The 72,089-nt window shown below is 36.2% G+C and overlaps 1 long non-coding RNA gene and 1 pseudogene across 1 annotated transcript; one reads left to right on the forward strand and one right to left on the reverse strand.

Annotated features, from left to right (window-relative positions):
- Window positions 1–12,813: 12,813 nt before the first annotated feature.
- LOC149226626 (uncharacterized) lies at window positions 12,814–28,375 on the reverse strand (annotated as a pseudogene).
- A 30,246-nt stretch (window positions 28,376–58,621) lies between these two features.
- Window positions 58,622–59,320, forward strand: LOC149226627 (uncharacterized). Its single transcript, XR_016247066.1, has 2 exons — window positions 58,622–58,871; window positions 58,962–59,320. It is a non-coding gene; the product is annotated as an uncharacterized LOC149226627 (long non-coding RNA).
- Window positions 59,321–72,089: the final 12,769 nt, after the last annotated feature.

Genomic DNA, 72,089 nt, shown 5'->3' on the forward strand with positions numbered 1-72,089 from the left:
TGGAATACATAAAAATGCATCTTTCTTCAATAATGTTGTTAGAGGTGCTATTATTGTCCCATAATTCTTAACAAACTTGCGGTAATACCCTATCAACCTGAGAAATCCTTGCAGATTCTTTATGGATGTGGTGATTTTCCATTCCTTAATGGCTTTAATTTTGCTAGGGTCTACCTTAACACCTTCATGAGATACAATATGACCCAGATATTCCACCTCTTGTACTCCAAAGAAACATTTGGAGCTTTTTGCATATAATTGTTTCTCCTCCAATAGTTTGAGCACCCTATCAACATGTTGAACATGATCCATCCAAGACTTGCTATAGATTAGTATATCATCAAAAAATACTAACACAAATTTTCTAAGAGTTTGAAAATGGAATTCATCAAACCTTGAAATGTAGAAGGTGCATTAGTAAGGCCAAAAGGCATGACCAAAAATTCATAATGACCCTCATGAGTTCTAAATGTTGTTTCATAATGTCTTCAGTCTTCATTCTAATTTGATGATATCCTAAACAAAGATCCAACTTGGTGAAGTAAATTAATCCATGCAATTCATCCAATAGTTCATTAATGACAAGAATGGGAACTTTATCTTTAATGGTGAGCTTGTTGAGCTCCCTATAATCCGGACAAATGCGCCATGATCCATCCTTCTTGTGCACCAATACTACTGGAGTAGAGAAAGAACTTTTGACTAGGTTTACTTATACCAACCTCCAACATTTCAGCAACCATACGCTCAATTTCACTCTTTTGGGCATAGGGATATGTGTAAGGTTTGATTTTTGGAGGAACACTTCTTGGAATCAAATGAATAGCATGATCATGATCACGAATAAGTGGGAGACCTCTGTGAGTCTCAAATACCTTGGAATGATTATCCAAGACTTTTTGGAGATCTGGATAAATAGATGATTTCGATATGGAAACCTCTAGCGAACATAATTTTTCAATTATGCCTCATTATTTCTTTAGAAGCTTTGTCATTCCATTAAATTTGATTATATTTCCTGGTTTCCCTACGATACCTCTCAATTAAACTTCCTTTCCTTCCAAAGAAAATTTCATGAAAATTTCTTGAAAATTAAAAGCTATTGTACCCAAGGATTGTAGCCATTGGACTCCTAGTACAACATCAGCACCAACCATTGTAATGGAAAGCATTGGGATATTAAATACATATTTTCCCATGGATAGCTTAATATTATGGCACTTCCCAGAGAAATTTATGGTTCCTCCAATTGCAACCATCACTTGACACTCTGGTGCTGGATATAGGATGCAATTCAATTCCTTGGCTATCTTACAATGAATAAAATTATGTGTATTGCCCGAATCAATCAACACTATGACCTTTTTCTTCTTGATATGTCCTTCTATCTTGAGAGTTTGAGAAGTGGTAATTCAAGCCAATGCATTAAAAGATATGATCAGATTCATTTCTTCTTTCTCTATGGTTTGTTCTTGGTGTATATCCTCTTCTTTTGCCGTTTCTTGTTCCTTTTCTTCCTCCTCTTCACAATCTATGTAAAATAATTTCTTCTCAGCACACTTATGACCTTTAGTGTATTTTCTATCACAACTGTAACAAATTCCTTTTTCTCTTTTTTCTTCCAATTGTTGGGGTGTCAACCTTGTAGGTTGTGGAAGGCTAGGGGAAACAACAATTCAATCCTTATAGTTGCGAGTGGTAGGCTTCCTTGTCGCCATAATGTTTCTTTCCATTTTTCTTGCCAACCTGAATGCCTTCTCTAATGAGTCAAGCTCCCAAAGACGAACCTCATGTTGGATGTTATCCTTTAAAGTCCCTATGAACACATCAATCCTATGCTACTCTAGAATATACTTTACCCTTATATTCAATTTTTGGAAGTCCTCGATGTGTTCCATCATTGAACCCTTTTGTTTTAGGTTTATCAATTAGCTAAAACAAGTGTTTCCTTTTGTATCATCATAATGTGCTATCATTTCTTCCATAAAAATTGCCTAAGTGACAATTTTTTTACGAGAGAAAAGTCATCGATACCATACAAACTGATTTGATTCCAAATATAAAGTTGCAATGCGTACCTTTTATGTTTTTTACACATTATGGATATCGAAATATTTCTCCATCTATAGTATCCATGTTACAAGATCCTTGCCATCAAACTTCCTCATATTGATATTTGGAACATGGTGGGTCTTAATTCCAATGTTAGAGTTTATGAAATCATGATTAACATTTATTTTTTCTCATCATGAGTTTCATTTACTACCTTTTCACCATTAGTAAGTATTTCTTTTAGCAACTTAGTCAAATATATCTTCAAATCTTCCATGTCACCTTTCATTTTTTCTTCTATACCATCCATCTTAGTGTCCATGCCATTCATCTTAGCGTCCATGCCATCCATCTTAGATTCCACGCCATCCATCTTAACTTGAACTCCATTCATATTAGCTTCCATACCTTTCTTTAAACCATCAATCTTAGCTTTTGTTACCTTTTGTGAGAGTGAGATTCGTTGCACTTGGTCTCGTAATTTTGATATATCATGTTGCATTTCTTCCTCTTATTCATGATTCATGTTAGAGCTTTTAGGTTGCTTACTAGGTGTTTCCATTTTTTTTTGGGGGGCATCAATTAATGATAATTATGATTCACTATGCCCTTTGAACTTCAAACTAATTTTTCCACCCAAACTTATGCAAAATTTTAAAAATACTACACATATTTTTTCACTTTGTAGAATCTTGATATTGAATCTGTTGTCTCTCTATAATTTCAGACCTCCAAGGTCAAAAATTTCTTCCTGTGGTAGCGCTCTGAGTCCTCTTTCCAATGCCACCCATCTGATCAAAATTGGATTCTCCAAGAAAGAGTTATACCCAATCTCCCAAGATGACCTGATTATATAATTTTTCAGTATAGCGAACTTGTACGACGTGCCACATGTCACTATTTCGACCTTCGGATCTGAAAAATATACATAGCAAACTATAGTCCATCCTCTTTCTTCAACTTCTTACGAAATTTCAATCTGATGCTCAGAGAGAAAGTTATGACGATTTTCCCAAGGTCACCTGTTTGGAATGTAATTCAGGGGTCTGCAAAAATCCTAACTTCCTCATATCATATCGCCGAAAATATAGTGAGACAAGATCTGAAATTCTGACCCGAGGTTCCAAATGATTTCGGGTCAAATGAGTTTTTTTTAGCTTTTGAAACAACACAGAAAAAAAGTTATAGCAAAAATTCCACGATGACTTGTTTGGAGCAGTGAAACCCTAGAATCCAAAGCTCTTATACCAAATGTTATGAAACCAGCTCGCAAAAAGATAGAAAAGAAACATCAACGCCTTAAAAATTAGCGTCTTCGAGGGGGCAACCTTCTTTACATTACACAAATGAACAATTCATGGATGATACAAATGACAAAACCTCATTTCTATATATAGGAGTCTAAGGGGTCACACTACAATCAAAGTCGACATAACAATAATAATATAAGGGCACAACAATAGCAATAGTGCTCTTCTATGGGACACAATAATAACAATATGGGGACAATAGAGGCACAAAAATAATAGTAAGGGCTACAATGACAATAGTAATGGGGGAATCACTAATATTATAGGGACCTAACACAATAAAAGTAAAGTAAAATATTACTTATTCACTCAAGGGTGTTACACTAAAAGAGGGATCAAATCTCTCAATATGCAAACCTCTTTCTGAATGCAAAGCTTGAGGAAATAATTTATCTAGAGTTAAGATGGATCTATGCTAGTTTTGATCTAACACACAAATAAAGTATTTTAACTATAAGGAATTTTTTATTTTCACTAGTTTTATATAATATATATACATCTTATTTTATTTATGATTCACATTCTCCATTAAAATGTGTGTTGTTAACATTTTTCTCTATATGCATATATTTAATTATTTGTATTATTAATATTTTTTAAAATTTCACATATAAAATCCATATTAAACATTAAAATAATTTCAAATATCCCTTAAAGCACCTATTTATGAAATAAGGATTCTCCCACTTCTCACTATATATGTTTGATATTAAAATCTTTTACTCAACATACATATTAAAATACTTTATTTATAATCCACATTAAATTTCTCTTTGTTATTAATATTTTCAAAATATTATATATAAAGCCCATTTTAAGAATGAAAAGTGAAAATATAAGAATTTTATTTTATTTAAATTACTTAATTTTTCTCTCTATAAAGTTGATTTAAAATTATATTATTTAATATGGACATTGAAATATGTTGGGTGTGGAGCCTGATTATCTTCTGTATTCAAAGGTTTTAGCTAGATGTATACCCCAGGAAGACTATACACCCCTCCACGTGGGGAGTAAATCCCCTCCGGTTGGGGGGTCCGAGGGCCAGCAGTCCTCTGGCGGGGGTTCGGGGGCAGCACCCCCGAAGCTAAAAACAAATGTAAAATTTCCTTGTAAAAGTCTAGTAGTTTCTAGTCAATCTGGACTGTTCATTAGGCGAATAATCTGACAGTAGAAGTTATGTTTAGTTTAGGGTTTTTTTGCCCTAGAAGGCAACCCCTCACTATATATGAGGGAATTGTATTGCGTCTATGTAGATCTGTATTCTAAGTGAGGAAGAGAGAGGAGACTGAGAGCGAAGAGGGTGTTACAGCGGATTTGCTATAGGTTGTATCTCTTCAGTTTGCTGGATGATATAATAAAATAAGGATTGGCTATTTCTCCATGGATGTATCCCAAACTGGGTGAACCACGTATATCTGTGTCTATCTTGTTTTATGTGTTTTCTGTGTTTATATTTCTAAAATATTTTATGTGTTCTGTTAGCACCTAAATATGCCTTAGGCTGAAGGAAGGCAAAATTCAGGGTAACCACAAACCACGCTCAATCTGGTAGCTAGCCGTACCAGAACAGGAGAGGGCGCTCTCCGAGTCACGCTCAGCGAATAAGTAAACGGAATGGTCTGAGATGACTAACAGTGAAATATTAATCTTAGGCTAGTAAGTAAATATGGATACAAGAAGCAATTTTTTATGAATGGCTGAGTTTCTGGGATGGTATGGGACCAACGGACAGCAATGAGCAGAGAATTTAATACAAAGGCACAGATTACTTCGTGAGGCAAGACAGGAGGAAAGTCTAGCAATTTAGTTTGAAATAACACGGAATGGAGGAATTTCTTAGGAGGGTGAAAAGGGCATAAGTACATGAATCCTTTTCAACAGAAGAAGAACACTGAACATGAAATTTTCCCACAGGCAGAGAAATAAAAATGAATTCTACCTTATCTAACTTAGAAAATTTCACTGGAAATGAATATGAAATGAACTGTGAAACATTACGAAATACATATGAAACATAAGAGACACATTTTCTACACTCACAACCACATGAATCTCATGAAACAAAGCCGCTGCCTTTCATTAATCCTCTGTCAAAATACAATGAAGAACTGAGTTTCTCTCCCACAGTCTCCCAGAAATTACAAGCCAACCAACCCTTTGCAAATAGTTTGCATACAATATATAAAATGTGCCATGAAGAGATAGAACGCCCAAGGGTTGGGGAGTTACTCGAATCATTACAAAATGGAGGTGGAAAGCCAACCATTAGCTACAGGTGCAACGTTACAAACATGACAAATGGCTTGGGTGACTGTTCGCCTTCCTTTGCCACTTGGATAGGAGCCAATCTGGAGTGAAAATACTTTAAATGTCACCTTAGGTGCCAAAAAAGTGAAATGTAGATGAGCGGGCCCACTTGGAGAAGTCGCGAATCGAAATTTCGTGAAACGGAGGCGAAATTGGCCTTTTTCCCTATATGCGCCGAGCCACTTTCTATATGCGCCGCGTCACCTTGGAGCCTGTTTTGAGGCACTTTCAGGAGTCTAAAATGTGCCCAAGTGTTCTTGTTGGAACTCCTGGCCTGTCTACTTTCCAACCCAAGTGGAATTTCTGAATTTGGTGCTCGTTTGCCCCTCCAATTCTTCATTCTCCCAAGACTGCTTCCTGTGTGTCAAAATAGGGGCAAAGAGGTCATTTTTTGAGTGTTTTTGACCTCTTGGAGACTCAAATCATGCCCAAATTTCTTGTCCAAGCACCAGTAGTCATGATTTTTCATGCTAAATCCAAAAATGCAAACCATTTGTGATTTGGAGCTCCCAATCCTAAGCGTCGCGCCAGTGGCGCGGCGCACAGGGAGAAAAAACCTGTGTTGTGACCAAAAATTTTCCATGTGACCAAAATTGCCCCAAATTTCTTGAAATTTGGGCTGGAGCTTCCTTATCAAGTGTTATGCTGGGCCAAAGAGGCTTTGGCCAATATCTAAAGTCGATCGAGCTCCCTTTGCCTCTTTTGCTTCTTGATTGCCTTCCTCAATTTCGCCTTCAAATTCCTGATTCGGGCCTTGCATACTTTGTTTCGCGCCATGTAGTGGAAAGCCATGTGTCTTAGTAGTGCATGGTCCTTGTTGGCCTTGTCCAGTAGCCTCTCCAAGTGCATGTTAACTCTCTCGAGGTTGGCTTCCCGATCCTCATTAATCTCTTGCTCCAATGACGTGATCTCAACTCTTCTCCTTTGTGCAGCTTGGCAATGCTCACGAATGTTTTGTAGCTCCATGATCGCTTGCTGATCCTCAAGCTGTTTGTTCCTATGCTCCAAATATTTCATGTTCCACTTAGCCCTCTCCAAGTCAAGGGATAAGGCTTCGATCTCTGATTGCTGCTCCTGGATGATCTCTTTGAGCTGTGCACTTGTTGGTTCTGTATCTGTATCATCATCATGAAGGAGAACGAATTCGGTCTCTCGTTCACCTGATGGCTCACCTGAAGGCCCCTCATCATGCATTGGCTCCTTACCTCTGTCCTGTACCTATAGTGCTGATGTCGGAAGCGAGGCCCCTTCCACCCCAGGTGGAGATAACACTCGCTTTGTTGCTGCAAACAAATGTCTAGCACCCCTCTGATATGTGATGAAAACCGGCACACTAGCAGTCTCATGGCGCTCATACCGACGAGAAGGTTCACCCTCATGCTTAACCTCTGATAATACCTGTGAAGTGCTGAAGAGGTCACGGGAGATGAAATCATCCCAAGTAATGCCCTGCAATCCCAGCTGATGAACCACCAAAATCTTAATAAGAGAAAAGTGATAAACACTGTTAAGTTGCTGCTGAGGGGTCTTGTGCTGCATGAAGGTGTTCATCCTCTCTATGTTCCTGCAAATGAAAAATGGGATGTTCATCATCTGTACCCTGGTAAAGTGCATGAGCAACCTGATGTGATAGGCATATAAACGAGAGAACCTCCCCTCACAGCTGAAGTACTTCATGATCAACTTCATGAGTGGAGCATATTCATCTTTCAAATATCTGAATGGAAAGACTCTCGTGAGCTGCCTCAAGCAATTGGCCTTAATGTAAGGCTCATAATGCTGCCGATAAACTTTCTGTTTCTTGTGCCATGGTTCTCCAACATTCGGTATACCGGTTGCTAATGAGACAGTTTCGGGAGTCAGTGTGAAGGTGAACCCGGCCAAGATAGAGTGATCTCCATGTAGGTGAAGCACAAAAATACGGGCCAACTCATGATGAACTCGAACGTTAGCCACTCTTTTACAAAATTCAAAACATGATAGATGCTAGAAACATGACATAGCAAGAGGGCATGCCTGCAATTCTGTGAGGGTGGTTGGCTCATCCCTAACATGTTTTCCACTCTTGTGATGTCTCCTGGGAGCCTATTCTTCCGAGGATGAATCACTTTGTGTCTCCATCTCATACTCTGGTGAATGCTCGGATGCCATGACTGCTGTGCGTACTGTACTTAGGCTGCTCTTTGATGATGGTGTGAAGCTAGGTGTTGTTTGTGATATCTGCCACCAAGGGGAACAATGAAACAAAAGGGAGTATTAGGAGGGGAGTAATGTGATGGGAATAGGGTTTTGGGGAGAAGTTTGTTTAGGGATATGTAGGGGGTTTGGGTATTTGATAGGGTAGGGTTTTGGGGTGTTATGTTGAAAAATAAGAGGAGGGGAAAGAGAAGAGGGTTTGGTAGTGTTTTAGGGTAAGGATAATAGGAAAAATGAGAAAGGGAGGGTAGGGAAAAATGGTAGGTGAGGGAAAAATGGTGGGTGAAGATGGAACCTTGACCTCAATACCGCAATTATGCAACCCTAGCAACAATGGCCTTTGGTGTTTTCTTGTGGTTGATTTTGTGGGTTTTGTTGCATTTCAAACATAGCCATAAACCACCATATCATTTATAAACTTTGATGAACAAGTCATGTCATAGAGCCTACCTATCAATTTTAGGGGCTTCACAAGAAATTTGAGGAAATTTGACACGGTTTTGGCCCTTTGTGGGTGTGCGCCGCGCGCAAAACCCAGTGCGCCGCGCCCTGGGTGTGCGCCGCACCCTGGGTGTGCGCCGCGCCCATTGAAAAAATACACTGAGGGATGGCTTTGTGTGCACCGCACCCTCTGTGTGCGCCGCACCCCTGTGTATATGCGCTGCGCTCCTGGAAACTTCCTCCAACGCTCTCCAACACACACTTTGCCTCTCAAACACTTTGCAATATCTCCCTATGCACTTGATTTGCACAATGGCTTTGAATTTGGTGGAAACTTGTATATAAAGACTTGGAAGTCATGGATTAAATTTTTGCTTCTTCAAAAACCCATTTTTCTAATGTTATGTTTTGACACTTTTTCATTGACTTAAAGCAACACTGATTTTCACTTTCCCTTTGAGATTTTAGCTCAAATGATTAAATTTTCGGCACTCTTTGCAAGGATTGCACGACAGGACATTTTGCCATGGAAACCATGCCTGCATCTGAAGAAATCAACTGACGACTTTTTTGAAAATTTTATCACCAATGACACTGTTTGACCTTTCTTCAAAACAGAGTTTTGAAGAAGAGTCGAAGTTTATCAATATGACGATGAAACTCTCTGAATCATTACTTTGTAAGGGCCTCACTCTGGCCTGCATGGCTTTACTGGACATATTTAAAGACCAAATTGATTAATCCCTAGATCTAATGATTGAAAATGACTTTTGTCCATTAAAGGACCAGACCTTGACTATCATGGACTTTGGTGATCATTGACAAAAGAGCTAAGCCAGCAGGAGCCAGACATGGGGGGAAATGACTAGCAATGACCTTTTCCGTCAGATTATGGCATGCCCCTAGCGGAATGCAGCTGAGTGAATAGAGCGGGACTCCTAGAAATGAAATGTATAAAAAGTTTTGATCTCTAACGGAGGACTGACCAGACCGACTCTAACATGTTCCATTGCGCTGTAATATATATAATTTTCTAACAAAATATTTTACTTACTGTAGTAAAATATTTTTTTGTGTTATTAATATATCTTCGTTTTAAATATTACAAGTAATTTTAAAATGAAATGAATTACACATCATCTAATATCAACAATACTTTTTTTCTCACAACTTCATATTAAATAGTGAAGAAATTACATATCTCTCCCATATTAAAAAATGAATAAATTATTTTTTTCTTTCAATGACTTCATCTTTGTATATAAAGTTGATATACAATTTTTGTGAAAATTGAAGTATTTTATTTATAGGATACATTAATTTTTTTGTTATTAGTATTTTTAATTTGTTAATTTTATTATATTTGTCTTTGATTACCCATTAGTTGAGCTTCGACCAATATATTCTCTAATGTTTAACTTTACAGTATATCTATCTATCTATCTATATATATATATATATATATATATATATATATATATATATATATATATATATATATATATATATATATATATATATATATATATATATATATATATATATATATATATATATATATATATATATATATATATATATATATATATATAGATATATATATATATAGATATATATATATATAATCAATTTGTAATCCTCCTATTGGTTCATATTTTGAAAGTCATACTTCCACGTTTATAACACTTGTTTTGGAGCATAACTCTCACTGGTTCTTTTCGCTCAATTTTATGCATCATCGTATCCATTGCACCCGGACTGCTCGCTAGCCTTAATCCCAACATCTGGTACGTTAACTACAATTGGTGTCGCACTACAACATAGAGGGAGGTTTTAAGACGCTATTTGAGACATTTTTTGGGTAAATTGTCTTAAATTGAGACCAAAAAAAAAAAAATTGTGTATCGTCTTTAAGTGGGTGTCTCAAATTTAATGTCTTAAATTGTCTTAAGTTGAGACAAAAAAAAAATTGTATTGTCTTAAATATTGTCTTTAAGCGGGTGTCTCAAATTAATGTCTTAAAAAATTGTCTCTATAAAGACAATATATAACACAAGTGTTATTGTCTCTTAGGAGACAATTTCATTTTTTTCTCTCGAGAGACAATAATTTGGATTAAAGACATATTGTCTTTATAGACACAATATGTCTTTTGTCTCTTTAAAGAGAATATAAAATAATGAATCCAGAAAAATATCTCACCATTGATATAAATCAATATAAAATGTATTTAATTAAAAATAAACAATGATATCATTGATTAATTCATATTAGGGCATAGTGGAATCGAACCACCAACCTCCTGGATGTAAAGAAGGTGCTCTTCCATTGATCTATCACCCTTTAAAAAATTATGTGATCAAATTGGGAAGTTAAAGGATGTGGTGAGATACAGGAGGTGTTGATGGAGCTTCAGGAGGGTTTCCAAGATGAAATGGATAGGACAAAGGTGGTTGAACTTTTACATAATTGGTCGTATTAACATGATCTTGTATAGGTACCTATAAGTGTAATAGAGTATCACATTGATTAAGGATCTACTTACCTTATATTGATCTCAATCTGGTAAAGGATAGTGTGACTAATGAACATAACGTTTCAGTCATACTAATTTGTACTAGTAATACAAATTGGTTTCTCTATACAATTGACGTGATTAGTGCTATTCGTTATGGATAAGTAAGAGCATAATCAATGTAAGTGATAGAGATAGTGATATCCTAATAACTGATACGATCAAGTAGTGTGAATAACGATATGTCAATAACTACAAGTAATAAGGGATACAATGCCAAGTAAGGTAATCATGTTTACATAAGCTTTATGCTAAGAGTTGACACATATGATATGGAAACACTAGTCACACTTATGAATCAGTGCACTTGTTCGAGCTTATTAGTATAGTGAATACTAGTAATATTCATCTACATGGGTTTAGTTCTAGTACAGTAACTATGACAAGATTCTTAGTACTAATACGATGATTAACATTATCAAACTCATATATAAGTGAAACAATACTACAAGCCTTACTTAGCTTGTTTCCATTAGATTGATTTCCATAGTAACTCAACTTCTTAAGCATATTATGATTATTATACTAGCTTAATCTGATGTTGATTCATTACTGGTTTCATGTTATCTATGGAGTTATAAGAGTGTAACTATTAATAATACTTACATAACCATTCTACTTAGTAAGCTACTAGCTCTCATCAATACCACATGTTCCATCATTGCAATACTATACCTATGCTTATGAATCATTATTTCTATTAGCTCATAGTAAGAGTGTAGTTATGGATAATACGTGATAGCTAAACTAGTATTATGTCCATTACTCTTAACAATTGTAATCACTAGTCTATAAGCATATATAAATGGGTGTACTATTATGATTGAATGTTATGGTTGCAATAAGTTGTAACACCAAGTTGTTTACTGCATAAAAGTAATGCTTGAACTATCACCTTTGGTTAAACTAACACTTAGATTGTATTCATACTAGTCCAATCAACAAAGTAAGTAGTTATATTGATACAACGAGATAAGGTGTGATTTATTACCATTATATAAGGAGATTAGTAGTTTCTATAATGATAAGTCATTACATGGTTTTATATACATTACACCTTAAAACAAAGTTACTAGAGTTATTGGAATTGAACCAAACTATCACTATAAGCTAAGTTGAACTAGTACATTGGAATACAGTAATCTATGAATACAAGTAAGCTTATAGATCTTTACATATTCAACAAGCTTAAGCACAGTTCTAATGAAGGAACATGAGTTGGGACCATTGTACTCATAAGTATTGTATAAGGATAACACATCATATCCACCAACTTTGTACATAACATGTTGTTCAGACTAGAGCTTGTACCTATTCATAACATATCAGTGTTTCCACAAGAGGTGATGATGGAGCTTCAGGAGGGTTTCCAAGATGAAATGGATAGGACAAAGGTGGTTGAAATTTCACATCAACTATCCCAAAAATAATTGAACATCTTAAACTCAGAAGAATTAGACAAGTATTGAGGCGTTTGTCCATGAAATTCATTTGCACAACGTCCAAAAGAAGAGTTAATTGAAATATGAATTGTAGCAATTTCTTAAACAGGAAAAAAATTAGTTATTCTATCATTATTGTTGAGTTGGAAGAATGTGCAAGATTCAAAACAATTAACTTTCTTGGGAATAAGCATCAGATCACTAAATATTTGATTTATTTGAAGTGTTAAATTTTTGTCCCCAAAAATTATAGGAACACATTTACAAGTCAATTGATATAGTAACAGAGGGTGGGAGTAAGGGAGGATTCCCCATACAGGAAGAAGAATAAATTGTTGCAAATGTAAAGGTCATATAGTTTTCTAGCAGCACCATAGATATATCTATGAAATAGAACTCGCCAGACTTCATCACTCTCCAACAAAATATGACATAAGCTCTCACAGATTAAGCCTCAAATAGAGATTTTTCTTTCGTTTTTTGAGTATCAACTACAGAGATGAACAATACAGGCCACAACTTGAGCCCAAAATTTCAATCGTTCCTTCACTTGTTGGGGATGGTCTCCTAGGCTAGATATTTTCCAATTGGAAATAGGAGATTGTGCATAGCCCTCATTGTTTGGAGAATCCCTGTTATCAAGAGTAGACACAAGACAAAATTTCTAATGGTGGTCATCTTGAAATTGTTGGTTGATTGCATAACATAACTCCAAGGCTAGCAAGGTATTGAGAGCTCATACATTTCTTCATAATTGAAACTAAATCCCAAATCTAGACACCCATTCAACTCATCTAAGTCCATCTTTGTAAGCTTCCTAACTCAGGGAGTACTAGAAGTATGTCTCAAAGTTGAATAAGGAGAATCAACTTTGGCCTCTTTGTTGGCTGAGTCAGAAGTTGTCTTAGAGGACTGGAAATCACTGAAATAATTATAATTGCAAGACAATTCTTGTGATAGAGCTTGATCTCTTTTCGTTTCCCATGCCTTCTCACTCCAGTATTCTCTACTAGACCTATATATGCTTATTTTTCTTCTACTTTTCTTAGATTGATTGAAATATCTACACTGATCTACATCTCCATAAACTATGTCGATTGGCTTGCTGAGAGGCTTACTTAAATCAGAGAGTGGGGACTTCTTGTTGTACCTTGAGATAACAGATGCCAAAATCCCTCATTCGATGAGTCTTTCTTTTTCCTTCACCTTATGAGACTACTACACAATATTGCGGTCCACTCACCTCAATCCATGAGTTCTATATGCAAAAATTCAACTCTCTATACACTACAAAACATTTAGTTTTGTAGTAATCTAAATTATCTCAAAGATCTATATATTACCCAGTCTTCTAGAACTTGTAGTACAAGGCCTTGAAACCTCAAACCCAAACCTTATACCTTTTTCTCACGCACCACAAACAACAAAAACACTCTGAACTACTAGTGTCAGTCCTAGAGAGAACCAGAATGACCACTAGAAAGGTATCTGAAAGCAATTAAAAGATAATTTGTCTGAGTCCTAGACCCCACTCATTCCATTCATCCATCATTAATTTACCTTTCAAACAAAAAATTCATAGACACGTTTGTTGAGAATGATATGTGATTGCTTTCATCCTGAGAGCAACCATAGAATATTATAATTGGATGAATTCAAATATCTAATAGAAAGTTCTCTATCTCATTCATGCCTATTAAATTTTGATGATTTTATATGGTCATTTTAAAATACCTAGTTTAAAGGATTTAGGAGTTAGTCCTTTTATGATCCATTGCTTATCCAAATCATTACACATTTTGGTGAACAAAATCTACTCTTTCAAATTGTGTTATTATTTTTGTGTGTAGTTCATCCAAACGATTCCAATGAGACAACCTATCAAGTCTCAACTCAAAGATTGATATAAGTGAAGTATGTTTAGGATATGCAAACTTTAATATCACCACCATCATCCTCCCTCTATTTCAATTTTTTTCAAAAATAGCAGGCTAATTTGTTTTGAAGCATTGCTATGGTCTATCATTGGCCCTTCCTCCTATGTTTTAGTGTTTTCAAGAGCTATGGGCCCATTCATTTTGATGAATTGTTCTAGCTACCAGTGAATGAAGGCTTTCAAAACACAAAGAATTTTTTTCTTCAATGAACATGAACAAGCTTCAAAAAACAACCAGTCAGCCATGAATTTCACAAATGGAAATGACAATGGAATTTATTATTTATAATCTAATGTTACAGATGAATTAAACAAGAAATGATCGAGTGGATGACAAACCTATTTGTTCTCTTATTGAGAGAGATCCTACAATCTAGTGGCACATTAATTACCATCTCAATGCACAGCAAAAGCATTAAATATTTTCCCCAACATAAGCAGGAACTCAATAATTACAATTGACCTAAAAATTAACATATGACAATACAATAATTTCAGATGGTAAGGATTGTAAACCTGATTTATTAAAAGCAAGCAATGCTTCCTAGTTAGAACCTTAACCTGGATGGCTTTGGGGTGCAAGTCCACAGATTGATGTGAAACCATATTATGTAACTCTCATTACCAGTACTAACATTAGTAATAGTTGTTCATATGCTAATGTGGCATATTTTGTAATGCCATATCAGTGCTTTGAAAACAGTTAATCTGCATTAAATATTAGAGAGTTGTGTTGAACACATTCACATGGTATTATAGTGGGTGTGACATGGAAATCCCCTTAATAATATTTGCAGGTATCATTAATAAATTCCCATGTGACAGCCCTAATAACACTCTATCGCACAAATACTTGCAACTTTCCAAAATTTGGCTTGATCAGTCTAATCATCTATCAGTGCAGTTCGAGCCCTTGTGCATGAGTGATCCCACTAAGGGTGAAATGGACATAGCTATTTCTTCTCTATTGAATAATAAGTAGGTTCTTGTGTCTTCTTTGGTTTTTGAGAGTCTGGACATGTTTTGTTTGTTTGTTTTTTTTTTTTTTTTTTTTTTTTTTTTTTTATATCTATTTCTTGTGGGAAACAATTCAGCTTCAAGAAAAGAAAAAAAAAAACTCATGGTCCATTGCTTGTTCAGGTTTGGCTTTGAGGAAGGTTACAGATATAATGTTAACAGACCAAAATGCTACCGTCTCAAGTTTATGTGGGGTAGGTGTGTTACATTTGTAATGTGGCATATGTTGACTAAAACCTTTGCACTACTCTGCTAGGAGTGAAAAAGAGTATATATCAGGATTGTTGCATACAAAACAACTAGTACCAAAAGGTTTATGTTGATGTCACTAATTTCCAAACATGTTATAGACATTTTTGGGCCCTACAACCCCAAGCATGAAATGTCCATAAACCAAGGGCTCCTAAGTCCCTAAAAGTGTTGTTCTAACCCCTAAAGGAACAAGGTCAACAGATTACAGCTTCTCCCAGAAGTTCTCCACCAAAAAATACTCAGAATTGGTCAAAACAGGATCATTGCAGCTGCTCCACTGGCTAAGTGCGTTGCATCTCACCTAGATACACTGTGAGGGTGTGTTGCATTTCAAAAGTCCCTTCTGTGGGGTGCGATGGGTGAGAAATGACAAATGGCAGTGTCATTCCGCGAGCTGGAGAGGCAATGGAAGCTTCCAGAATCTTCTCCTGTGACACTTGCCTCACTGAATTCGACCAAGGATGAGTAAGAGGCCATCAGTCTCCAAGTGGAAGCAAGAACTACCAGAGAGAAGACACTAATCAAATCACAAGCTGACTCATCCTCCTTACAGATATCTATATATGGATCCCTCATCCCAGAGATCCGGAGGCTGGAATTTTGCATATTGTAAGGAATCGCTGTTGGTTTCTAGAGACAAACATAAGATTGTTGGGTGATTTAAGCTTTGTTTGAGGTGAAGAGGGGCTTCTTTGCTGGGAGGTTGATGCTGGGTCGGAACAACTGGTTGTAACTCCTCCTGGATCTTTTCTTGTTTATCAATAAAAGCTATTTGAGTTTTCCTCCATATTTTTGTATCATTGATGCTTGTTACATTTGTATGGTCAATTTACATCTGATCCTAGATTGTTTATGATTATAGATCCATGTCTTTGTATAGTGTTGTGCTTCTCTGATCTTACAGGTACTTTGTGAAGCTGGGCGTGCAAGGGAGCAGGTAGCTAAGGACTATCAAAGAAGAGAGGGATCGAATCGAAGGATTAGCGCAAGACAGAGGTTGGTCTTTCTGTTCCTCTCTATCTATAATTCATAAAGGAAAAACAAAAGTAGCTTTTCTCTGTTTGTTTCTAAGGCAGCTGTCACACCTTAGTGGGATAGAGTAGTTCTATATAGACACTTTTCCCTGTAACAAAACATGCCTAGTATATACGCTGATAAGAAAAGCAACTACCTCAATCAATATTTCCAAATTTTATTGAAATATATGTCCCCCAAATATATACCAGAAGACCTAAATTCACTACCCATTGATAGATAGAGAAATAATTACTTTGAGGCCATATGTTTCAAGAAAAGACCAGATGATAACATGTAGTAAAAGTATGGAGAAGACTGTGAACCCAAAATGCTAACAAAATGAAATATGGAAACCTGCAGTAGAATTAGTGTTGGTGATCTTCCAATATGAATGTCACCAAAAATTTTAGCTCTGAGTGTACTAATTTTTTTTTATAAATTTCCTCCTTAATATTCCCAATAATTTAATGAAAATTTGTCAGATCAAATCTAGTTTTAGAAATCAATTTCAACTTTCAAGAGATAGAATCCAATAGTCCTAAGAATAAAAAAAGTAGTCTAGTTCCTTCCTTGTCTCTGAGCATTAAAATTATTTTCACGTTGAAAGAATTTTAAATTTTTCCAATTCCCAAGGTCAATCTCAGATCCATGTTAGAAAATCTGTAAACTCATATACATGGAATCAGTATGATATTTTCACTAAGAGAACCGAGGATTTTTGGAATTAGTATTAAGAGAAAATGGGTACTTGAGACTGTTAATTTGTGATATGTGTGTTCTTAACTTACATGATCTCTTGGACATACTTGTGGATTCATTGATGGAAAAAACTAGGGCTTGACACTACCATGTATACAGTGTCCCACCTCTTAGTCCAGCTCCACAACCTTAAAAAGAGAAAATGGTTATTTTATGCAATGTATAGACTATCACACCTCTTAATCCATCTTCACAACCTTTAAAAAAATGGTTATTTTATACAATATATAGGGTCCCACCTCTTAGTCTAGTGCCAAATCCTTAAAAAGGGGAAAATGGTTGCTTAAATGTGTGGATGCACCAAAAAGAAGGATAATAGCACATGATATCATGCTGAGAAAATATGAACCAGCTTCATAGTCCTAAAGGAAATGATTGCTTAAATGTGTGGATGGACCTAAATATAAAAATAATAACAAAAATATCATGCTGAGTTCAAAAATCAATAAAATTAATCGTTCCTACTATTTCCATTCAATGCTAAACATGTTTATTACCCTGCACGTCGTTGAAATGCAACATATCACTAACTGATGCATACTTGGCCTCAATGAATTTGTAGATTTCAATTTTTAAAACATTGGTTATAAATTATGCATTGTTTCATTGTAATAAAGAAAACCATTTATATGTCTGAAAGTTTTTTTTTTTTTTTTTTCCGAAGGTGGTAAAACCTATCAACTCAGGTGTCAAACCAACAGTGAGGACAGCCATCTCTGGCTGCTATCCGCGAATGCTGGGTTTGACTCATCACTGTTAAATAGGAAAACCACGCCACCTGGCATAACCCTACTGGTGGTCCATAATCGGGAGCAGGCTCTCACTCCTGCCAGATGCCTCTGGGTCTTGGGCCGTTAACCTGTTTCCTTACGTCCGAGGAAGACGAGCTCTTAGCCAAGCAGAAGCAGTTTTACGGCATACTCCAGGCCGATATATGTCTGAAAGTATTAAAACCCTCGAAGTGCACAATTATGAAGCTACTCGGAATATATTAGGCACCTAGAAAGGGTAACAATTTTCTTCTATGATGAACTGAAATAATCATTTAGTTCTTTTTTAATTTTATCACTTAGGGAATTTTCTTGTGATTCCTAACATATTTGAATTAACTTAAACTATTTAAGTATGTTTATGGACAATTTTTCATGGCATGTTTCCAGCTACATTCACTTCCTTTTATGTCCTTGAAATACTTAAGTTTCACTTTTAGCAATGCTACATGAATACAACATGATGAGATAGGAGGGAGAAGAGCCAAAACTGAGGCTGAAGATAGGAAGTTAGACTTTGTTAAGTGTTTTGATATACTTCACCTTTATGTTGATGTTTCAGAATGTTAATAACTCCTTGTTGAATAAAAAAAAAAAAAAAAATTGCTTGAAGCCAACTCCCTACAAAGTCTAAACAATTTTCAACAAAGAGAAGTACAAAGTTGCATAAAAATGGAAATTTTGTGCATGGGGTTAATTTTGCTGAGAAAGGTTTCTTTGACTATAGAGATGGAAAAAGGAAGCATAATGGATCAATGATCCCTCAAAATTATTTTTCTCTTTCTAAGGAAGATTCAACTTCACAAACTTCTGCAATGGCTCAACAATGTCCTTTAGATAGGGGAAGAATTGTATTTACTATTTAGTGCAATTTGAATAAGGCATAGGCTATCTATTCTCCTAATCTAGTGTCTCATTAAAATGAATATTTCAGTCCACTGAATGGGTTTTTCCTTTGAATCAGGGTTGGGCTTGAACCGTGGATGATTCTATCCATATTATCTAGAATCTATACTTTTGCAGGCAAATAAAAAGGAATCAAATATGGATAAAGATTCAATAAACATGTACATTGTTTTGGTGAGATTAGGTTTCTTTGAGGTAGACGAGCATTATGCCAATCTGGGGCCAAATGATGTCTACAGTGCTCAAAATCAAGAGATGGTTGTTGAAGCAACCAAGGAAGCTATTGTTCTTCTACAAACTAAGGGATTATTTTACCTACCAACAAATTAGATTAAAATTTTGGTTGTGATTTGACCTCATGCCAATGCCACAAAACCTATGATAGGAAACTATGTAGGTACATTTTTAGTTCTTCTTCATTTGAATTATAGTTGATAACTCTAGATTTATGAAGTTCTGAAAGTTAAACTATTAAGGGTATGGTGTGGTATCCCTATGTGGGATGTGAAGTTTCTCACAAGTTACCAACCCAATTGGTTTGATCACTACATAGGAATGTTGTTTTCAATTTGGCACAAGCAACATCAATTGGGAAAACTACCATTTCGTAGCAAGAACGGAAAATATCTAATCAATTGGGTCAAGAAGGTCATAAAAAGGAGAAATGAGAGGCCTATACAACATTATTAAAGGTCAAATGTGTTCATATCAAAGAGACCAAGGATAAGCTAATATGGTGAAAAAAATCTTGGTTTGGAGTTTTACACTCTGAATCTAGGATACAAGGCCATGTTTGTTCCAAACAGATTTTTGGATATGCAATGGCAGTGGAAACCACTAGGGAAGATCAAATATCCTCTAAAGTCTTGGAGATTTATGTGGTTGACTATCAGAGACAAAGAACTCACTTGGGGTATCCTTCAAAGAAGGAACAAACATTGTTTGGGTAGACTTCCCTTGTGCAAAGAATCTCTTGAAACTATTTCTCACCTTCCAATTACTTTCTCTTATGCAAGGTCTATGTGCACTGAAATGGGCCTTCTCCCTGGAAAAAAGGATAACTAGAAAGGGGTTTTGTAGAGGATTGTTTCACAAAATGGCAAAAAAAATATGCTCTAAAGGAATTTAAGCCCTTGCCAATAACAGTAGCCTTAAGTCATATGGCTAAACATGAATGCTTCAATTTTTTAAGAGACTCATGTCTCCTTTTCAACGTGCAGTTCAAGCCAAATCTCTTTTCTATTGCCTCAAAACTATATCCAATATCTCTTCACAAAGGATTTTATCATACAATTCCATTTCCAAAATTGATATTTGGGGTTTCTTTGATGGAGCCAGCCAAGGCACCCTGCCTTGATGTGGGGCAGGTGGCCTTCTATTTTTCAATGCTTCCATTATATCAATTTCAAAGCAAGTTTGAGAGGGGGTTCAAATAACTTCACTGAACTATTAGCTATGAAAATTTCTCTAAAAATTGTTGCAAGCAAGGAGTTTCAAACTTTCAGGTGTATGGGGATAATCTAGTGGTCATCAATTGGATAAAATGAATCTATAAAATGGAGAAATCAGTAGTTAGTCCTATATATGATGAGGTAAAAAACTATTTTTTTGTGTTTAATCAAATTTCCTTATCCATGTCTACAAAGAACATAACTGTGAAGTAGAATCTTTATCAAAGGAAGGACTCTAGTTGGTAGTTGGTTCATGCATATGAAAGGAATCAAAGGATGGGACAGTGGTATCCAAATCCATCCTTCCTTTTCTTTGATTAGGGGGTAGTTCTCAAGTGCAGGTTTTCAGCTTCTTATCAAATCTATTAAGATTTATCTTGTTTTTGTTGCAGGGTTCCATGCCTACAAAGGCCCTGTTTGACCCTTTTTTAGTTATATTGAGAGAAGAACTTTGCATTTGCAGAATTATGATGTAATTTTGGTTTGAATTAAATTTTTTATCTCAAAGAGTTGTTATGTTTGGATTATGTGTGAGGGAAAAAAACCCTTATTTTTGAGATCCAATCAATGGGAACTAAGGGATTAGTATTTTTTTTTCTCTTTTTCAGATGCATCTTGCAAATATATCATGCAATGTCAATGGCATCTCCAGAATGCATCTCTTCATATTGAATAGAATATACAACTATTTTCCAATGTGATTAGAAGAAAATTTAAAAAATAAAATGACAATACCCATAGAGAAGGTTTGAATTGTCCCACAGGAAATGTGAAGTGTTACTTCTGTACATGAAAAAAAAAAAATTGTGCTAGAGGCCATCTAGAGCTTCTTTGTTGATGTATTTTTTGGTTCAGAGGCATATTGATGATGAGGATCCCAATATAAGAAATGATTTTGATGACATGTAGGTATGTGTTGTGGCATGATTGTTTTGATACTAGAGGCCATCTAGAGCCTCTTTGTTGATGTATTTTTGGTTCAAAGATATATTTCTTGGCCACCATTTTTTTTCCAGTTCTTTTTTAGTTCTGGATATATTCCTAGTTTGGTAGGTTCACTGGTTCGGTTCTAATAACATTGTCCAAAATATGTTCAAATGATCCTCTTTGGAACCAACAAAATACAAGTCTAAACAAGAATATGCATGAACAATCAAAGGGGAGCTAATTCCCACAATGTTGTCAAAGAATAATCTTTAATATATGACAAAGACAACATCAAATCATGTTGAAGATAAAAGTGAATTGATGCAGATGTTATTAGAGCAAGAGTGCTAAGGACGATCAAGAATGATTCAAGAAAGCAACTAAAGAGAGTTAACCATGTGCTAATAGCTTGAAAATGAGTGTTCCAGATACCATAGTTAACAAGATGGTTCTGAGAGTGTTGAGGATGAACAAGAATGCTTCAAGAAAGAAACTAAAGAGAGTTAATTGTGCGCTAATGGGTTGAAAATCTCAACAAGTGTTCCAAATCCCACATTCAACAAGATGGTTTTCCCATCAAAAAAGTGTTTTCTACAATGCATATGTGCAAAACAAACCATCAAAGAAAAGTTGTCATTAAAAAAATGTTAAGAAGATATTGCTAACACTGCCAATCAATTATAAGAAAGAGTGATGAGCATTGTATGGTTATACAATGAAGAAAACTAGTCAATAAGATATCCTCAAGAAAAAGGTCATCTCCATCATGATAGGTGAGGCCTACCCGAGAAAGTGAAGTCAAGATGATACACTAACATCTAAATTCCTAATAGGGAAAACTTCCAAAAAATGATTCCATAAAATGTGATTAAAAGAGGTCCATATATGATCCGAGCAGGATCTAGCACACTCGCCATTCCAAAAATGTTTCTAGATTGTCTCAGTCACCCCACAATGCATGCAGAGAGCATCTGTAACCCTAGACTTGGAAACTGTCACTGTCAAAGAAAGTCTTTGATAAATTAAAAATTAAAAAAAGACCTTGAGATAGTCAGAGACATTGTGATCTCAAAATAAGTTCAACCCATGAATCCCCTTCTTATCCTTGTCCTCAATATGCCATTTTTTGTTGAGGATCTCCTTAAATGGATGCCTCACATAAATCCTTTGATAGAACTATTGGGTATTGTAAGTCCAAATTGGTTTAATATAATACTAAAGCTAGCCCCCTAAGATCAATACTGGTTTATTTTTATTCAAGGTTGTCAAATTGTGGATAACAGTGATTAGGCTTGTGATATTTTGTTTAGTGAATAGACAGAGATCAAAAGCTATTATGTACAAGAAAAAATGATTCAAGGTGAGAAAAAGACTTGTTATAAGGTAAGGTGAAGGTAAACATAAATAAAACATTTTCCAAGAATTAGATGTAACATACCACTACCCCTTTAGAAATATATATACATGTATATATTTAGTACCAGTAATATTTTCATTGACCCAGTAATTTAAAGTATAATTACCAAATCAGGTTCTGCAAAAGGCTAACCTTTCCAGCATACTACAAGTGCAACATGGAGTATTTAGTTTAGATTTGAGGTTATTTTGAGACTCATGTCATGCCATTCTCAGGACATATCCTCTGTAGAAAAGAACTCTAAGGTTTTATTTGAATAAAGCCTCAAGTATAAGAAGAGGAACAAGCAAAGTGATTCTTCATCACTTATTCCCGCAACCTTCTCAATTTCTCATCATCAAAAGTTTTGGACACTTCAGTTAAATGTACCACCTCGTAAAGTCCAAGAGGTGGGTTGTCTCACTAGTATAAGAGTATCTCAATCTCACAGGATTTTGCTAAGATCGAGTGCAACATGTTACAAACAACAGAAATTACTCTCTAAAGACCATTACTTCTGCAAGTCAGGCATTTGAAAGGTTGGTTCTGGAATACACCGCTCTATAGTAGTTTCTTTGTCCAAATGAGGCATACTTTGGATACAGTTTTGAATCCATACCTTAAGTAGTTCCATATATTTGACTACTTACAAAATCCTTTCAGATATGACAACCAAGAGCGCACATCTACTCTTTTCTCATAAGGAAATCCATAAGGACGAATTGTACCAGAGTCACCTTTTCTTTTCTAATAGCATATAGGATGCTAGCTCAACCTTATACCATCTAGAAGCCCAACCTGAGACCAAATTCAAGGGTAGGATTTGACATGCATGATCCCAAATGCATATTGTTGCAACACAGGAGGCTTGTATACTATCTAGCCATAGTATGTATGGTTTACTCATTGGTGAGAGCATATTGTCCTTTGAAATGGCAGGTTGTATTTAAAAATGCATGGTGCTATTAATCCATATCAACCTACCATGCATACTCAACTAGAAAATAATTCAAACATATATGATTATCATAGTCAATGCGTTAATTAGTATTGTGGAATTTAGTATGGGCATCGGGACATAGTCGACAATTCTCCTCCCAAACATTGACAGATTTCTATTGCACTTGTCACCCACTATCTCATGAAGACTGTCCCAATGATCAACATCTAGGGATTCTAGAGATCTAGTCCAACCTCCACCCTTCTGGCATTGTCATGTTCAGCTATAGGGAATCCAGAGATCCAACCCAATCTCCACCCTTCTGGTATAACGGTGTTCAGGTAGGACTCCATAGCTCTAACTCGGTCTCCACCATTCTTACATAATAGTGTTCAGGTACAAGGATTTCATAGATCTATCCCAATCTCCACCCTGCAGGTATAACAATATTCAAGTATATGGAGTCCAAATATCTAACTCGATCTCCACCCTGTTGACATAACAATATTCAGGTATAGGAGTCTAACCCGATCTCCACCCTACTGGCATAATAGTATTCAAGTATAGGGAGTCCATATATCTAACATGATTTCCACCCTTCTTACATAACAATTTTCATGTATTGGGATTCCACAGATCTAACCTGATCTCCACCCTTCTAGCATAACAATATTCAAGTATAGGGAGTATAGAGATCTAACCCAATCTCCACCCTACTGGCATAACAGGTATTGCGTACAGGGAGTCCAGAGATCTAAAATAATCTCCTCCCTGGTAGCATAACAATGTTCAGGCACAGGGAGTTAAAAGATCTAACCCAGTCTCCACCCTTCATACATAATAGAGTTCAAGTTTAGGGAGTCTAGAGATCCAACCTGATCTCCACCCTACTGGCATAACAATGTTCAGGTACAGGGAGTCCAGAGATCTAACCCGATCTCCACCCTTCTGGCATAACAATATTCAGGTACATTTGTAAAAATATTTAAGCTAAAGACTAGTTCAAACCCATATGAAATAAACAATGATCAAATTGATTCCTCAACCATACAAGATTGTTTCCAAGGGATGATCATAATTTCTTATCATGCAACAGAAAATGTACCTACTAAAAAGTAGACAGAGGATTTACTGAAATCACCCAATAAATATAACTACTTCATATAACCATTATTATTAACCTATAGACCTGTGAGGAATGAAAACTCAGGCCTATACTATCCCAAGATATGAAATTGATATCCATAAATGAAAGAGACAAAATATTTCATATCTAATCCACACTATTAAGTGTGTCAAGCAGTTTTAAAACTTCTTGTCAGTTAACTTGGGAAGTCACTTTTCTTGCAATCATGAAATTTCCACTCTGTAGACACTTTCTTTCTTATGAATTTTAAACACAACTTTTAGTCTTTGCAAGTAATCCAAAGTCATAGTTTGATTAAAAATAAATAAATTGTATTAAGGTTTATACCTACATATTAGGTATCCACACATAAATGACGTGATCAGATTTGGCAATAAATATTCATATCATGCAACCTCATTCTCTATAAATTCTAGAGTAATTCCAAATGACTCTTGAGACAAATTCTGCTCTATAGAGACTCCATCAAATTAAATTTACAGTTAACAAATCTATTAAGGTATAAATAACATCCTTGAGCCACAATTGACAAATTCACCAATTATAGCACATGAAGGGAGCGGAAATATAATTAAGCTCTATGGAACCAATGAGAAAAGAAACATTTGGAAATAACATTGTCTTCCATCTTACCCCTGATTAGATTAGTTAAGTAGTTGTGTGATTTTTTTAGAACCTCCATTGGATACCCTAGAAAGTAAACTCCACCATATGCAACCCGGAATGCCCAAACTTCCAAATATAATATGAAATGCACCAAAACATAACCTCCTACCAACAGTTCTTACAGAAACAACACAGGCAATACTGCAAGCATTTGAGCTTTTATCTAAAGTGTTGGTAAGGTAGTTGTTAGGCTATTTAGGACTTCAGGCCATGATCAAATCATACTCATATAGGAAAAGGAGTTGTAACATGGAAGGCTACGGACCTTACTGTAGCAAATTATTATTGTGTTAAACCACTAAATAAAATATTTCCTCACCAGAAGAGGCTGGAAACTAACGTGATACCCTTCAGAAATGGTTTTAGGAAGCAAGGTCACCTATCCGGGATAGGTAAAGAGTCATTACCATGAAAAAAAATCCACGCTAAGGTGGATAAAATACACACCAATTGGTATTGGGGAAACAATTAAGAATCTCATTAGGCACTTGTTACGAACTCAAAGGACCTGCTAAAACTCCTGAGAGACCAATGATGTGTATAATTAATAGCCATAAAATCTGTGGAACTCAAGTACAAAGAAGAACAACATGGATTGCATCCATCGGGGTTTGTATTTACTTCACTTGGCATCCATTCATAAGAAGTTAGGAATAATTAATAGAATGACTGCATGTGTAAAGTTGCACTTCCACATATATACATATATGACTAAGCATCATGTCTCTATGAATTTTATGCATCTTATTTGTGATCGTGGCATACCACGGTGTCTTTGGTCATAAAATAGTTTAACAGATGGACAATAAGTCAACTATTGTACAACATTATTTATTATTCATGGTTACAGTTGAGGGTAGTGGCTACACACATAGAATTTGTCATGACATTCTTCCATTTTGGACCCTAAGTCTTTCACATCACGATTATTAAAAAATATTAATATGGGCACAGGGATAGGTTTCATAATCACCTCCCAACCATTGAAAATTGCTTGTTCTGCAGGTGTCATCCAATATTTAGGGAAAAGATTCCAAAAGTGATCCCAACTCCACCCTGTTGAAAATACAAAGTTTCCATATGTAAGTTCGTGTTATCCTTTCTCCATCCTCCAGTCTATATGGGACTCCAAATATATGTATCCCCAACCACAGCTAGTAAGGGATTTCATGGATGTATATCTCCACCCAATGATCAACAAGGGACTCCAGAGATTAATGTCTCCACCCTTTTATCAGAAAGGGACTCTACATATCAATGTCTCCACCCTTTAGACATCAAGGATTCCAGGGATATAGTTCTCCACCCTAACTTTGCTTAACGATTCCAGAGACCTGTCCCCACCTTGAACTTGCCTATGTTGGTTCAAAGAACACTCTATTGATGAGTTTTGAACCCCACGATATTAAGACAATCTATGATTAAGAAATATTTTAAGGACCTATTTTCTCAAAGCTAGTTACTATATGCGATTTCCAACATAGAAACCCTAAAGGACTATTAAGGAGGGTTTCCAGAGATGGATGTTCTCCACCCTAAAGCTTGGTCACAACCCATAGAATCGTTAGTTCATCTCTTCGTAGTTTTTCCCTGTGTTCTGGGTGGTTGTGAGCAGAAATGCAGATCCACTTGTCCTTTGTAATGAGATTAGCCATAAAATTAGTCAGTCGAGTGTAGACTAAGGCTTAAACTAGTTGTATTTTAAATTGTCTTCTATCTTAAAACTACTGGTATGAATCTAGCCCTTAACATGAGATTATTTACTCCCCACATTAATAGAAATGTAAACAATAGGGGACTTTAAGGACATAGTCATTGGTGAAAACGATTGTAGGCACATAAAAATTCTCACATCAAAAAAATTTTAAATGCAAAATCCTCACAATTGGTATTTAGCAAGGAAGATGAAGACTGTGAAGGTTTACTAACAAAAAATAGTCCATAAGTTCTAGCACTACCCTGTGATACTACGGGCTTGGTTTTATCCTTTCTAATGTCTTTTCTTTTTTGCTGAAGCAAGAGTCAGTCCTTCTATTCAATTAAATCTCTAAATAGGTTACATGAAATACAACAGAGTCAGAGGAAAGAAAAGCCATAGAGCAACTTTTCGCCCTGAGCTTTGGGAGTTGAGCCCATCCAACACACCACACCTTCTAAACCTTTCAAACCGAAATCTGATCTCAAAAGGAAAAGGAAAAAAGAAGGAAAGGAAACAAGTGACCTCGAAAGGTCAAAAAGTGGACTCGACAAGGAAATAAAGCCCGAAGTAACAAAAAATCAAGTCCGCCAGGGGATAACCCTCGAGCAAGTAGTCCGCATAAGCTTCTCTGCACCTATCCTTGAGGAGAAACTAGCAAGGAAGATAACCTTGATCTGCCAACTTGCACAAAGAACCATAGCCGTTGATCTGCTTCTGTTGTATCCGACGACTCTAAGGAATATCGGGCGGAAAAGAAGACTAAGGCTTACCCGCCCGATAGAGGCGGTATTCTCTCTCCTTCGTGAGCCACGTGTTGATCGTTTAGTGGCATCAGGTGCAATTCGATAAAACTGCTTTGGGTTTTGAGGGCTTCCGAAAACCACTTTAACTGTAGCCACCCTCTTTTTACCACGGTTGGCTTTACCCCCTGCCATCCAACTAGCTGCACGACCCACTTGAGTAAATTTCCACTCATCTTTAATAAGACTTCTGCTTTTAGTCCTAACTGCTCGCTCTTTTCCCAAGCTTCCTGCAATCCCATTGCAATTAGTCCCCACTCGTCCGAGAGTTCTGGGTTTATGGCAGTCTGGGTCGCCATTCTGTTCAAAGGAATGCACATTCTTTTCATTTGAATCATTGTTCTGTTTCATCATGTAGATTGACATCCACGCTTTTCCCGAATTTGCAATCTGTCAGGATCCCCTGCTCAGATGGAGCTCACAGTCCTCTTTTGCCTGTCTGAGACATGCATCCTTCAATCTGCTCTGGGGGACCTCTATCCAATTATATTTATTGTTATTTTTGGTGTAGAGTGCTCCTTCATTGGATAAAATGTCCGCTAATTTATTGGTTGTTCAGCGCACATGTGTGAATCGTAGGGTTCTCATGTTCTTCAGATGGGATTGGATCCTGTGATAAACTTTGGGAAGCCTCCAATGACTCGAAACCTTTTCCGGAGCAGAGCCATAGCTGATTTTCTTGACCGGTTTGATAACCAACTCAGAGTCTGCCTCTATTATAATGTTATGAAGATCTGAGTCTCGTAGGATTTCTAAACATTGCTCCAAGGCTATAAGCTCTGCCATGTTGTTAGTGGCTTTCCCCAAATTACTATGAAAGATGATTTCTATACATCCCTTCTCCTCCCTTATCACTCCACCATAACCAGCCATGCCCAGGTTTCCTTTTGAGACCCCATCAACGTTGCATTTCCTAAAACCTTGAGGGGGAGGATACCAAAAATATTTTTCAGGAGAGATTTGATGTGACTTTTTGATGTTTCCCTGAGGAATGAGCCGCTGCAGACCTAGTTTTAGTAATATCTGAACATCAATATCTAAAGGGTTATTCTCAGGGGGTTTTTTAATGAGGGTTCCTATCGTCTCCTTGATTTGTTTTAAAATAATATCCATGATGCTCTGGGAAGAACCTTTCCTGTTATTGAAAATTCTATTATTGCATTCTTTCCAAACATCCCAAATAAGGAAGCCTGGAGCTAAATCCAATGCTTTGTTGATTGTATCATAATCAGAGAAACTTTTCCTCCAATTCTTTAAGGTGCTGGTTATGCTACCCATGTCCCTGTCTGTTTGTCTGAATATTGAAGCAATCCCATTCCACAATGTGGAAGTAAAAGGACAAATGTTAAGGAGATGCTCAATCGTTTCTTCTTGTGATTCACATAGCTAGCACTAAGAAGGACCAAAAACCCCTCTTTTCTGAAGGTTGTTCCAGGTGAGAATTTTCTTATGCTGCACTAGCCACATAAACAGTTTGATCTTCATCCAATCTTGGTTTTACTATAGGTCCTTCCAAACCCGATAAGGGTTTGTGAAGTCTAGTCCAAGGGCCATCCATTTAGCCTCTTTAAGGTTAAAGGTGCCTTCATTGTTATTACCCCATCTCAGCTGGTCAGAATCTACTGAAACCAGGATCTTCCTTTGTTCCAGGATGGCTGTTAGAGCTTCTGCCTGTGCCTTCAGGGAGGAGGTATCCCTATAAACCAGTTTCTTCCATATCCTCCATTTTCCTCCGCTGTTTGCCTATTCCTAAAAATCATTTACTTTGAGTAACCCTTTGTTGTCCATATCGTTCTTGAGACAGGCAAATTCTTCTTTTAACAGCTTAGGTTCCTGTTGCCACTTATCTTCCCAAAACTAGGCAATGTTTCCATTTCTAATTTCCCAAAAACTATGTTTCTGAACAATGGTTCTATTCTCCTGAGCTTTGTTCTAGATGTGGGAGCCTTTGATAATCCCATACATTCTAATGTGATCCCTATCTTGCCAATTATTTGCGTATTTCTGCTTCCAAATTAGTGCCCAAGGGGATGCTGAGTCTTTTAGCCATCTCCACCATAATTTTTCCCCTAAAACTTTGTTTAGAACCTTAGGATCATCCAATCCCAAACCTCCATGTGTCTTAGGTTTGCATATCTTTTCCCAGGCTACCAAGGCCCATTTTTTCTTCTTTTCACCTTTACCCCAAAGAAAATCACTTTGTATATTTTTGTAGAGTTGCAAGACTCCTTTTGGATTTGGAAGGGCTGAAAGCATAAAGATGGGGATAGTTTGAAGGACAGCTTCAATGAGCACTAACCTTCCTGCTAAGTTCAAAGACCTGCTTGACCATTTCCGAGTTTTGTCCTGTAGCTTATTAATCACATGCTCCCAGATCGACTTGTTCAGAGGTTTGTCTGTTAGTGGTACCCCCAAATATTTGGAGGGAAGCATTTCTCTTTGAAAGCCTAGAATTCTGGATATATTTCTTTGAATAGCAATATTAGTGTTGAAAAAGAAAATCTTTGATTTGGAGAGGCTTACCTCTATGCCCGCCGCCATAGCAAAGTATTTCAAGATTTTTTTGTAAGCTAGAGCTTCCTTGACAATAGGTATGCCTTGTAGCATAGTGTCATCCACAAATTGTTGATGGTTTAAAGCATTACCATTCCCAGTTAATCTGAGACCCTAGATTTTACCTTCTACTTTAGCCGCCTTGATGGCTAGGCCTGGACCTTCCATCATGAGGATGAAGAGAAAGGGCGAGAGGGGATCTCCTTTCCTGAGACTTCTCGAGGGATTAAAGGTCTTGGATGGTGAACCATTTAACAGGATTGAAAAACTAGAGGTAGTAACAAGGGCCATGACCCATCTTACCCAGTTATGGTCAAATTCGTAAGCTAAAAGAACTTTCTTTATGTAGGCCCAATTTAACTTATCATATGCTTTTTCTAGGTCAAGTTGCATAATCATTCCTAACTACCTATTGCTTGTAAGAGAGTGAATCACCTCATGAGCTTGAATGATATTTTTGAGAATTTGTCTGCCTTCCACATACCCCGTTTTCTCCTCAGAAACGAGAGTGGGTAGAAGGGGTTTAAGCCTGTTGGAAATTATTTTGGAAGTAATTTTATAAACCACATTGCATAATGCTATTGGTCTAAATCTGTCTAGTGTCATAGCATTGTCCTGTTTTGGAATTAAGGATAAGAAAGATGTGTTGAGTGCCTTCAAAATAGTTCTATTTTTCCTGGAGTCCTCCACCACATTAAGGATGTCCTGCTTGACTATACCCCAACATGCTTTAAAGAAGTCAACATTGAAACCATCCGAACCTGGCGCCTTTCCATTTTGCATATATTTGATTACTTCACTAACCTCCTCTTCATTCACGGGCCTATTTAGATTATACTTATCATTCCTTGTCACAAGTTTAGGAAAATGCTTAGTGAAGTCATTGATGAATTGTGATCTGTCTATGAGAGGTTCCTCTGCTATGCCTTAGAAATGTTGCACCAGCACAACTTCTATATCTTTATGGGTATTGAGTTGATTTCCATGTGAATCCTTGATTTTTTAGATCCTGTTATGGGACCTGTGTTCCATGGTTGATTTTTGAAAAAACCTTGTGTTTATTTCTCCTTATTTTAACCATTGTACTCTCGATTTCTATTTCCAAAATATCTCCTCCTATTTGCATAATTCCTCCCATTCTTGTTGATGGTTGTTGGCTTGTTCCTTACTTTCTTCTTTGAAGCCATCCATGATGAGGATCTAATTAATTTCCTTTAGCTTCCTTTCAACTACTTTTTTAGCTTTAAAAATGTTGCCAAAATCATTCTTATTCCAATCTTTAAGCCTGATTTTGACATGTTTCAATTTTTTATGCAAGAGGAACATTTTCATACTTTGAACCTGTATATCCTCGTTCCATCATTTTCTATATTGCTGCTAAATTCCGGATGAGTGAGCCGAATATTTTCAAACCTAAAAGGTCTGTTTCTTGGAGTACCTATAAAGGATGCTTCAAGTTGTACAGGCCAATGATCTGAACCACCAAAAGGGAGTATCATCGCTGACATTTCCAGGCCTGTGAGAATAAGGTCCTAAGAGAGAATGAATCTATCAAGCTTTGATGCCACCTGAGACTCTCCTCCCCTTTTGTTATTCCAGGTAAAGATGCCATTACTTGTCTTTGTATCTGCTAACCTCATATTGTTTATAAAATTTTGAAAAGCTATGGACTCTCTTCCTAGTAATCTGGTTCCACCTTTTTTTTCGACAGGGACCTGACCATATTAAAGTCCCCACCCAGAGTCCATGGGACACCCGAGTGTCTGTCTCTTAAATCTTCCAGTGAAGTAAGCATTACAATCTTGTCTTCACGGTTTTGTGGGCCATAAACATTTGTTATTAAATAAATTTCCTTGTCCCCCATAGGTTGAATAACCACTAATAAGTAGTTCCTAGATGCTTCAGCATCTAGGATACCTAATTTCTGAGGGATCCAAAATGTTAGAATACCCCCAGCTGTTTTGTCTGCTTTTACTTCTAGATACTAATACCTACTTATCCATTTACTATGTATTTCCCTTATTTTTTCTACCTAATGTTTAGTTTCCTGGATTAAAATAATATCTCGTTTCTCCTCTTTCATTATGTTGCTAAGATTCATTTATTTCCTTTTACTTCCTAGACCCCTAATATTCCATGTTGTGAGCTTCATTAAGACAGATTTGTAAATGAGTAACTAGTAAGGTCTTTCATCTTACCTGAATCTATCATCAGTTTTCCACATTCAATAAGCAACTCATTCTATTTTTTCCTACCCCTTTTCCTGCCTAGGTTCCGAGTAGCTAGTCCCGATGTTGCCTTAAAAGTTTTCACCCCTTCGTTATTCTGATTATCCTGGTTTCTTTTGCCTCTAGACCCTTTCGCCTGAGTTCTCCATAGAAACAGTTGTTGCACTCTATTGAACACCTCTTGTGGTAGCAAATCCATTCCTTTGGTATTTCCTTGCTCCAGGAATTTTTCCAGATCTAGATGCTCCCTATCAATAATATCGTGAAGTTCATGATCCTCTGTTTCCACCTCACTTGGGGTCATCTCTTGGTCCTTATCAAGGTCCTTAGTTTTCAACAGATCCTCATTTTGTTGGTTATTGTCATGTGTTTCCTCCATGCTTTCTTCCTTTCCCTTCTCCCCAGGGCTACCCTCCCAAACTTGATTTGCATTATCTGGTTCCTTTTCTTCTTCTAGAACCTTGTATCTATTCTAATTTATCTGCTTTTCCCCATTAATTATTTTTAGACTTTTTCCCTCCTTTACCTCTGTTTCCCACTTGGTTAAAGCCATCAGTTTCTTTCCCTGAGGTGGCTTCAGTATTGCTTTCTGATATTTTTAAGGGGTAGTCCCTAAATAGATGCCCATGTTCATGGCATCTTCAGCATCTAAATGGAACATGCTCATAATCCACAGTTTGAACCCATTCTTCATCAAAAACTTCCAGGATTACTTCATCTAGTAGAGCTCATAAGAGATCCATCTCTACACATATGCGGGCAAAGGATGTATATTTTCCCCGCCTAGTGGCCTTTGATATTTTTACAAAGTGTCGTAGTTTGTTTCCTACTGCTGTTAATGATTCTGGCTGCCAATAATCCAATGGTAAGGAGTAGATCCTTACCCAAACTGGGACCGAGGTAAAAGTCTCATGCTCCGGGACAAATTTCATAACCCAAGGCCACATATAGAGGCCTACTGCAGCATAGAAGAAGGGCCCTCCTTCAAACACCCTGTCTTTATCCTCAATGTTAGTGAACACTACCATGAAGAAACCCTTTGAACCTAGGTGTAGATCTATATCCCCTTTAGGTTTCCAATGATTCCTTATCCAAGCCTGTAAAGCTTTCTCCATTGGCCATAACCCCATAAATTTACAAATAACTGTGTAATTCGCCATGTGTTCCCTATGCACCTGCAGCACTAGATCACTTAACACCACCCTGGGTGTGATAGTAGTCCTAGGCTTATATGGTCCAATTCGATTTCTGGTGTCTACCTTCTAGTTTTCTCCTTCTGTTCTTTTTTCTCTTCTTACTTCTTCCCGCTCATTTTCATGTGCCTGTGTACCTCTGTTATTTTGATTCCCTCCTGCTAAAATACTTGTTTCAGCCTCCTGAGGTTTCTTGCTACGATTGGAGACTGCCTGACTATAGGAGGAAGTGGAGCTCCCCCCCCGCTCCCCTCCATGGTGCCCAACACACAGCTTCTACTGCAAACCCTAGCTTCTCCTCAACAGTTGGATGTACGTCTCGGGACTAATACAAGTCCACTCTCTCCGTCATAGGTTCGTATCCTTTCTAATGTCATTTTAACAAGGCTAGACCTATTCTTTTGTAACTTATAATCCTAACTTCTTCCTTGCGTTAACCAAGATTTCTGTCTTCCTGGTCGTGCTCTCTTCCAGGTGTTTCCTTCACTTCCTTGTGCACTCTCCTTTCTTTTCTTTGTCTTCAAAATTTCCACCCCTACACTCCCCTTGTTCTCCATAATTTCTAGTTAGTTAGGCTTCATCATCGGTTAGGTTCAACCATAACTGATCCATAGATATCATCATACTCTCGTAACAAAGGAAATTAAATATTTTGTTAGCCTTGGGTACATAGTGAATTCATGTATTCATTTTCTCATTAATCAAACAATCATAAATTTTCATATATAAATCATGTATGAAAAATGCATTCATCCTCTTAATGAAAGGCATATCACATTAATTGTATATTGGAGGTTCCTTATATTTATCATATCTACAATTTGTGGATGACATTTACTTTTTGCCACTCACTCCAGAAGGGATACTCTGAATTTGAAGGAGATAAGAGATTTATATTGTATTCCTACAAAAGTGAAGATCAATGTTGGTAAGTCAACATTTTCCTTCCCACGTATTGATGATAAAAAATGAAAGGTTACTATCTCAGTTGTTCTCTTACAAACATGCTTTATTTCAGAATGGGTTAAAGTTCCATTTTTTAATTAAAAACCCAATGACTATGTTAATAGAGACTAGGACTAGATTCTAGCTCAGGTAGACACAAGGATTTCATGCTTTCATTCCAAAATGTGTACTTGAGAGGATGTGGAAGATAATATTCAGGTTCCTTTGGTTAAGGCATAAAGAAAAGCAACATATAACAAAGGTTAATTGGAAAAAAATTGCAAACCATAAGGATTTTGATGGATGGAGACTCAAAAATATTCATCCATTTTCAAAATCTCTTCCTGTAAAATTTGATTGGAGGTTTATTATAGGTAATGGTCGTAGGGGTCAGATTGTACACCAAAAATATAGAGATCCTAATAATGTCGAGGATTAGATTAGGAAGCCTACAAAATCCTATCATAATGCTTCCATCATATGGAAGGTAATAGTTTTGACATTCCATTTTATCAACAGAGAACAAGGAGAGTGGGTGAGGATCCTTGGATTGACTGCAATGCAAAATACAGACTTCCAGGAAATTTGGTGAACACGTTGCTTGAAAAATTATCTTTCACACTTGACTAGGTCTCTGATATCGATGTTACTACGATTTCGAAATAAGAGTAGAAACCTGAAGAATTAATTGGTTTGATCAATGAGGATGCTAATTCTTGGGATGAGTATACTGCTTCATTAAGATCTAGTCATGTTTGTGTAAAGGACGTTAAGGACAAATTGACTAAAAAATCTACCTAGTGATATTTATACCCTTAAGTTGGGTTATAAGGATCTACCTGATGGTCTCCATACTCCTGGGACTCATAATTTGACTCTTCCACCTATCAAATTGAGTTTCGACTCGGTTTTTAGAAGAAAAACATACAATAAATAAATTTTAATGAAAAAAATATTTTCGAGATTCCAAATCGTTAGAGACAAAATATGCAAAGCTTGCTCATTTGTATATTATGTGAGGTTGAATATATCAAAATGGAACCAACTGTAATACATATCAACAAAAACAATCACAATCAGTGAGGCTCTAAATGGCCTCTGGAGTCCAAAGGCCGTGATACAATTTACTAGCCTACTAAAAATCATTTATCAAAATGATAACTCATCAGACTCATCACCACTGCTAGAAATGGGATCATCAGCAAGAGTTATAAAAACATCTTCTGGCTTAGAGTCTTCAGACTCCTCAGACCCCTTGGGGACATTATCGTCTTCATCAACTTAGACATGTTCAGGCTAGTTCAAGCCAGTTTGGTACAAAACTAGCCCTCCAAACCGATTTGAAGACCAAGTCAACACGATTGCCTATCAACTCAGTCAGTTTGTCCAGTTCCAAGTCGAACTAAACTAGTTTTTAAAATAATTCACTGTATAGATGCGTAAAGAGGAGTTTTTTACTGGGCTTGGAGACTTTTGAACAAGAAATACAATTGACTAATGTCCGAAGAACTAGTGTTAGAGCACAAGTGTAAAATGCTATAATGTGTTTCCACTCATCATTTCATGAGGGTATTTGACTTGCTAGGAATGTGATTTTATTTGATGATAAGAATATTCCAACTATACAGCTATATTATGTGCTTCTCCGGGCCTCAATATACTCAACAAATTTAAACAATAAAAAAATGAGAAGCCTGCAAGATTAATATTTGTGGAAGAGGTAGGAAAATCAAGTTCTTCGACTTATTTTGATGGCGCTTCTTAAGGTCACCCGCAAGTTAGTGGGGCTTGTGTTCTATTCCTAAGGGAGTCACATGTGATAAATTGTAAAGCTAGGTTGGAAAGAGGAACAAATATCTTTCTAGCAGAGCTAATTCTCATGCTTGTAGCTGAAAAAAGTGTAGAAAAAAGCCAAAATTTAGGTGATTGTCTTGTGGTAATAACTGCATGAGGGGGCTAGAAACTTTAGATTTTTTTATTAAGGCCTATATTTGAGGAAATACAAATATTTTATTCCTACTACCCTCAAACTACCCTCTTCTATAGTAGTGTGCAACCATGTTCACTATGGAAGAGGAATTCAACTAATTTTTCACTAATTCCTTAAATTGTTGTGCAAAAATTAGGGATTTAATCCTTTCCCTTTCTATTATTGTGTCCAAATATTCTCTTTATCTCCACTTTATCAATTCCATTTCTGCAACACAAAGGGCTAAAGAAATCTATAATTATCTTAGGAATTTATGGTATGGAAAAATACTTTCCAAGAAGAATTCTATAATTATGCTACTTGTTATGAAAGATGCTTCACAAGAAGAATTCTTATTGCATCCATTTCTAGGCCACGAAGGTCTAAGAAATCTATAATTACAATAGGAATTTATGTTAAGGAGAAACAACTCCTGAGAAGAAATTTATAACTATGTTACTTCACAAGAAGAATTCTATAATTATAATATGCGCTTATGCTATGAAAAATCATATTTGTTGACCAAAATATAATAACCTCACCAGATTCATGTACCAAACTACATGAAATGCGTTAAACAAAATAATGAAACAATACCATATGTGTACCAAAACTACAATTCATGATATTTGTCTACCAAGATAATGAAACAATGCCATATGTTTAGTAAAATAAAACCTTTTTTCTACATACAATTTTTCAATTCAACTTGGGGCCATCCATCTCCTCTATTTTTCATGATCGAGTTGCCCAGGGACATCCAAATCCACTAACAACCATCTCTGTTGTTTTTGTCTACATGTGACCGACCCTAGGACTATGCTTGGATTTGGAGAAGCATTATTTGGTCACTGTGAAACCTACTATACTCTAGGTCTAACTGCAGCCTAAGCTTCGATTTGAAGAGGCATTATTTAGTCATTGTGGAATTTACTTTAGGCCTAAGTCTAGCTACGACCCCCAAAAAGCAAGAGATTATAGCCATGATAGGGCTCTTCATGTTAAAGCTCAAGCTCAGTTTTAGAAGATACACATTATGATATGCATAGATATTGGTAGATGAATGATATAGTATCAGATAGAATCTCACTACTTGAAAAGAGGATAATTGATATGCACAATAGTCTGGTTGTTGCCTAGGGTCGACTCAAAACTACTTTATTGGAATCAAAACATTCATTTGTTAATATAGGGACCAAGATGAGTTGGATTGAGAGAAAATATGCTTTGCTAAAGCTACACTTTTTGAATAGGAAAGTAGCTAGCATTCATTTTAGCCGAAAATAGATGGAGTCAACTAGGCCCTAATATTTATCCTATCTTCTCTAATCATCCTGTTGATCACTATTTTTGGTCTTGTCCTTGTGCTAAGAATTGTTGGCTACCTATATTTATGGTCTTTGTTAGTGATGATGTTGAATATAAGTTAAATCAATGTTAGCCTAATTAACTTTGATAAGTTTTTTTCCTTAATTGTGGCATAGCTCAAGATTTTGGTTTGAGAAATCATCCCAGCTAAGGAAACCACTTCTTTTGGAAATTTAGGTATTCCTATAACCATGATTTCACATGCTAGTACAATGCCCTTCTTCCCCAAAACAATTTTTCTCTTTTGAGTTTGGGATAAAATAAGAGTTCAAGTCTGAACAGTAATCAAGGGGAGCGATATATTATCAACACTTAGTTAGGGTTTAGTCACAAAAGTTTTCTGAGCTTATCTACGGATAATGGGATTTGCTTTCACCTAGGTCTAGGTTATTTTCCAAAGGGATTTGGATGTCATTGAATCGATCCAAAGCCACAAAAAACCCTAAATCCATCCAATTTCATTGGAGTTTTGAACTTTTGTTACACTAGAAGCTGACGATAAGTGACAGAACTAGACTGGCATTACAACATTTTAGAAGAGACTCTGTTACATCATGATTTACTAGAACATTTATGATTAATCTACTTATGCTCGAAGCTTGCCAAAAAGGCTCTGATAATAAGGTGATATTATGTCAAAATTTATTGGTGGTTGTTCAAGCTTAACACTGTCTATGCAGAAATCAAAACTCACATTTTCAATCCAACCTCGTGAGAATTCGTTAAAGCTAATCATCCATATTTACGTGCCACATAACTTACAAGTGGATTCAATGATGCTAATAAAACCCTTCGTATAAAGTGTGAAAAGATCACATTTCAGTGGAAAAACATGAGGTTGCAGATAATTGTCTGTGGGAAAATGAAATGAGGTTATTTATCAAATCATCATGCACACCTAACCCAGTATCTATAGCAAACACCCAGAACCTGATAATGAAGCCCTAAAAACTAGCAAAATTTCTTAGCCAAACAAGAAATTGAAAGAGCTTAACCCATATAATTTAAATAGACAAAGGTTTAAAGAAAAATTTGACAAAATCCCCTGAGAAATAGAGTATTTATATTAAATATATTTGGATAATCAAGGGTTTGAAGAACATTTTAAGCTAAGGGTTTATGGACAATTAACAAAAAAACCACCTCCACCAGAGGAACAAACAAATTAGAGAAATGAAATGCAAAATCCTTACCACCTGGGAAAATTCGATTATAAGAGAACTGCCTCCCATGGCCAAGCCCTGCAGATGCTCCTTGGCCACTTTGTCATGCTCAATGTGCGTGAAATACACAAATGCATAGTTCTATTGTGGTACACCACTATACTGTCGATATCCCCAAACTTAAGGAACTTTTCGATGAGTATAAGCTCTTTGGCCTCGCTAGACACGTTACCTAAACAGAGATTGTGCAATGGCAGAGCTTCCTCCTCCTCACCTCCCTTTTCTTGGATGGTGTTCCCTAGTGGTGGCCCCCCATGAGGGTCATGGTTGAAAGGAGAACTGTTGATGGAAGATGACGCCTTCTTCATAAAAAATGAGGTGGCTTGAGTTAATAAGAATCAAAATCAAAATCAGTCCAAACAAATCCATATATACACTTATCGATTTCCATAGACTGGGCCACAGAATAATTCCCCTTGGATGGGCCATCAGTTCCTCTCAACAATACATCTCACAACCCTTCCTCACTGATTTATATATCACCTACCAATTTTGGTATCTAAGAAGTGCACCAAAAACTATGGTCTAACCTTGGCCATGTGCAGCCTTGTTCTTTTCCACCTACCAATCCATTCCCTCTCGTACCAATCCATGCCCTGATAAATCTCACGAGAAAGAAAGAAAAATTATAACCACCATACTAGTCCAGGTTGTGATAACTCTAATGGGAAAGGAGAAATTATATAACCTCATGCGAAGAGAGGAGAAATTCGAAGAAATGAGCCATGGGAAAGAATAGAAATTATATAACCCTCATGTGAAGAGAGGAGAAATTCGTAGCAGCAAGCCATTTTTAATTTATAATAATTAAAAAATAAATAAGTTAGAGAATAAATTTTAATTTTAAGATGAAACGATACTTTCAAACCACCTTGTGTGTATAGTAGTTATATATTAATAAAATGGTTGAGGCAAATAATGTTTTCAATGAAATGAGGAAATGAGGCACCTTGTGTGTAGTAGTGATATATTAATAAGATGGTCGAGGAAAATAATGTTTTCAATGAAATGAGGAAATAAGGCTTGTGTGAAAGGCTATAAAATATTTTGACACTAACAAATCCCATGTACTTCTACTCAAAAATGTATACAACCAAAATGCCATTACAGAGTTTGTCATGATGAATTCATAATTTACCAAGGCATGTCATACCTCTTGATTTGAAAAAAAAATGTATAGAATGTGAAGTTTGTGTGACTAGAAAACTGAAGCATGTCACCTCATTCAACAAATATATTATTAATAAAACAAGAAACTTATGCCATGTTTTAAGGGTTCAACTGTAGTCTGCAAATGATCAGTTTCAACAACTTCTCCAACTGATTGAGGAGTGCCTCTTATATATGGAAAAAATTTATTCCCAAACAAATTGATGAGAAGCAAAACTACATAAACCATAACCTTTCATTCATATGCCTCACACACAATCAAATTTTACAGCGCATGCAAAAATACGCCCAACCCAGATTTGTTACTCATTTTGGCTGTTATTTTGCAATACAAAAAAAAATCATCGAAGATGCATCCTAAAAGAGGGCCCCATCCTTCATGATGCATGGCCATGCATCATGAAGGATGGGGCCCCCTTTTAGGATACATCTTCGATGATTTTTTTTAGGATGCAGTGAATTGCATCATAAAATTTTTCAAAAAATGGATGCAAGAAAAAATGGCTGCAAGAAAAAATGGCACAACACGCAATAAGGAACAAGCACACGGATGAGGTTAGGGAGCCAAGGCATCCTTGCTCAATCAATTAGAGTACCACACAGGGTGGACTGGAGGGGACTGACATGAAACCCAGTCCATCCTTGATGATTTGGGTGTTGAAGGTTAGGGAGTCAGGCTACCGTGCCTCTCGTATATGGTACCACACTCAACATGTGGACCAGAGCAGACAACCTGGAACCCAAGCCCATCCGTCACATGGGATGTCCCAAGTTAGAGAGCTGGGCCACATTGCATCAGGGTAGTGGCACCACTTCATGGCCAAGATCATTGGTAGGCCTGATGGTGTGACCTGCCCCCAACCCAATCGGGGAATGGAGTGTTCCTCACTCTATGCACTGATTTTTTCTTTCTTTCTTAGTATGCTGGGCCTAGTTCCCATACCCTAAAACTTTGGTTAGAAGTATCATAGGATCTACATGCCTAAATTCTTGGATATGAACACTCTCAATACACTGTAATATTTTGACCCTCATGAGCCAATGGTTGCATATCATTATGTCCAACATAGAACAGGGATTACAAGAAGATTGAAAATTGAAGGGTGCATCCTTGGCCACCTAGCACAGTACTCCAAATGATAATAACATGCAGGGTATCAAGAGAATTAAGTAGTTTTCTCATACACTATACATCTATTCTTTCTTAACCACCTGAATATATAATATACACTTGAAGGAATAGATTACAATGGTGTTACCATAATGAAGAAGGACAAAAACATATTGCTACTGTGAATAGATCCTTTGATTTGTATTGAACTCGTAATTCTATGTTTTGAATGAGACACTATATCGTTAAGCTACACATTTGTTTATACTTGTGACAGTGAATGATAGTATCACCAATTCCTAACCTGACAAATAGGGGATTCTTTAAAATGAATGAGAGACGTCAAAGTCCAATCCAAAATTATTAACAGTGCAGGGCAGCATTCAGTGGGAACCTTAAGGTACTTGAATGATATTAAAGGTGGAATGAGGAGCACAATATTACACCGAAACTATAAAGCAACATTCCTTAATGTCTTCACCATCATGACCACACTATATATGCAATAAAATCCCCTTAGGCTACAAAATAGTAAACATAATTCCATCCAAATGACACAAACTCTGTGAAATCCAAGGATAATTTATCAATTAATGGAGTGATCATTTTAGTTATTCTTAGCACTTCAACAATTTATCACCCCCCCAATACGCACATATCAGATTTAAGCACATGCATAAGATGGAGTAGAATCACAGTCGCTAAAAATTGACTCTCTCTATCTGGAGGAAAAAATGACTACAAAATTTTGATTCAAAGAATGAATAGAAATGTACCTAAGAATCTTGAATTCATTTGAGGATTTCAAAGCGATTGTGTGTGTTTAGTCACATAAGAATCCATAATTCATTTGAAGATTTTAAGAATGATTATGTGTGTTTAGTCTGGCAAGGGAACCTTACCGGTAAATAAGACACAAACCTTTTTAGTAGATATATATATATATATATCCTATCTCTCAAACTTTTGTTCCTATGTGGAATGAGAAACCAAGTGACGTGACATAACACTTGATTGAAGACCTATATTACACCTTTGCATCAGTTTTGAAGCAACGTACCTCAAAGGGTGAAGACAATTTTGGAGTATTGAACTCTTTCCTTTGAAGGACTCTAGAAGATACCTTGAAGATTGGTTGAAGGAAGACTTGGTTGGAATTTTTTGATCTCTAGAGACTAGGTTTTTGGGCAACATTTGGAGGAACCAAGTGACAGTCTTGACAACATCCTTAGAGCAGATTTTGAAGATCATTTTGGAGGACACTTTGAGAGGACAAACATTGAAGAAACCTATTGAAGAAGTCACTGTCATGAGATGCTTCTTACTATTATCCTTCTTCCTCTCTAGGTTTCTCTATCCCTTTCCCTAATGTTACAACCCACACTATTGCAGATTCCTCTATAATTTGTGTTACGGTTTTAGCCTCTACAATTTCAATTGTATCTTCCCCTATTTGTGATATAGCTATTACTTCCTCTGGCATCACACTCTATCCCATATCTTCCAACTTTGATAGAAATAGGGGAATGCCTACAAGGTCACCCCAAATGTGACCCACATACTCTAATTCATGCATGACAAGAGGTAACACATTGTACATTTGGACACTCAATACCATCTACTACAACATTTTCCAGAAAAAAAGAAGGGTGATTTTACCAACCTATGGTGTTGTAAATGGTTCAATAGCTTGAAGTGGTATAAGAAAATAAAGTCATGTTTCCCTTTGCAAGTGAATTACTTTTGAATGAAGTATGCTATATTGGTCCATGGTAAGGGTAGGGACTTCTGTCAAACCCATTTCTTTTCTACACCAACACCTCCCCTTCCTGCAAAAATCCATTCTTTACTTCTAGTAGCAACACCTTCCTATAAAACAAATTTTGTCCCTCATGTGGAAATCCTTTCACTAAAAATATTCATCCATTATAATCAGTGGGAGTGCCGATAACTATAACCTATTACCAAAGTCATACAATCAATGGGTTTCCAATCTTTGTCCAGGTTATATTTTTATGCAAAGTTGTAATTAGAATCCTGGAAGCATTCATAGACACATAATGAATTTAGTTTAAAGGTTTTAAAACTAAAATCAATAAAATAAACAATTTCCATAATATTTGGTAAGTTTTTCTTGGAAAATCTAATGTTAGCATGTTCAAGCCAACTTTTTCCAAAATCGACCCTTTCAACAAAAACTACATTGATCCTTACCAAGAAAAAAGATATCTCTAGAGATCCTCAAATAAATAAATTTATGGATAATGGAATCATAGTATAAGGATTCTTATAGATGTATGCTAATCTCAAGAGTCCAACAAAATATTGGGTTTTCCCATCTAACTCCCTAGGCATAGAAAGTTGCAAATCATTTCATTCAAAAACACATTGTGAATTTGATCCATGGGTGGAAAATATAAACCAAGTGGTATAAATGAGTTACAAAATATAAAAATAGTATGTTTAACCAAATATGAGCACACTATCCAAAATAAATTGAGTCATGGTCTTGCAAAATTGGACACTTTGTCAAAAAAACACATTGATATTTTCTAAGCTAAACTCTATCACAAAATATCTTCAAAGAGTACAATTTTAAACCTTGGGATCATAACAAAAGGATTCTCCTAGATATGATCTAATGTTAGGAGTCTAACATAATTTATGGGTCACCTATCCAAGTGCCAATTATATTTTTTATAGCAATTTTCAACATATTCATTTGGATTTTAACAACTGGTTTTCTTCTTTATTTGGATTTTAACATACATAGATTGATTCCAAAGGAGATAAAAGATCAAATAATAAGAGTAAGACTAAGACATCAACTTTAAATTAATTTTTGGGAGCTAAGATTTGCTGGCATTGACTCCAAGGAGTCTAACACCTTTGGAAATGTATTTGTATGAAAAAAACATGCAAATTAAATTCCTATTAAGCATTTAAGAATAATTCTCATCTCCAAAGAAGGCTCCTACATTTATAATTTAGAAATTCCTATGAAAATAGACTCCAATGCTTGATTGAGGGAATTTATAGGAGGAACAACAAAAGAGAACTAAAAGGGGCTTATTATTTTTGCATGTAAAAAAAATAAAATATAAAGTGGGCATTCATTATAGTATCCCTTAGTATTTACTTGATGGGTGGGGCATTGGATGTGAAGCTAAATATCTTGGAAGCCATTGGGAAGATAGTTAGGTTGAAGAAGAAGTACAACTAGGTGGATCATGTCACCAACATCCTAAAGAATAATTAGAAATAATGTCAAAATTATATGAAGGTGATATGGTTCCCATCTCTTCTTATTTAGTTAGGGATGTCATAGGTCATTCTAGTGGGAGAGACCTCTTTTACTGGAAAGGTCATCTCGTTCATGAGGAACTTCAAGTTCTTTGTTAGTACTTAGTTAGGCAAGACATAGTCTCCGTCCCTTTGATAAATGTTTATAAATTGGGTTATAAAATATGGAAAGAGTATCATAGAGATAGTGTGTTTCATAGCAGGTCCATCGACCCCTGTTCAACTAGTCACACATCTAGTTTGTTTTGGAATCAAAAGAAGTATATTGTGTCAACTCAGCTGACATCCATCAAAAATACTTATCATATCAACCAAATGCACTTGAAATTTTTAATTATATGAATCGATAAACCAACATAGTATTTTCTATTCTATAGCTAATCATCCTAACACTGATCAAGATAATTCTCCCCATAAATAATGGTGAGTGGGACGATTAAAGGGAGTTAGAATTGTATACTATACATTTCAAATTGGAAATGTCAGTTTTAGTGAGAATAACTAAAAATAAATGGACGGGTCATTCAAGGTATCTAACCATTGATAAAGCGCAAAATATCAAAATAAACTAGATAAGTACTACAAGATATCATCATAGAGGAGCCCATGCTTTAGAAAAAATTATAAGAAATAACATAAAAAGAGTTAGAAAACTTTTTCATGAAGGGTAATTTGACCTAATGCAAACTAAGACAATGGATTTCATGGGCTCATCCATCAATTCTCAAATTTTAGAAGCAGTTGGGAAAGCAAGGGAATTTTTATTGAGATTTCCACATAGAACATGTTGGGAGAACATGAAAAAGTAAAGTGACAAACTCAATAGGAGTAAGGTATGGGTTGATCACTAAAGCTGATAGGAGCATCCCCAAAAACAATTACTAAAGGGTAGTAAAGTCAAATAGAGAAACAAAGGATGGGACAATGACATGCACTAGTCGACTTGAAAGCTAACTCCCCACTAATTGAAGGAATAAGAATAGAATAATAAATTAGTAAAAATAGTGCAGTAATGGATAGGGGGATTCAAGCCTGTGGGATTCAAACCTAGGATGTTTCATTGGAACATACAAATTCATTTGACGTAGAAAATATATAATTAATAAATAATAACTACATGATTCAAATGCAATAAAGAACCTATCTCATCAATAACAATGATGGCAACAACAACAATAGTCACAAAAGGTTAATTGAATGGTGTTCCATAGATGTCAGGACATCCTAACAAGTCCACTTGAAGGATAACATAAGAACACATAAGAAAATACATAATTATAAATCAATGAAATTGAAGGGGCACTTTACCTCAACACAATAACTTAAACTGACTCAACTAGCATATGATCCAAAAGATGTATTGGATATTTAGGTATTTCAACTATTTCATGTTGTCTCTAGAGAAAATTCTATTAGGTGGAAGAGAATGAGGAAGGATATTATCATGCTATGAAAAAAGAAAGAAAAGGAAGTTTTCTAGACTAATTGCATAATTTTAGTTATGGATAAACTACAACTAGCTTTCCTAAGAAAAAGTGAGGACTGATTGGACTCAATGCAACAACTAGTTCATCAGCTTGTTGCTAAAAATGTCCAAATGAGAGAATAGGTAGAGAAATCATAATAACAGAATAAGAAACAAAAGACATATGAGTTATCCTCTATACTTGAGTAGGAAATTGCCACGTTTAAAGAGGTAAATAATAAACTACGAGAACCAATGGATAGGCTAAATACCCTTAACATTCTCCTCAATTACTAGCTGATGAATTTGAAAACCGCCTGCAATGGATTTTAGATTCAAAAATTACTTAATAAGGACTTGTTGGAAAAGAAGAATTGCATGTTTGATCCATGGGAAGTAGCATCCCTTGTTCTTGGTTTCATTTTGGTTTCCTTCTACATTGGGTACTTATTGGTTTGGTCAATGACTATTCGATGTATTGTTTTGATAAGCTAAGTGTGCAATGCCTTCTGCATTTACAATAAACAATCCTTAAATGTGGATATATGTAATTTTCTACGAGTTCATCAACTCAAATTTTCTCATCAATTTCTCCCTTTAAATAGGTTAGAATTATTGCATTCTTGCATTCAGTATACCTACTAGCCTAATAGGTGCACCCATCATTATAATTATCACACACATCTCATAGTACTTACACACAACTAAGCATGGGATCCGAGCCAAATTTGAATTGTCCTCTCATACCAAATTTTGTGAGGTCCAGTTGGGACCTCATACCAGAGAGAATCACAAACTGTTGTTGGGAAATTTTTCGTTATCAAAAGGTATGTGAATTATGGAATCAAGGTCCATAATAAGGTTGAGACCAAAAAATGTGGTCATTTAAGGCTTCAATATGGATCCTAAAGCTTTTCTCCGGAAATTTTCAAGGTGGGTGAAGTAGTAGAAATGACACATAAAGTTGATTCCTCCAAATATTCCGCTCTAAAATATAGCTGAAAAATAATATATTGATCCAAAAACAATTATTCATACTTTACAGACCTTCCTATTGGATCGTATCCAATAGCATATGAACAAATTTATTTACCTAGAATATCTAAGTAAAAGGCCTACTCACATTGCTTAGAAGAACATAATATGCCATCCTCAAAATCCTCCACCTCCTCAAGTTAAAAAATAATATTAGGGGAAGGAAAAATTACTTTGAATCCTAACACACCAATAGGATTTTTGCTACTTGTTTTATCAAGAAATATAATTCTATTAATGAAACAAGATGACTATGTAATCAACAAATTTCAACACTCAAAATAGTTTTGTGAAAAAGTTCCATCACCTAAGGAGAATATATAGACCAAGGAGATACTAGAGATGAGGTTCCCATAATAGGTAAAACTTAACCTCCACCTATCATTATCACATTCTAGTAGTTTGAGTTAATTTGTTTGTCCCTCTTTAATGCATCCATCACTACAACACATGAACTCTTGAAGCCTAATTATTTCATATATTGAAAAGGCTTTGGTTGATCAATTCCCTCTACTCTAGTACTTCTCACATGGATATGTTGTCATGATATTGTGTGTAAATTTAATAATTTGTGATCCCATCTTTAGTACCATGAATTAATTATTCCCATACATTGTCTACTTTCTTTTGTATAAACATGATAAGGAGACATAAAAACTTGACTTACTAGTGAGGGGTCTTCTGAATAGTCCACAACATCATAGGATGATCCATATAAACATCACTAAAAGCAACCCACATTAAATAGTTATCAATTTAATAATTCATTATATAGTTTAATATATGTTATTTTCAAATTAAACCATGGTTGATAATAATTTTGTTAGCAATAACGGAAAAAATTATATCTTATATAATAGAATATGTTTGTGTGTTTTTTCATTAGCAAAAACAAATTTGATCGTATTTCTATTCTATTTGAAAAAAAAAATACACATAGCAGATACTTATAGCATTCACAAGGAATTGAGGTCATTATATTCTCGTTACAAATTTCTATATCAATATTTAAAATTCTAGAAAAGAAAAAAAAATTAAGAAGGCCATAGCCCTTTATAAAATTGATTGTAAACATCTAATATTTTAAATATTTATAATTAAATTATACCACGATAAAAGTTTAATTATTTCCAATAAGAAACTAATTTACTCTATCGTCACCTAGAATAGAGTACTCTCACAAATGTCTATGTAGATATGACATTCTATTCACTCAATATTGATTATTGCAAAAAATATTTGGAGTTCTACTCTTCGCCTAGCCATAGACCTTGTTGCTCCACATATTTCAATAAAAAGTCACACATGAGCCATCAATGCATTACTATGTTTTCTCTTCTTACCATTGTCCTAAAGTACATAAGAAAAAGTGATGCCATCTTCTCCTTCTTCTCCTTCCTTATATAGAATACATCGATGATAAGGAACCCAACCCCTATGATCCACCTATCATTATATAATTCTTCCTTTGTCTTAACATTTTCCTTTCACATAAACCTACATTATTGTTAATGTTTTCTCTCTTATTACATAAGTTGTCATCGTCGTCGTCATCATCATCGTCATCATTTTTTATTTCCTTTCTATTCTACTTTGAAATTTGTTTATATATTATTTTATTATTATTATATTACTTAATATTATGTGGGATCTAAAGCTCCTCTTCTGGTGGGATCTAAAGCTCCCTCTCAAGAGAGCACCACATCACTTTCTCCTCATCAAACTTTACATCCCTTCACACAACTGTCATTTTGAGGAATGACAAGTACACATGGTAGTTGTGGGGAGTTTCTGTGTAACCCACAAATACCCCCAATTCTGTAGTCGACTCAAGCTTATTCCTTGTTTCTTTGGAGACATGGTAGTAAACAGAGGCTCCAAAAATCCTGAAGTGTAACACATTCAGATTCCTCCCAAAGAAAGACTCCTCTGCTGTAATCATGCCATGAATCTAATGAGGACTCTAGTTCTTCAATAGAAGTCTGTTGTGTTGCATGCCTCAACCCACAAATGCAGAGGTAGGCCTTGGTCATGCAATATCACCCTCGCTACTCCCATAATGCTATGGTTATTTCTCTCAACCACCCCATTTTGTTGTGGGTTGTGGGGTGTGTTGTCAACTCTTGTTGAATGCCTTATTTGACATAGAAATTTTTAAATTCATTCGACACATACTCACCTGTATTATTTCTCCTCGGAACCTTCACCTTCTTGCTAGTTTCTTTCTCAACTAGTACCTTGAATTCTACGAACTTGGAGAATGTCTCATCTTTCTTCCACATGAAGAAGATCTAGCACTTCCGTGAGAATTCATAAAAAAAAATGACAAAATATTTGTGTCTGGAAGTGGAGGTTGTCCAGAAAGATAAATAGACATCAGAGTGGATCCTTTCTAGGATTGCATGTGATTTGTTGTCTTGATCATGGAATGTGGATTTTGTGTACTTCCCAAATGTACATCCTTTGCATACATCCTGCTGCTCAATTTCTCCTTTAAGGAGGTCAGTGGTTATTTATTGTATAATATTCGAGGTTCCATGATGAAAATTTTTAAGTCTTCTATGCAAAATTTGACCGACACCGCGGCCTTGCAATTTCTCCACCTTAGTGTTTAATGCAACACGGTCTTCCACATTTAGCTTATACAAGTTCTTCACATGAACCCTGATCTATTTCACCTATCCCATGGCTATGTGTCTCAAGAATTATTTTCCTTTGTTTAATATCACATCATAACCTCAGTCTTCTATAACTGTAATAGAGATGAGATTTTTCTTTAGGCCTAAAACAAACATGACATCTTTGAGCCTGAGAGGGGAACCCAACTCCCTCTAAAAGGTGATTGTACCAATATCGGTCGTATTGTAGTTTCAGTTGTCCCCTAGTTTGAAGTGCATCAAGAGATCTTTCTCCTCCAGGTCACTCAAAAAATATCTACACCCTGTCATGTGGAATGATGCACCTGAGTCCAAGTACCACACACTCTCCATCACTCTGCTAGACATGCATGTGATAAGAGTAAACTCAAGCTCAAATTGTGAAGCCAAGGCTTCACCTGCTGATCCTCCTAAGGTCTTATTAATTTCCTTTTTGTGTGGACACTTCGTGGCATAGTGCTCATATTCATAACAATGGAAGCATTTAATTTTTGACAAAGCTTTCTTCTTTCCCCCTTGGTTGGATTTTGGTTTTGTTTGAGATTTATTCCCTTTTCCCTTCTTTCCCTTTCCAACCAATGCAAAGTTTTCTTCATCCTTTCCCTTGCATGAGGTCCCATCTTTGGTATTATTCCTTATTTCTTCCCGTACCAAATTATACCATAAGTGTTCTCAATTCAATAGTTTCTCCCTTTCGTTCACTAAAGCTTGATAGCTATGCCAGCTCTTGGGAAGACCCAGAAGGGTTGAGCTTGCCAAGTCATCCTTTGGAATAGTAAAACCAACTCCTGCAAGCTCATCGCGAACTTGTGTGAACCTGATTAGATACTGCAGGATAGTGTCATTCTTTTGCATCTTGATATTTCAAAGTTTATCCTTGAGCGCCAGCTTCCAGTGGTCTCTACTATTCTGGAACAAATTTGTAAATTCCTACCACATTGCATAAGGATTTCCTATCCCATGGAGATTGGTGACAATGTAGTCCCGTACTACCTCCAATATTATTCTTCTCGCCCTGGCTACATATTTCTTCCACTGAGCAAGGTTCTAGGCATCAGATTGTGCTAGTTTTGAAACATCTCTCTTGATGTATTCTAGCAATCCATTATCATTGAATAACTCCTCCATGTGATCCTTCCATGCGACGAAATTAGATTTGCCTTCCAAGGAATACTTTAGCTTCAGCCTGTTGAAGGTCATATTCCCATCTCTGAAGAGATCTTGCTACACTGAACAACAAATTCAAACCTCCTAAGAAACAACTTCGAAATTCCTGCTCTATTATGAATCTGACTCTAATACCATGTAGAAATTATGGTGCATATTTTCAACCACTCATGAAGTTATTTCAAAATCACAAGGCACAAACCTACTCTACTGCTGTGCGGAAGTTAATTCATAATTTAGAACAAAAGTTTCAGACATATAATAATAAATAACACACACGCACATAGTATTTTTCTTGGGGAAATAAATCTGCTAAAAACCCCAATGCTTGCTTGCATTAATCTGGTGAATAGAGATGTATTACAATTTCTTTACTCAACTGAGCACAGCCTACAAGTGAATAACCTATCTCTCTACTTGCTGAGAATCTCTCACCCAGACTTAGTCAATATATGTCTCTCCTTGAACCCTTGTTTCCTTGCACAATTCCTTAAGAAATTAGGCCCCTATAATTTAGGAGTTTTTCCAAAATGGATTGCACAATTCTTAAGGCTGATCATCTAACTGCATGCAACACATGTACACTCAAGACTAGTTTACAACTAATGTTACACTACCTTGGAATCTCCACCACAACTGCAGAAATCGAATTTTTTACATGCACTAGTTATTTTGGGTTGATTGATCAGTTAACTGGATGATCAGTGAGTTTGACTAAAGTCCCACTGTACAACTGATCTTTCACTAGTTCCTCCGACAGTTAGAACTAGTTTAACCGAAAACAACTTGATATAACTGACTTTGATTGCTAAAAATTAGCAATCACACATGCTTAACTAAACTATAACTCCTCCAACTTGAATTTATTGAGTAAACTAGGTGACGCAATCCATGTCATACAAGTTAACTGCATCCAAGTTGTCTGTTGATGTGGAAATTCAAATTTTCTCAATTTAATCAAAGACAAAATAAAATTGAGAACTTCTTTTTGCATTTTTCAACAATCTTTCAGATGAATCAAATCCGTGTTTTCGATGACAATCGGGAGTTACAACACAAAAATGTGTTGATAATAACAACCAACGGATAGAAGTAGCATTCAAAATAAATGAAATCGTCAAAAAACACATATTAAAACACAATTTATGGAGACCCCAAAAATTAGTCCAACTATGACACTGCCTATCCACATTCATCAAAAGTGCCTCCATCACTCCTCACATGAAGCACACCTTTGTGTCGGCCTTCATCACACTAAATCCTATTAGTTATTTTCGACCTCTATCACTTTGTTCCCTAAAGAACCCATCAACAACATAAATACAAACTCCTAACCCTTTACCTTTACCATTTTTACTAACGCCTCATATTGAAAATTTTAAGACAAAAGCTTCCTTTTGTCTCAAAAAAAAAATTCTTAAAATACCCCTCTATGTATTAGAGTCAAATGAAATGACAGACAAGTTGTATCTAATCGTATCAACAGATATCGAAGGGACAGAATAGGAATTGATGTCCAAAAAATCTTGCCAAGAAAAGTTGTCACATTCTTCAAAGTCGGCTACCCCCATAAAATGAAGATCCCAACACATCATTTCCTTTATATAAGATAACGTGAATGGTAAGTGAAATAGCAGCCTTGGTATAGGCGCGGGATGGTAGTAGCCTACAAACTAGCAGACATAGGGTGCACTATCAGAGTCAATTTTGCAATTGTCAGATAATATTGTCTTAAATTGATATGTTTTTGTCTTAATTGTTAATTGTCTTAAATGGGTTTCGTCTTAAGTGGTCATTGTATTAAATATAATTTTTTTCCTTAAAATATTTGTCTCAAGTTGCTTTTGTCTTAAATATAAAGTTGTCTTAAAATAATTTTGTCTTAAATTGTTTTCGTCTTAAATATAAAGTTTTGTCCTAAAATATTTTTGTCTCAAATTGTTTGTCTTAAAATATTTTTGTCTCAATCTGTTTTTTTCTTACATTTAAAGTTTCGCCTTAAAATATTTTTGTCTTAGACTGTTTTTGTCTTAAATATAAAGTTTTGTCTTAAAATATTTTTTTCTCAAATTGTTTTTGTCTTAAATTTTATATTTAAGACAATTCAATTGATTTTTTTTTTGTAAGCTTGGTAAGTCCTTTTCATTAATTTTCTTGCAAAAAGCAGGTTACATCCATATGTTTGAAGGTTAGGTGGCTTCAACCTACCCTGAGGGAAACCAGGATTGTTGGCCACCTAACTGAAAAATATGCCATCCAGAAACAAAAAATAACAAGTCTAACAAGCCACACTATATATGTTTGAGAGTCTTTTTTCTTCGTATTTTCTATATACCTATAAACATAAATGATAATATGCCTTAAAATTTGAAACAACTCATACAAAACTATAACCAGGGGTGCACTACCACTACTCATCATCAGTGGAGTCCACCATAGCAGGGTCCTTCACAGTGGAACCTAGAAGCTCTCTGTGGGGAATACATGGGATGTGATGGTCTATGCAACTGAGATATCCATTTTGTTGCTGCAAATGAAACTGGATCTTTTGAAACTCTTTAGTATAATCTGAATGTCCATGGGAGGAAAAATGCATATCAGGTGGAAATTTCTCCAAGGCTTTAGCCAGAGTGCTCTTCATCATCCAAAATAGGTGGATTGTTTGTTTATATTGAGAGGATCTACCACAAGTGTGGCGAGGGTCAGGGATCAAATTTTTCCACTCATCTAAATCAATTTCCAAACCCTCCTCAGTCTATCGTATCTCTTCTTCCCAATCTACAATGAGCTGCTTAACTAGAGTTGAACTATTTGAGTGATATGCCTGAGAAACTTCCTGAATAATTCGGGATATTGATTTACGCCCACACATAGTCCCCCTAGATGAGTTGGGTTGACTAGCCTGGGAAGGGGAGGCTCTCCTCTGTTTCCCCGACCATGGCCTCCTCGTCCATTCCTTCCATTACTAGAGGCCCGAACCATATTTTTGCACCTACAAATCAAATATTGTCTTGTGTCAAGATATGGAGGTCAACCCAAATATAGTCTAAGATTAGAAGCACGACGCTACTCAGGGTCACTCCAACTCTGAAGACATGATAATGAAATTAAGAAAGAAACCAATCAAATAAGGAACCAATGTGAAATCTTGCTATCAACCAACAACCATCATGACATTGCGGTCCCGCTTCTATCACTGTTCCACCAGTGCCCACTTATGGGCCTAAACTGACAGATAAAACCATCCATAGGAAACATTTCAGAATGGTCCAGGTGAGTCTCATGTTTAATCAATTCGATTAATAGAATTTTGCACCGAAGAAAGAAAGAACATTTGAGCCTTGAGCTTCCCCTTGAGTAAAACCCACATACAACCTTGCACTGAAACCAAATGCAATATGCCCTGGTTGCAAAGATGGAACTAAAATTCCCACAGTCGGGCCTATATTGACAAAATTTGAGCCAAGAGTTGCCCCTTGACCAAGACCCACACACAACCATGTGGTGGAACCAGATACAACAAACCCTAGCCTCTAGGGTTGCACTGACACTAAAAATTTCCAATAGTTTGCCCCATACCACAACCCTATATCGACTAAGGCTAGGCTAGTGTTTACAAATAGCATTGGCCCTGTTCTGAACCCATACATAATCAAAATACCCAAGAAACAAATAGAATTGGTAATAAACCAAAACCCTTACAATTTCGCAATAGTCGAGGCAGGGAGTACAATAACACTCAGAGCAACCCGTCGGTCGAACCCCACGAGATCCCATACGTGATAGCCAAATCTCATAGATCAAAGACACAGGGACATAGAAAACAAGCAACTCAACACGTAGCAATGACCAGACCATGCCACTCCAGAAAAATGTTATTCCAATCTTGCCAACCTACCACAGTACCATGCATTCTAGAGACTGAAGGGCCGAGACAAAGATCCATATATGGAGAGGGAGAAAAATTAAGAGTGGGGACATACCAGTGACTGAATCTGAGACCAGAAGGAGACTGAACCTGCCTTTTCCCCAAAACGAATAGCCTAGACCAGATCCACAGCAAACGAAGCACACAGACCAAATTACCTAGCGCAACGAACGAGGAACTCACCTTCTCTACTAACTTAATCGCTCTGCCACCTTCTAGGTTGACAATTAACCTTCACATGTTCACCGTCACCTCTCCAAGTGTTGCATGCATGCAAAGGTTGGTCATAGATTTCTTTGATATTTGCATGAATCTATGGGCTAGGGTGTGCCCATTGGGTCCAACTCACACCTCGAATGTAGAGACTATTCAATTGATATTAAATTTTAATTTAAAATAACTAAAATAAAAAGTGAGCCATGCTTATGGAGGATGGGAAGCCAATAGTTCGCACCTCAGAAAACATTTTGTAGGTGAGTCTTTAACAAAATTTATTACTAGCCTTTATAATCCTTCAATTTCTACTTTGTTATGGATATATTACATAAATATCGTTTTAAGGTCGATAAAGACTTGCAAAATTTATCGTATGAACCCATAGGATCCCGAAAAATAGCTGCCCAAATGTGGAGTATGGTGAGGGGTGAGGGGGAATACAAAGGACAGTTGATGAGGAGTGGGGATATGTTAGAGATAGTGGTATGGAAATTGTTAGGTTTTCCTTTGATCAAAATCCGTAGGCATTAGTAAACCTCCAAACCATTATCATTACCTTTTTAAGTGGTCCCAAGGTGGATCCGAGAGTGACAGTTAATCCACCACAAGATCGATTCCCAATGAAATAGGTGTGAAAATCCAATAAAAATAATCTAAAAAAACCATGCACACATGATATCCTTCGGTCATTTATTCATTTCAAATCCATGCCTTCCTCTGAGATTCACCATTGATGTGAAACTCAACGAATATGATAGATACACATTCTACGCTCATCATCAAGTTGTTGGATACATCGATTACCCATTTTACATCAATCCTTCCACTGCAAATACAACACCTAATCAAATCTAGATATCAAAAATGCAAACTAAATCCCTCCACGTCGATATAATAATTCCCATTCTACTCTAATTATGTCAATAGCAGGGGCATTCTCGATATATACAAATTATTGTAAAATATGGAATGGTACAAAACAGAGTGTTGTAAAATACGGGACGGTAGAAAGCATGATTGAAGCCAATAAATACTAGTTTTGAACGCATTAGAGGATGTCATTATATCGAGCCTAACTTTACATGCTTTGTTCTTTAATTTACAGGAGTTGCTAAAATAAAGCTCGAATATTGATATGTTTGAGCCAATCGACGGGCCAAATTATTTTGGGTTTTTATAAGTTTGAGCTAATCAACCAGCTAAATTTTTTGGCTTTTATAGGTTTCAACCAATCGAGAAATCAAATTTTTCCACTCCACAAAATTGCAGTGTTGGGTTTTTTTAAATGGTGATGCCATAGTCATCCACTCCAACGTATTCTTTACTTTTGATGCCCTTAATCCAATGATGAGAACATAGACTTCCACTTACACCTCAAGTCATATTTCTTTTATGTTTTGTCAAAATACTTAACATAGGAACGCCACCACTATGAGGTGGGGTTGAGCAGATGAGAGGAGTAGTTCCACACCATGTTTTCATTGTTTTCTTAATACAAAGTTGTATACATTATGTTTTTCTCATAAAATAACAATGCCCAGATCTTGATAAAAGGAAACAATCTATCAACCCTTGTATTTTATGCAACGCTACCATTCATACGTGTATTAAAATCATTCCTTTGTCTCATCACAGTTCTTGAACCTCGGTTGGAAACATATATGATCCTTGCATTACGAGGTGCATCCAATTAAATAGTAAAGAGTTTATGGAGTTTTAAACATATATGCTCTATGTATTACTATTACTAGGTGCGTCCAGCTAAATGTTAAGTGGCGATCTTCAAAGAGGAGGAGCCTTGTGCTAAGTGCATCCAGCTTAGAGGTAAAGAGTCTCTTTGGTTGTGATGGTCTCATTCATATATATATAAGTTTTTCTTTAAAAATGGATCAAATTGGTTGAAATGATAAAATTATTTTTTTATGAATTTTATTTGGAATTTGGTTAAAATTTATTGGAATGATAAATTTGAGTAGTTACTTTTAGATAGATATAATGGTTTTTATATTTTTCAAAAAAAATTATTTACAAATTTAAAAATATTTTTAAATAATAATAATAAAACATTTCGGTAAGAAAAATCACAAATATTAAAACATATAATGAAATTAACCTATCATCTCTTAAAACTGAAACTGGAGAACAAATATGAAAAATAAATATTATTTTCATAATTAATCATAAAACCAAATTAAAAATAAAATAAAATGATTATATAATTTTTTTTATTTAAATATAAAATATACATTTCATATATGGATAATAACTTATCTTAATTAAGTTTATTAGAAAATAATTGTAAAAAAATCACTTGATTGATTTGAAGATAAATATAAACAATTGATATAATGCATTGTTGTTTTTATGTATTAATGACAATATTTTTAATCTAATCATTCAACTCCATATATATTCAATTTAATAGTTTTATAGTATTTAAATACCATTTTTTTAACATAGTTTAAATCACCAACAAATCCCTAATGACTTTTATTTGTAAATATTATTTGATATAATTACTTATTAGTCTTTCTCTACACAAAGTCTCTAGTATAATCTTGTGGACTAAATCTTATATTTTTCTTTGTAAAAACTTGTAGCTTGTGATTGAATAGATATTTGCAATATTGAGAATAATCCGAGATATTTACATTGCAACGTTTGTAGTTTGTTTCTTGTCGCATATATTCACACAACCAAAAAAAATTACTCTTACCCTCAACTTCTTTGACATTTATCTTGTCCTTGATGTAAAAACATATGGAGAAGGGTGTATGCTCATAACACATGGGTTAAATTGTATCAAATATCATATTTACAAATGCTAGGGTCTTTTTTGAGTTTTTATTTGCCCATCAATAATATGAATATACATTATTACGTTACTTTTAAGGGATCTAATGTTTTCCCCTTACCATACACATGTTTACAACTTGATGTCTAGAACTATAGGGACAGGTTTTCAATATTTGACTTGTAGTTGAGGAAAACTAGCATGACACTTGCTAGCTACCACAGGTTCTCAAAACTTTTGTCCTGCCATCTGGACGCTCTTCGATCATTGGTCTCTGCCCTTTCTCATCCAAAGGTGTTTGGTGTTTTACAGTGGCTATGGGTAACCAGCCAATTTTTCTCCTACTCTGACCTGTCATTCGAAGGTTTTTCCATTAGGTACTATGGCTTTGCAACCTCTGGGGGCGATTAGGGTTTCTCGTAGTTCCCCGGTTACTCCATGTCATCAACAAGAAATTCAATCATCTCTTCACCACTTCAGTATTCTACCTTATCGTCACACAACTATTGGGTTTGGTGGTCTCAGCTTCACCTTAGGGTAATCAATTGCTGAGAGTACCCTTGTATTTTTTTTAAAAGATATCACATTGTCTGTGGTGACTAATTATTTGATTGTTTATTTCTGCAGGGACACCATTCGGGTTCCACCTTCTCAGTGCTTCACGTATTGAAAAGTTCAGACATTGGAACCCTACCTCTTTTTGTTTAATGAAGAAATTCGTTGAATGAATAATTTTGATATTAAATTGTTGTTATGTAATTTTGTTGGCTAAATGTGTGTAGAACTAATTTGCTACCCAAGCATGGATATCGTTTGTTCTTGGTTGGCCACAATCTTCTCGGGCTCTAGTTTTTATTCCGTGGTGCATCTGGTTACTTCCCTATCGAGGGTTATGTTATAATATTACTTCTTGAACTTGGTTAAGGGTTTACTCTGAACAAATGTATTCAAGTACACGTATCTATTAAAATACCCTTCTGGGGTTCCTGGTCTCTAGATTTCTTTTTGTTACAGTGAATTCTGCTATAATAATTTTTCTGTATTTTAGCCAACAAGGCTTGGATTTTATGATTTTGTGCTTAGACAGTGACTTTATTTCTCGGTTGTAATTAACTTCTGGGGTTTGATAGTATGTAACCCTTACAGGGTTTTTACCTTACCTAGAAGGGGATTTTCTTTAAGTTCTTACCGACACTCTTGCGATTTTTAATGGAGCTTCTCTCCATTTTTATATTATGGAAACTGATTGCATACGTACATGTTTTGTTCTCTTCATTTTTGGGTTTGTGTAGCTATTATTGTGATGGGGTGATAAACTGCCTTTCTGGTTTGATTAAGATAAAAGAGATTTGTATAATCCTGTCTTGTAAACCCAGATACAACTTATCCATCCTATAAACCTAGAACCAGAACCAGAACCATCCCTCGGTTGTCCATATGTACCTGGCTTTGAAGGATAAATTTGGAAGTCCCAATTCCAGTATTTTTCTTGCCCAAGTTAGACTATTCTTTTGTTGCCGTGGAAAATTTGGGTGTCATTCAAATGGTTCATTATTGTAATATTTATATGGATTAATTAAAGATGTAGGAACCATGTACATTACTTCTATGTCTTGAAATAACATGTTACTCAGTACTTTTCTTTTCCATGACTCTGTAATTCTTTAAACATTTTTTCCTATTTTTGCCTTTGGGTATACCTTATTAATTTCGACATAGTATTTTCTGGTGCATAAATACCGAATATAAATCTTGAATAACAGTGAGTTATTTTCAATGTGCAGAGTCTAAATAAAATTCTTTTTCTAATAGTAATGTCCATTAACTCTCTTTATAGAGTCCAGTCAAAACTCATACAATCATTTACTAATAATAAAAAAAATCTAGTTTTATATGTTTAACAGTTCTATCATTAATACATAGATATGGATCCCTCCTGGTTTCACACATATAACACATTCATATATTCTTGATACTGAAATAGAACTTGCTAATCATGTACATTACTACTCAAATATATTGTCTTAACATTATTCTATGAAAGGAAATGTCTAAGTTCATTGAGACACTTATATGTTAGCCAAGTTCTCAAAATTTACAGGAAACACCTCTCCACCCGTCCAATGAGGAATTGGCTATCACGTCTAGTTGCTTCCCCTGTGCTGCTTAATTCTAGAATAGCTATTTTAAGGATTAGTTAATAATTCACTAGCATCAAGACTCTATTTAGTTGAGCCTAGAATTCTTCTTTATCTACAGACTAAGTCTGAGATCTGGAGTTTCCACTGGCTCTAGTCCAGATCCTGAATGCTCCTCAGGAAACATCCTACCAATATGTTTCCTCTCTCTCCCTTCCCTCTCCTGAGTCCTTCGACTCTTGGAATATAAAAAGGAGGAACAAATACCCTTAACTGTTAACTCACTGGTAAAAAAATAATTACTCATGTCTTATCCGTAAATTCTAAACTTAGCATAGGAAAGGAACAATTCCCTATTAATTAAATTTATTCCAATTTCAACATTATTCTTTTCATAATTTACCAAGTTCACCTAATAGCCGAAAATGATTACCAATATTTACAATCACGAGGGGGTGTCACATCTCCCCCCCCCCCTTCATTGGAACACCATCCCTGGTGTTCATCTTTTCAGATACCCCTGGAAACAATTCGGGATATGCCTCCTGCATAAATTCCTTGCTTTCCCATGTGGCTTCCTCCATACTAAAGTATTTCCATAGTACTCTAATCTGAATGATAGCTCGCTTTTGTAGCATTATTTCTCTTTGTTCGAGTATATGCAGAAGTTCTACCAAAACTCTCTGTCCATTTTGACCTACCACAAGTACAATTAAATCGCTAAGCGCTTCCATTGTTATACCAATTTTTTTTTTTAGAAATTGCTTAAAAATAAAATTCATTACCTATATATCTTGCCAATCTATGGTGTGTCTAGAATCACAAACATATTTTTTTAGAAGTGAAACATGAAACATATTTTGAAATTGAATGTGACTAGGTAGTGCCAGTTGATATGCCATTGGTCATATCCCTTCCAAAATCTCCATTGGTCATATCCCTTCCAAAATCTGAAAGGGCCCATAGTATCGAGGTGCCAATTTTGCACAACTTCCCCATCTAAGGGAACTTCTCTTAGGCTTAACCCGCACATAAACATGGTCACCCACCTGGAATTTCTGGTAAGTTATTTTTTATTAGCATAGGCCTTTTGTCTGTCTTGAGCAGCCTTTAGATTTTGTCAAACTCTTCTCACTATACTTTCCATTTCTTCTAACATATCAAGTCTTAATATTAGTTTATTCTCAGGACTACTCTAGCTAGAAGGTACCCTACATTTTTTCCCATAAAGCACTCCAAAAGGGCTCATTTTTAATGATTCGTGATAACCGTTGTTATAAGCGAACTCCACCAAATGAAGGTATTCTTCCCACTTACTGGGTTGTTGCATTACGTACATACGCAACATATCCTCCACCACATGATTTACTCACTCAGTTTTCCCATCACTCTATGGATGGTAAGAAGTATTGTAGTGGACTTGAGTACCCAGTCCAGTGAAAAGTGCTTTCCAGATTACAGAGGTAAAATTTACATCTCGATATGAAATAATAACTCTAGGCATGTCATGCAGCCTAAATATCTCTCTCATAAATATATTTTCCACTTGGGTTGTTTGATAGGTAGATTTAATTGGAATAAGATGAGATAATTTTCTTAGTTTATCTACTACTACTATAATAGAGTCATTTTTTTCTTGGATTTGGGTATTCCGACTATGAAATATAAAGTAATTGTGTCCCACTTCTATTCAGGAAAGAGTAAGGGATGAAACAAACCAGCAGGGTGCTGATGTTCTGCCTTGACTAGCTGACACTCTAAGAATTTTGTTAAGTATTCTACAATATCCTTCCTCATACCAGGCCAATAATAATCCTTCTTAATTGCGAAAATTAACTTTTAATAACACAAATGAATTTTATAGGTACTTCTTAGGAATTCATCCAATATGATTTGTTTTATTAAGATATGGTTAGGAATATACCTTCTTCCTCAGAAACTTAACAAATTTCGTTTTTGATACCATATTTAGTTTGTTTTCCAACATTTTGAGCCATTTTAGCTTGTTTCCAAAGATATTCATATTATCGATCTTTCAGGGTAGCTTCTTCAATTTGTTCAAAGAAATTAAACTCCACTTGACTATTTGAAATCTTATATACATGATGTAGTCTTCTACTTAACGCATTGGCCACCCACTTTTCCTTTCCTTTAAGATATTTAATTTCAAAATCAAACTCACTCAAGAATGTAGTTCATATGGCTTGACGTGCATTCAAGTTGGGATGTTTAAAGAAAATGGTTGAACTGTTGTGATTTGTCATCAGCAGAAATATCTTCCCTAACAAATAGTGTCACCACACCTTCAAAGCATGGACTATAATTGTTAGCTCCAAATGATACGCAAAATATATCTGCTCATGCTCCTTTAACTTATGATATTCGTAAGCAATCATCTTACCTTCTTGCATCAAAATTCCCCCTACACGTTCTTGGGAGGAACTCTACAAACTATAAATTCGTTTTTCTGGATCTATAACTTTCAGTATAGGGGTAGTAGTAAGTAATTGTTTCAGATTCTCAAAACTCTATTGACACTCTCTTGACCATTTAAAATTCTTGCCTTTCTTTTGCAAAGAGGTGATTGGGTAAGAAACTTTAGAGAACCCCTTTATAAATCGACAATAATATTCATCCAGTCCCATAAAGGAGTGTATATCTGCTACATTTGTTGGGACAGGCCACTCCATGATGCTTTTAATTTTTTTTGTGTCCACCACTATACCTTCAGAGGAGATAACATGTGCTAAATACTAGATTTTATCCTTGTAAAAGTCACATTTGATAAATTTAGCATAAAGTTGGTTTTCTCTCAAAGTTTGCAATACTAGCCTAACATGTTCTTTATGCTCCTTTATGCTCTTAGAATATACTAGGATATCATCAATAAAAATAATAAAAAAATTGTCCAAGAAGGGGTGAAAATTTCCATTCATCATACTCATGAACGTTGTTGGAGCATTGGTGAGTCCAAATGGAAAAAAAATGAACTCATAATGTCCATAACATGTCTTAAGCGTAGTTATATATATATATATATATATATATATATATATATATATATATATATATATATATATATATATATATATATATATATATATATCTTCATCCTTAATTCATATTTGGTGATATCCCGATCGTAGATCAATTTTTGAAAATACAACAACACCCTTTACTTGATCAAAAAGATCATCTATTCTAGGCAATTGGTATTTAGTTGCCTATAGTCTATACACAAGCAAAGAGTGTCATCCTTTTTCCTCACAAATAAAACTGGAGCTCCCAAAGGGAACAAACTGGGATGAATATAACCCTTGTCGAATAGCTCTTGGAGCTACATTTTTAATTCTATCAATTCAGGAACACTCATCCTATAAGGGGCTTTAGAGACTAGAGTTCTCAAGGAACCAGTTCTATGGTAAAATCAATATTCCTCTTTGGTGGATATCCCAATATTTCTTCGTGAAAGACATCTTTAAATTCCTAGATAACTGGTATCTTTTCCAGGGCACATATCTTATCCTTATAATTAGCATAACCCACCTGAGCCACATAAATTTGACAACCCTTATAGATACACTTGCCTAACTGGCCTAACTGGTGGGCTAAAATAGGGAGTAGCTTTACTTCCTTTTAACACCCTCGAATACCCTCATCGGTAAGAAAGTTAATTATTTTATCTTTACAATTTACTAAGGTCCAGTGTTGTTCCAACCAATCCATGCCTATCAATACATCATAGGAGCCTAGTGGTAGCATATTTAGATTTGCCTTAACTTGCTTCCCAACTATATCAATTATGCAATTTTTGGATTTTGTGGTTAGTCTCCTTTTAGCTCCTGTGGTGAGCTACATTAGCCAAGGATTCCTAAATTTCATACTTTTCATATGACATAAATCTAATATTTTTGGATTGATGTAACTTAGGCTTGCAACAAGGTCTATCAAAATGGAAACAGGATGGTTAAATATTTTACCTTCAAGCTCCACCATTACTGGTTGATACTCCTCTTGATGTTCCTCCAAGGCTACATTAATCCTTGGTATTCTCCTTGCTACTTCACCAATCATAGAGGCCTCTTGGATGTTAGCAGTTCAATATTCTGGTTGAGTGCGATGAGGAAAATTTTTTAATAACGAGGTTCCACACAACCCTAACACTACAAAGGGGGCTTCACAGTTTGATTGGGCTTTAGTTTACTAGATGCCTCAATATGTCTTACTTCATTTTGAGTTCTAAATTTCTTTTGGTTTTAATTGGAGGCCCACTCAACCCCTTTCAACCTGCACTCTTCATTCTAGTTGTTCTCGCATTCATGTTATTTAAGAAATTCTTCTACCCATTTTTGTTTTTTCGAGTCGTGGTGTTGTCTGTTTTTTTCTTCATTTGATGGTAACAGATTCGAGCCTTTCAAATTGCTTCATCCATTGCCTTTGGGTTATCGAATTCTAATTTCTCTTTCATGAAGGCAGGTAGGTTGCTGGTAAATTGCTGCACTTTAGCTTTTTCCTCATGGATATAAGGAACATATCTTAACAGAGAGGTAAATTTAGTTATAAACTCATTGATGGATTGTTGTCCCAGCTTCAGATCATGAAATTATTTTTCCTTTTCATTGTAAAACCGCCGAGTCAGATACTTATCCTTAAAATGTTTTTGAAAATCTTCCCAAGTAACTTCTTGCTCATCAATACCTTGAACTATTTTAATCCCCTCCCACCATAAGGTGGCCTTTCCTTGCAGCTAGTACACTGCCAGCCTATCCTTCAAATTATCATCATATTCATATATTTGAAAATATTTTTTCATATTGATCAGCCATGCTTCTACCACCTCCTCCACTTCTCCATCATAATTCGGGGGTTTTATTTTCTTGAACTCCCCTTGTAACTCTATTTTGTCTTTTACGTCCTTTCCCACCGGCAACATTATCATTTTCCTCTTCATTACCCACTCGACCTCTCTTGAACTCTGGGTGATATTCTTACTGTCTGTGAAACTCTTCTTTGTTACCCTCACCTTGACTTGGATTTGGGTTTCATTGGTTTTGCTTGTCTAAGAGACTTTTCATGATCTTTTATTGCTCCAATCACCACCTTTCATTATCTGCCCTCAAATTCATCATTTCTGCTCAAATTTGTTGTAGAGTCTCGAACAACATGGCATTTGTGTTCGGACCTTCTTTTCCCAACTGAACTCACATTTCTAGGTTACCTTCTGGTATAGGTGTTTGGTTGTCTTAGATTCACTGTAGGGTTATCAATTGTTGACATTCCCCTTTTGTTTTTTTTTAAGAGATCACATTGTCTATTGTGGCTAATTATCTTATTGTTTATTTCTATAGGGACACCATTTGGGTTCCACCTTCTCAGTGCTTCACAGATTCAAAAGGTCGGACATTGAAACCCTACCTCTTTTTTCTTAATGAAGAAATTTCGTGAATGAATAATTTTGATACTCAACTATTGTTGTGTAATTTTTCCAGCTAAATGTTTGTAGGACTAATTCACTACCCGAGCATGGATGTCGTTTGTTCTTGGTCGGAGACAATCTTCTCGGGATTAGATTTTAATTCCCAGGTGCATCTGATTACTTCCCTATCAAGGGTTATGTTAACATATTACTTCCTGAACTTGGTTAAGGTTTTACCCTGAACAAATGTATTCAAGTATGGGTATTTATTAAAATACCTTTCTGGGGTTCCTTGTGTCTAGATTTGTCTTGGTTACACTAAATTCTGCTATAATAATCTTTCTGTTGTTTAGCCAACAAGGCTTGGATTTTATGAGTCTGTGCTTGGATGGTAAATTTATTGCTCGATTGTAATTAACTTCTGGGGTTTAATAGTATGTAAGCCTTACAGGTTTTTTACCTTACCCATAACAGGATTTTTCTTTAATTTCTTATTGACATTCTTGCAGTTTTTAATGGAGTTTCTCTCCAGTTTTATATTATGGAAAATGATTGCATAAATAAATGTTTTGTTCTCTTCATTTCTAGGTTTGCATAGATATTATTGTGATGAGGCGATAGACTGCCTTTCTAGTTTGATTAAACAAATCTCTTTTATCGTGTATTGTTGTATCAGCTATAAACCCCCTCCAAATGTTTTCCTATGCTTTGTTTTGGAGCCTCCCTTCTAAATCACAGCAACTCATCTTGTACTAATCGAGGTACTTGTTCTTTGATTGAGCCTCATCCTTTGCATCTTGGTTTATGGCTAATAACTTGGTTTACTGTCTAACCCACAAGTTGATCTCTTGACTTGGTTTTCATCAAATTCTGGGCTTGCCTTAGAGAACTACGCAATCCTTAAGGGAAACTAGCCTTGCTCCCAAGAATTTCCCAATCCAAGTTGACAGCGAGCCTTGAGCTCAAGAATTGCACAGCATCAGATGACAACTAGCCTTGAGCTAGGAAATTGTGTTTAGCATGAGAGGCAACTGATGCAGGAGCATCCAGCACCCTTAGTCAAAGGGAGGAATCCAAAGCGGAGCAAAGAGGAAGACGTGGACCAGGGGAGCAAAATAGGGAAAAATCTGTTTTAAAACAGATTTAAAGGATGGAATGGATAAGTCTCGAGGAGACTTATCAATGTAATATGCCATGTGTTGGATGCATGCATTATCCAGCGTTAAGGGCTTTTTTTGGAGGATTGGTCGGATTGTTCTGTGATCTTATCCAACACTTCTTATATATATGAACCTGCACGTTCAAGAGGGATAGAGAGTGAAATAGATACAAGACTATGAGAATAGAGTGTTTACAATGTAGTCGAGAGAGGCTCTGTGCTAAGGCTGAAATGCCTTAGAAGTTGTAACTGTGATGTGTCAATATAATATATGTGTGTTTATGTTAAAACTGTGCATTTATGTGTTTGTCATGTGGATAGCTTGAATGTTTCCGCGTGCAGGTTTGGTCAACCATCGATTCTTGTAGGATCAATCGTGACCCTATGATATCAAATTACCATTGTATATATGCATGTTGCGTGTGAACGCAGGTGGGAAGAGAACTGTGTTTAAAGCGTAGAGATTCTATCAAAATGGGGAGAATACATAGAAACCATTGAAGTTGAAAGATCAACGATCCAGATCCTTTATCGCATCGCCGGCAGAACCTTTATCGCATCGGCAGAACTCTTTATGAGTTAATGGAACTGGGCCTGATAACAATGCGATTGTGATCCTACAATTAATCGTCAACCATCGAATCAAGAGCCAGGATCAACAGTTGCGATCAAATCGTTGATCACAAATTGGAGAATCCAAATGACAGTGGGCAATGGAGCGTTGAACGTTGATAGCGATAAAGCCAATCGACAATCGAAGATCGGGTCTGTCAGAAGTCAAAGATCGGAGCTTGGAGCGACGCTGCGGAATGGCACAAAGGAGCGGACCCGCCTACAGTTCTAGTCTTGGGCTTATAAGATTTGGAATCCAGTTACGTGTGCCGGAGCGGGTTTTTCCCCATTATTCTTGTGTAATTCAATTAATGCGTGGCCGAGGGGTTTAAGGCTTAAAAGCATATCTAATTGCTCTCAATATGGTATAAAAGCCCTGATAATGTTATATGGATTCGGGTCTAATGTAAGTCCATGGTTTAAAGGCTTAAAGCCTTATGAACACTTCCGATAGGCTTTGTGGGCCATAACCCACAGGCCTCAAGATTGATTTGTTAAGGAAAAGGGATTTTGGTTAACCCCCAAAATCTCATTTCCATCATTTGGTATCAAAGCAGATGAAGATTCTACATGCAAGAGAAATAAGAAGGAGTAATAGGTACAATTGTTAAAGTTGGAGAGTTATGGTCTTACTGTCACACAGAGAACGACAGCAGAAGGTGAGAAGATTGTAGCAATAGCCTAAGAGCAAGGAGTGCTCAAGAGAAGCTGAGAAAAACTTCCAACTACGGTTGGGTAGAAGTTGTTGAGGCAACTCCATAGTTGCGATTGTGGGTAGAGTTGTCTTAGAGATAACAATTCTAGCAAAAGAAGTGTTGGGTAGAATTGTTAGTCAGCAAGAGGTTCGAGGAGAGAACCACAGAGCTTGCCAAAAGACCAAGTCTAGAGGAGAGCTTGGTGAGGTAAGTGGCAGCAAGGAGGACTTGTTGTAGAGGCTTGGTTGCAGCTCACAAAACACCATGAGAGTAGTTCCACTGAAGAAGTGAAGCATCAGTGGGTAGAATTTCTAAGGATAAGGAGAAGCATATGACCAGGAGGTCATAAATTTTTGTGCCTCGGGAGTCTGATGCAGGAGCATCTAGCAACCTTAGTCAAAGGGAGGAATCCAAAGTGGAGTGAAGAGGAAGACATGGACCAAGGGAGAAAAACAGGGAAAAATTTGTTTTAAAACAGATTTAAAGGATGGAATGGATAAGTCTCGAGGAGACTTATCAATGTAATCTACCATGTGTTAGATGCATGCATTATCGAGCTTTAAGATTTTTTGTTGGAGGATTGATTGGATCCTTCCGTGATCCAATCCAACACTTCTTATATATACAAACCTGTGCATTCAAGAGGGATAGAGAGTGAAATAGATAGAAGACTGTGAGAATAGAGTGTTTACAATGTAGTCGAGAGAGACTCTGTGCTAAGGCTGAAATGCCTTAGAAATTGTAACTGTGCTGTGTTAATATAATATATGTGTGTTTATGTTGAAACTGTGTGTTTATGTGTTTGTCATGTGGATAGCTTGAATGTTTCCGTGTGCAGGTTTGGTCAACCATCGATTCCTGTAGGATCGATGGCGACCCTATGATATCAAATTACCGTTGTATATATGCATGTCGCGTGTGAACGCAGGTGGGCAGAGAACTGTGTTTAAAGTGCAGAGATTCCATCAAAATGGCGAGAATACACAAAAACCGTTGAAGTTAAAATATCAACGTTCCAGATCCTTTATCGCATCGGAGGAACTCTTTATGAGTTATCAGAACCGAACCTGATAACAATGCAATTGCGATCTTGTGATTAATCGTCAACCATCAGATCAAGAGCTAGGATCAATGGTTGCGATAAAATCGCTGATCACAAATCGGAGAATCCAAATGACAGTGGGCAATGGAGCATTGAACGTCGATAACGATAAATCCAATCGGCAATCGGAGATCGAGTATGTCAGAAGTCGGAGATCGGGTCTGTCGGAAGTCGGAGATCGAAGCTTAGAGCGGCACTGCGGAATGGCGTGAAGGAGCGGACCTGCCGACAATTCTAGTCACGGGCTTATAAGATTTGGAATCCGGTTATGTGTGCCGGAGCGAGTTTTTCCCCATTATTCCTGTGTAATTCGATTAATGCATATGGTATAAAAGCCCCAGTAATGTTATATGTATTCGAGTCTAATGTAAGTCCATGGTTTAAAGGCTTAAAGCTTTATGAACACTTCCGATAGGCTTTGTGGGCCATAACTCACAAGCCTCAAGATTGATTTGTTAAGGAAAAGGGATTTTGGTTAACCCCAAAAATCTCATTTCCATCAGCAGCCTAGAGCCACTCAACCCAGAAATTGCGCGGAAGCCTTTCTGCTCAGAGGTTGCTGAGTGCCTGAACCAGAGAGTTTCCCTATTCCTCTCAAAACTGCGCAATCTCTCTGCACAATGAATGACAATGTTTCCCGAAAAAGTGAAAAAACATCCCTAAAAAGTAAGGATCTATTTTTAGTAATCCAAAGGAGGCACTTGAGTTATTTTGGAAACTGACACCAAGAGTCCCTTTTTCTTTGATTTTTGGCCTTCGCGTCATAAACTCTAAATTGGCCAAATATGTTTAATCAATGTTACCAGAGATCATTTGCACATTCGATCTTGGAGCTCTAGGATTCCCAAGGAGATCAAGGAACCTTCAGTGTGATCTTCGTCACTTTTCATGGTGAGCTTTGCTTTTGTAGTCTTTTGTCCCTTTTTTTGTCATTTTTTGTTGTTTAGTTTGTGAGAGTGTTGTTTCACTTGTTTCTTTGAAAAACCGTTGGTGTTTTAACTTTTTTTCAACTTGTAGAAGTGTTGTTTTAATTTTTAGATTTCCTTTCGCAAGAGTCGCATGCATTTTCCAATTTTTGCACCAACAGTCATTGTTGCGACGACTCCCTTCACATTCTTCATTTTTCTTTAGCTTGATTGATTCTTGCACTTTTTTTACTTGCATGCATCGTCACTTAGTCATATTTTCACTCAGCATCACATCATCCTTCAGATATGCTCGATTTCACACTCCCCTTGGGAAAATTTGGGCTCCCCTTTCCTGAATCTTGAATTTCTTTGCATGCACTGTGAATTCTGGGAGCTCAAGGCATTTGCCTTGAATTCTGGAATTGCATAGAGGTTGTCTTGGCCTGGCTCCAACTGCGCACTGTTCAGTTCTAGGAGCTAGCCTCCCAGGTTGGCCACTGAGACTGCGCAATGCGTAGTCTCTCCCGAGCTTGGCCCAAGTCTGAACTACACATTGCACAGTTCCAGTCAACAAGCTTCCCGACTAACTGTTGGGACTTCACAATGCACAATTCCCACAGTCAACCTATCACCTCTGCCAAATAAAATTTTACAGTCCTTCCCATCTTGAGCCTAGCTTGTTACTTGATCTTGTCTTTAAGTTGCTTTGGTTTTTGAGCTGACATTTTCTTGCCATGAGTGTCTTCTATGTCCCACAGGTACAACAGTTGTTGAGCATCTCTCAAGAAATTACAATTAACATGGCATCCAACAGAGTTTCATCAAAGGAAACCACCAAGAGCAGTACTGGGGAATAATTTGAGTAGATATTCATTGGTCTACCAGTTTATGTAGATACTCAGTTGTTCATTGAGAAGGGAAAAAATTTAACATGGCAGCAAATCAAAGATAACTTTTCAGAGGACTTCAAGGAAGACTTAGAGGACCAGCAGGTATATATCAGTATCCAATGATCAGGTTTATACAAGGTACACTGCCTTCCCATGTGTGGGCATTATCAACTGGATCATCTCACACACAAATCAAGAGACTATCACATTGAGCAATGTTAGGGACTTAGAGCTTGCCACTTTGAAGGCAGAGAACTTTTAGCAGATGTATCATTTTCCTGGGCTAGTGAGGCACATGGACACACTTTTCTATGCCACCCATAGCCATGTGAACAAGAGGGATATAGTCACACTTGGTGAAAGATTCATCAAAGTTCAGGTAGACACACAATCATGCTTACAAGACAAAGTCTCTCGGGAAGGCTTATCAGTACTTGATCATCTTCACATGCAAAATATATGATCACGAGAAAACATAAACCTTTCTTGAAGGTTGGGTAGTCTTACTGGACCAGTTGGTGAGTGATGGAAGGCAATTCATCTGGTCGGACTTATTGGCTCATCAATTGAAAACCCATGTGGCTAAGGCTCAAAATCCCCCCAAGGATGGGCAAGCGAGATTCTACATGTCCCCATACTTACTGGATGCAATGTGTGCTGATGAGAGGTTTCCTGACATGAGCTAGACATGGACACCAAAAGAGACTGTCGTCAACATATATTTCAATTTTCCTTCTGACTGTAGCTACCAAGGATTAATGGAAAGGCTAATTGACCATTTGATAATCTTGTTGTACAAGCTTATCTTTGAGCAAGATCCACCTTGCATGTCCCG

The sequence above is a fragment of the Pinus tabuliformis genome, chromosome J (assembly GCF_031772625.1).
Source record: "Pinus tabuliformis cultivar Carrire ecotype Pingquan chromosome J, CPIR1, whole genome shotgun sequence".
Classification (NCBI taxonomy): Eukaryota; Viridiplantae; Streptophyta; class Pinopsida; order Pinales; family Pinaceae; genus Pinus; species Pinus tabuliformis.